The sequence below is a fragment of the Apteryx rowi genome, unplaced genomic scaffold (assembly GCF_003343035.1).
Source record: "Apteryx rowi isolate R43461 unplaced genomic scaffold, aptRow1 scaffold_36, whole genome shotgun sequence".
Taxonomy (NCBI): domain Eukaryota; kingdom Metazoa; phylum Chordata; class Aves; order Apterygiformes; family Apterygidae; genus Apteryx; species Apteryx rowi.
Genome location: NW_020450085.1, coordinates 1,318,061 through 1,380,306, shown reverse-complemented (window position 1 = coordinate 1,380,306; position 62,246 = coordinate 1,318,061). Strand labels below are relative to the sequence as shown.

General features: G+C 39.0%; 1 protein-coding gene across 2 annotated transcripts; it reads left to right on the top strand.

Moving 5' to 3' along the window:
* The first annotated feature begins 2,212 nt into the window (after positions 1 to 2,212).
* On the top strand, positions 2,213 to 32,257 carry SLC25A36 (solute carrier family 25 member 36). Of its 2 annotated transcripts, none has more exons than XM_026073037.1 (7): positions 2,213 to 2,253; positions 6,009 to 6,179; positions 11,578 to 11,655; positions 15,334 to 15,434; positions 23,085 to 23,151; positions 26,844 to 27,133; positions 27,953 to 32,257. In XM_026073037.1, exons 1-7 carry the CDS (start codon positions 2,228 to 2,230, stop codon positions 28,144 to 28,146), a joined length of 927 nt encoding a protein of 308 aa, XP_025928822.1. In that variant the 5' UTR covers positions 2,213 to 2,227; the 3' UTR covers positions 28,147 to 32,257. The 2 variants fall into 2 exon arrangements, with proteins under 2 accessions (XP_025928822.1, XP_025928823.1); XM_026073038.1 differs by lacking the exon at positions 2,213 to 2,253 and adding an exon at positions 6,648 to 6,832 and having other exon boundaries at positions 6,090 to 6,179.
* Positions 32,258 to 62,246: the final 29,989 nt, after the last annotated feature.

Here is a 62,246-nt window from a genome sequence, read left to right as displayed (position 1 = left end):
TTTTTTTTTTTTTAACCTGCCTTTCAGAAAATAGCCACTCAAACTGTAACAGAGTTATTCAGGTGTTTGGACTTCCCTCTTCCCTGAATTACATTTCTGGCATAACCCATGGCTGCCTTTCAGAACCAGTTCTTCCTCTTGTAAACCATAGGAGAAGGTCACTACCTTCCTGCACCAACTCTAGGTTATTTACATGTTCCGATATTCCTCCAGGAAAAATGAAGTGTTTGTTTAAAGCACTGAGAGGCTTTGGTTTTGCTCCATGAAGTGACTAAATCACAAGTTATGCAGAAATAGCTGCTGGTATTTTAAGAATTGTGAAACTGGTGCATTTTTCATATTTCTTTCTAGATGAATGATGTTTTCAGCTACCTTTAATACAAATGTCATACTGTAAATATTTTTGCCCGTTTCTCATAGAAAGTACAATTTACATGTTAGTATTTGGTGTTTGCTTTGGATAATGGAAACCAGTGATGCTTGTTCCCCTTGTGGTGTTTTTCTACTTGTAAGTTCTTCTGTCAGCAAATCAGGGGAATTTTATTTTTACTTAACTAAAAATATCAAGTTTGATTAGTATTTTTAGTTCAAGACTGTTAACACAAAATTTGCACTTTAAGCTTCACCAAAAAAAGCCTAATCAGTTAATCATAGGGGGATTATGCTTTTCTAGCTGCCATTGCTTGTAGCCATCATGTTAAAACTAAAGATAGAGGGGTGTAACATGCAAGTTTAGCAGTATAGTAACAGGAAAAACCTACAAGTTTTGCATTAATGAGATGCATTCTTGCTTATTTCTGAAAGCTGTACTTGTTTAAGGCCTTAAATTATCTCTAAAGAGGGATACTATCAATTTAAGATATCTAAACCTGTGACTTGCTTGTGAACATGAAAAACGGTTGCTCTTGTGTTGTAAGGCAGGTCTATGAAATGGGTGGGTTTGGGGCCTGAATTTGCAGTAAGTGGTGAAGAGATTAGGAGTTTTATTTGCAAGTGGCTTGGTTTTGTTTCTTTTGAGAGAGTTTTGAGCTCAGTTTTCTTACCATTTCTCTTGCAATCCGGTGTTTGCATGGGACTTTCATTTTTGTATGGGAAAGAGAAACAGTTGGGGAAAATAGGTGAATGAATGTAGACCCAAGATAACAGGGCCAAAGGTTATCTTTGACGAGGCTTTGAGGCTGTGGCTGCAGATACTGTGAAAGGTGAATCTCGGGCTAGCGCTGTGCAGCCTCATCTCTTCATTTTATCTTTGTGTAAAAATGGGTGATTCTTGCACTGGTGTAGTTACTGTTCCAGATCAGCTGACACTGTCAGCACTGGGAATATTAATTTGCTTTAGGAGCATATGTAGACGGTCCACTGGCTGAAATGTTGAAACCCTCATCCACACTGGAGCTGTTGCTGCAGGGGTCTGGTGTAACAGGGAAGGATATTTAACAAGTCTAGACAAGGCCAGTGATTCCTTAGCAGGTATCCTTGATTTGCTATAATAAAAGAAGGCTTTCTTGTGCAGCCATCTCTGGAAATAAACCTGAGTTTTGAATGCCAAACAGGATTGAGTTTTGAGCATATTTGTCTTTCCTTGCTTAGCACCATGAATAATGCAGGTTTATCTGGGGAAAACAGTTCTCTGTACTAAAAATATCTGTACTGAAGTGCTAGCGGAGTTTAAAACACAAATGCATCCAGGCTTGTCTTTGTTAATCAGGTGAGGTGATGGACTGCTAGTGCACACTAGAGGTTAAATCACGTGCCTCTTTAGCATTGGTGCTCTTTGGAATAAGTTGCTGTTTAGAAGAGGCTTGCCTCATTGCCTTCCTAGCCTCCTCTGCTCAAGAGGCCTTGTGTCAGGTAGGGACAACTGTTCTTAGTTTTACTATTGGCTTGTAAGCTTGCCTCGGTCCTGCAGGTTAGAGGAAGTATACATGTCTCCATCTGTTTCACTGAGTACATAGTTGTCTCTTGTGTCTACTTGTACAGTTTAATTTGCAGGTTTAAGGACCACTACTAACCACTCAATTAGACACATCAGAGCATTAATCTCCCTCATCCTCCCCTTTGTTTTTGTGGATTTGCTCGCAGATGTCTATTCTTCAGCCTGTTGTATGAACAGGTGTTCCTAATGTAGGATTTGCAGTTAACTTTTTTCTTAAAAGCACTTGGCAAAGCTGAAAAGGCTTGTGGTAGACATCAGTAAAGGCATACATCAAACCTAGGACATGCTGCCATGAGACAACATGCTCTTGGGCTGAGGTAGGTAAGATGAAAGTGGTGCTTTTAAATCGGGCATTTCTACTGAATACAGTTAAACACTTCTGTGGAGGGGACAGAGCAGGTGAGTCTGGAATAGAGGGCTGGGTCTGTGTCCTGTGTTAGCACAATGTCTTGCCCTGCTTCGAGTTAGCACTGTGACCTTGTGGTGGTGCTATCTGTAATTTCAAGATAACTCTTGCCCCAGGTTCTACCCTTCGCTTCCAATTTATGCTCTGTCAGTATGAGTGTATTTTTTTTACTTACTATACTGGGTGAAACTTCCCTAATTCTGGAGAAAAAAGTTACATATTAGTGTTTTCACAAGTCACAGTCAATGCGGCCTAGCCCATGATGGGGATGCTGAAGCCCAGAGGATTTCTAGGTAGAAATTTCTCAAGTAACTTACAAAATCTCACCTGTTAATCAGGAGAATGCAAATCTAATTATTTTTTAACCACTTAATGTTGTTCTAAACTGTGATACTTTCTAATTTGTGTTAAGCCACAAACTGAAAAAGAGCCCCCAAACCTAAGCCTGTGAGGAGAGGAGCAGGAATGGTAGCGGCAGCCTGCTGCAGCTCACAGAACACACTTTGCTAAACTCCAACTAGTGGCTGTCTGGTAATGGCATGCCAGGACTTCCAACCCAAAGGAGTGACTGCTTCTTTCACAGTGTATTTAGTAGTAGTCACCTGTTAAATAAGCAAGGCAGAAAATAAACATGTATTTCTAAGTAAAATACTGTCATTGATACTGGTGGCAGATCAGCTGGCATGCTGCTTAAATAAAAGTTGTGTTACTTGTACAGATTGCAGTTATTGAATTGTCTGTTTACCTGCAAACTATGTTTACTGACAGGCTCTGTTATATCATGAACTGACTCTTTTTGTCAAGTATTGTGGTATATATCTAAAGTTCAAGTGAATTATATAAATCAGTGGTGTTTCTGGATTATGTTTTCACTTAGTGCTTCAGTTCAAACTCAAATCTTGTGACTACCTAAGCAAGGTCTGGTTCCTCAACACTTGGCAGGGGACTTATCATTCACTCTTTAAATTTGAAATGCTTTCTCTATTGTTCGGGACTTCTGAGGTGTGGGTGAGTAAGGTATTCCATTTTGGTGGAAGAAGATTTCGAGTTTCACAAATTTATTTGTGAGTGATTTAAGAAAAAACAAACAAAAAAACCCACACAGCACTTGTAAAAAGAGCTGAGAAGCTTTTAATGAGTGGCAATTTGAGATCTTTAAAATTCTCTTCCTTCCACATTTTCATTTAAACTACCAGCAGCTAGTGGAAATATGCAAGATATTCTCAACCTAACTTGAGACATCTTAAACTATTCAGTGGGGGACTGAGGGGTTTTTCTCCTGCTTTATTCCCATATCCATAATATTTATCATCTTCTCATTAATATAAATCATAACTTGAATAACCTCCATTCTCTTGCTGTTAGTGCTGCTTGAAAGCAATTTTCTCAGATAACCTGCCCGAAATCAAATCCTGGAAGATGTTAGAGGGAGTATAATATGGGTGATTGGAAGCAGAGGGATTGCAAGAAGGAAAATAAATGCTAAGGCCAACTTTTTGCATTATTTCCTGCATGTGCATGTTACCATACAGCCTTGGCTGCTGTTGACCTGCAGGTTACGTGTATGAAAATACAGTACTTGCTGTCTGTCTGAAGCGCTTCAGTGTCTAAAGATCCATGTCAAACAGTCTTGAGGCCTGCCCTTTCCATGGCTCTCATGGTATTTGATGTCCTGTACTCTAACATGTTGTAGGTTCCTGTTGCTTCTGACACTGGCCGAACAAAATACTAGTACATCTTCTACTGCAACTCCTATTTTTAAAACTTTCTATAGCTTAATATTAAAAGAATAGGCAAGTGAATTGCTTATTGAGAGATCTCTTTAATGTGCTACTCTAAAAGCTGTCCCCTGAATCACTGTGTATCACTGCATGTGTACTGCATACACTGGAAGACTTTATCTTCCATCTTCCAGTGAATTTTTTTCTTCCCTAGACTGAAAAACTTATTTTCTTTCCTTGCCTAAAACTTGGAAAAGATTAAACTTCAGTCTAATGTTGGAGTTAGGAGCGGGACAGGATGTCTCCAGGCTTGAGTAATAGGATACCTGTAGGTCACTAGTTCAAATGGAGCATAAGTGATCATGATCAAGTATCATCATTCTCTGCAGCTGTTTGGTACTATAAGCTCAGTTCATTCAAACAGATTAGTTGCTTTTAGGATACAGTGTTGTGCTAACAAGTGCTGTTGTATTTTCGGTATTCTCTGTGGTAGAGAAGAACTAAACTCGCACTCTAAAAGCTACTTCTGCATGAAAGTCTGTAGGACAGTTCTTGAGTCCTAGCTGTTATTTCCAATATGTATGCCAAACTCTCCTTTGCATTCTGGAACGCACTGCTTAAGAAAAAACAGTGTTATTGAACCCATCTGACAACTTTTTTCAAGTTTCTGGGGTTTGAGTCTCTTCTGTTCCAACAAAATAGCTGCTAATTATTTTTCAGTGATTGTCAGTGTCAAACACTAGCTCGGTTGCTTCAGATAAGTGAACACGGGCCCTTTGAATATAGTAGGAATTGTATTTGTGTGGTTGTTAGTGGATTTCAGACTGTGTTGTTAGTAGCATTAATTAATGGCCTAATTTGAATCTTAGTGGGGGAAGGAAAGAGCAGTTGGTGCATATAGTATTCTGGACATAGTTTTAAGAAAGGTATTTGGCCAAGTGACAAGACAGAATACTGATTTTGAAAAAGGCTCAAGGAAAGCTTTTGGGGAGGGGAGATAATGGTAATATTGAAGGAAATTTGGGGTTGTCTTTAGAATTGAAGCTAGTAGATTTGGTATCTTTTCCTCAGGCCTTTTGTGATCATAGTTAAGCAGGTAAGAGTGTAGATTATTAGTAAATAGGTTATGGAGAAGCACCTGAACAACCCTCTGAGCAAAAACAGCAAAACTGGCTGCACTCTACTGCAGCAGAATGAAGCAACTCTACTGTCAGCACAAATCATGCACTGCTTTCTTACAGAAATGAGTGGCAGACTAGCAAAATGTGCAAGTCTTCACCTGGTTAGCCACTCAAAGGTCTTTATATCCCTAGATTCCACTCCAGTGTTCTGTACTCAAAACTAAGTCTTTCTGTAATGGGCAGAACCCAGGAAATACTCAAGAGAATCAGTGCTTTTATGGCACAGTGCCCAAAATAGAAAGGGGGTTGTGGAAAAAACAGCTGAAAATGTCTTCCTGAGTGTTTTATTAAATCACTTTGCCTCACTGTGGTCTTTACCAGCTTTCCAAGGACTGTGTGTAGCCTTGTGTGCCTAGTGCATAAATCTGTTCTACCGTTAAGGATTTTTGGCATCTCCCTTGTGGTCAGGAGCACTTCAGACATTCAAAAAAAAGTTAAATTTTACCTTAAGGAGTTAAACATTTGAGATACTAAGCTGCCTTCCAGAACTGATTTGAACAGTATGTACTGAAGATTGTGCATCTTCACTACATTGGGAAACTTTCTATCTGTTTAAATTTTTACTCTGTTATGGGACTAACAAAGACAAACTGACTTAACAAATGGCTTTCATTTGAGGACAGTAACTACAGTGTCATGCCTGCTCCAGTTGTTGCTTCACCTTTTGCCATTTGACTATGTTGAGTAATAACCTTAATGGTACACTAATAATATTCTTCAATTTCTTTGTGGTTTAGAATGTGGTGGGTTTTTCCTCTTTGCAGATGTGGAGGTACTGTTGGTGCAATTCTGACATGTCCACTAGAAGTTGTGAAAACAAGGTTGCAGTCCTCCTCTGTGACCCTCTACATCTCTGAAGTCCATCTCAACACTGTGAATGGTGCTACCGTCAATCGAGTAACTAGAGTTTCTCCTGGACCCCTCCATTGTTTGAAGTAAGCACACATGTTACCAGGTTGGGCGAGTGGGGGGAAGGTTTAAACAAAATCCAAATAAGAGTTTCGGACTCTCTTGTTTCCATGATGATACAATGACATGGCTTTCCATGTTTTCCCTTTAAAACTGTAATTAAATTGTGCATTCTGGTTTTCCAAATGTCCTTCATGCTTGAATTTGTACCTGGAATTAGCCAGAGCATACATAGCCTGTAAACTTCGTGGCTCCAAAGTATGTCCCTAAAAACTTGCTGGAAGCTCTATAAGACAAGTGTCAGACTGTTTATTTTCCTCCTGAAGAAGTGCTGGTGTAAGACTTTTACCACTGGTTTGTGTCCAAATCCTAGTTGTAGCTGAATTTGAGGTAAGAAGCCCTATGAAAACTAACTCAGCTTCTTAGTCTCTCTCTCATCTATCACCACCCTGCACCCTTCTTGCCTTTTGGTATTTTCTGGTGGACATGAGTAGCAACACTTTCCTGAGCCAGTAAGAGACGAGCAGGACCAGATTCTGCTGTGGCCTGGAGCATTCTGTACGTGTGGCACCTCACTGAACAGGGACTGGCTTTTCTCCCCTTCCTACCATCTCCATCATCTCCAATAGCCAGCTAGAGAGATGTGTGGCCACAGTTGCACTGCTAGGACGCACCACAGGCAGGTTTCACTTTTTTTTCTCTTGGGGGTCTCGAGCTAGCCAGTTATGGGAAGGTACCTTCAGTATTTGAGGATGGGAAGAGTTTTCCTTTGGGAAGGTCCTCCTGCTGCTCCCTGGAGTATAGGGACTTTGATAAGACTCAGACCAGGCTCAGCTGTCCCCTCTTCAGTGAGAAGAGCAAGTTTGTAGAGAGCCAGAAGTTTGTACCCAAATAGCTGCTTAGATGAAAGGGGTAGGTTTTATTCTGGAAGTTTTGATTCAGAGCAGGTAAGAGGTAAGATACAGTAAGAGCCTAGGTAAACGTGTTGGGAAGATGTATGGGGTAGAAAGGGCTCAGATCGTGAGAGGGAAGGAGAGCTCCATCCAAAATACTGGCTGTCTTATTAGATTCTCCTGACTGAAGCTGAACCATTCAGCCTCTTCCCTGAGTTGTGGATTTCTTATCCACTACTTAGAAATGCATCTGAATGAGTAGCAGGGTGGACAGATGTTTCATGTGCCCCTAGAAGCCTTTTTTACTTGAAAAACCACATTATTTTAGGTTTAGGGATGGGTTTATATCTGCCTTCCCAGGAAACAAATTCAGACTGAGGTAGAGGTCTGTTGGTGAACTTTATTTGTATGCCTGTTCCCCCACCCCTGCTTCTGGCTTTGTAATTTTTGCTTAGGTGTCTTATGCTGTTTCAGAAGCAAACAACTGAGATGCCAAGTAACTTTTGAGGGCTTGTCAAGTTGTTTAAATACAGTAAATATGAAAAATCGTGAATGACATGGCAATGAACTGTATTAATAAAAATATTTAGGTATGGGATATATTTTGCTCTCTGACTAAAAGGATACGGCTGCTATTGTTGTTGGGTTTAATGGAGAAATCAAACTGGATCTCCCTGTCACTCTGTCATACCCTTACTGTCACTTGCTACTTTCTGGATCGCAGGTGTCATGGTTTAATTGTTTTCTGTCCTCATGCAAATTAGTTGCAGGGAACAGTGCTGCTCCAGAGCTCAGGAGTGAGCTCACAATACTGAAAGTCTAAAAGCAGGGACACTCAGGCAATTGATGTCAGAACTTAACTACTGCAGAATTGCTCTTGGCCTGACTCTTAAGTGTCAACAGAGGTGACTTCAAAGGCATCTGTGTCAGGAAGCAATCTCAGAAGAGCTAGTACAGGTGACTGCAGCCTCTGGCAATAGAAGTGAAATCTCTTATTCCTAAATGATCTGTTGGGTGTTTCATATTGCTGCTGCCTGCCGTATCTGACCTTGCTAAACTTAAATGGGAGGTCTTGGATAATGGAAACCCGACTGGCCTTGCAATAGACTCCCCCATGTGACACAGGCAGGTCAGCTGGGGCCGCATGGAAAATTTGTGCTGCTCTTCCAACCATGGACTTGCCATTTACCTCTTTGAATAAACTGTGCAGACACTTGGGATCTGCTATTCAAAGCAAAGAGTTGTTTTATTTTCAGTATAGATTGACACTCTTCTACCTTGTGTCTGTGAACACAGAAGAGTATCAGTAACTGCCACAGCTATAATCCTGTCTGCTTGCTGTTAAGGAAATTTCAACTGTGACTTCTCTTAACTTTTGATTGCTCTTACAAGTCAGTGTGTAATCTTAGAGGGGTGGAGATGGAGGGGGGGAAACAGTCCTGATAAACTTTGCTCCTAAATTTAAGACACTGATGCTGCTTTTGCCTTGTATGCGTGCACATATTATATGTGCATGCGTACATCTGTGTAATGCTTAATTGTGGTGGTAGTGATGTTAAAGCAGTCCTTTTGTGTGGACACATTCATATAAAGGTGTTTCTATAGCAGAAATTTTGCTGATGACTTTTCAGAAGAAAAATCACACCTCTCTCTGAAGTAGTTAAGTTAGTAGAACAACTGCATTCATGGAAAACTTTGTCCATAATCTAGATTTCCTATAACAGTCTCCAGAGAAGCTTTCCTGCTTTATGGAAGAAACTGTTTTTTGGAATACCTTTTGAAATGAAGGGAGAGGGGAAAAAAAACATGACTGTCCAGAGAAATTAGTACATATTTGTGTGGGTCCATTTTAAAACTTTTTGGATTTTGTCTTTATATTGTACCTAATGAAAGGCTTGCGGAGCAGATTATATGCACTAGAAATAATTTCCTCTATGTGGCCCAGGACTTTACCTGGCACTCTGCTAGGACTGCCTTATGGCAAAAAAGAGCCCTTTCTTTCACAAGCAGGGAGTGGAGCTTTCAGCAGCACTGTTACAGATAATAGTTGCAGAATAAAGACAGAGTTCTGCCAGATCTTTTGCTAAAACTTCTCTTGTGGGTCTTCTGGTATTTGCTGATTGCTGTCTGAATCACTGAAGACACTAAGTGGTAAATGATTCTACACAGATGCAATATGGTCATCTCTTCATTGCTTTTGCCAAATCACTTAGTTGACAAATGCTGGATTTTCTTGTGTATTGTTAAATGGCTTGTAAACTGATCTGTTCTCTGAATTAATCTTAAACTGGGCCTAAGATGTATACTTCTCCACTAAGGTCTGGCCTGAGTGACATCACAAATATTGACTCCAAATATAATATAAAAGTATGTTCACTCTTAAACCCAGTTGCCTGAGAAGTGTTTCAAAACTTACGGGGGTGCCTCATGTCCCAATTCTAAAGCCTGTTAAACAGCCAGAAAGAAGTTTCCAACACAGGTCTGACAGTCTTTTGCCGTGTTCTGCCAGCACGTTGTTTCTGTGTATATGGCCTCATTCTTATAACCATGAAAAACTGGTATAACTTAACCTGCTGATGCCAGTTCCCTGGGAACTGGTTGCTGTGTGTTGCCAAATGCCCATAATATTGAATACTGTTGTGTCACCCTCTGTACCAAATGCGAAAAGGCTTGTAATGTCTCAGTTGAGCAAAATCTGTTACAGTTTGAGTATGATAACTACTGATTCCTGCTTTTAGGAATGTCTATTTTAAAGCAGAATTATTCACTTAATTGTTGAAACTTCAACTGGCTTTAAAAAAAAAAAAAGAAGAAGAAGAAAAAACTCAAACTGTTAATGACAAGTCATTTTTTTCACTTCTGACCCTGAGTCCAAAGCCAATTTTCCTTTTCCTGTTTAAAAGGAGAAAACCCCTTTTCTCTTCACAGCTGTTGCATGAAAAGCCTATTAAAAAAAAAAAAAAAAAGAGGTCCTGAAGGACTGGATATAGGAGCTCTGTTCCTGATTAAAAACATCCACACTGGGGAAGGTTGCTGGATTGGTTATGCCAACAAACTATTTCAAGTTGGACAACTCCCTGCTGATGTCGATTGGGTTCAGATTTGCTATAATCTGATGGTGGGCCCATGCAGAGCCCTACAGAATCGAAGATTTTTGGGATAGGTCCTTCAGTAAGTTTTAGAAATGTTTTCAGGATGATAAGCATGTTAACTAAGTAATTGGGATTTCCAAATGGCTTTTCACATGTGTTCAATCCTCCAGTTATTGCTGGGGAGCAACTGTACCCACAAAATGAAATCATATCTAATTGTTATGGACATGAGGCTAAGGTGTTGCTGAGCACATTATATGCCAGCATTCCTAACCAGTGATGGCGACTATTTCATATCAATATAACTGTACAGAACCAGCATTTTATTTGGCTTACAAGCAAACATCTTTAACATTTGGTTTGGCAGCAGAACTGTAGTGGAATAGATACTTTCAGTCATTGGAAATCAGAATAGGTTTGGAATCTCCTTCAGTGCTATAATTAGTTTTCAGCTGTTCTGAGAGTATACTCAATCACCACAGCCATTTATACAACATACAAGTTTGTGTTATTGGGTAACTGAGCTGTCATTAACCTGTGTGTCTCTTAGATGGAAGATATCTGAGCAATATTTGTATTGGACAGTGTTTCAGATTCAATGAGTCTTGCATTACAACATCCAGTGGAGTAGCTAAGGAGTAGCTTAAATTCTGAATCTGTTTAGCAATTTGCAATGATAGAGATGCAGACAGTCCTTCTCCTCTCATGTCCCATTTATTTTATACCATACCTGATTAGTATCTAGGTTGCTGGACGGATAGAGGATATCCATTAATATTTGGTTCTAGTGAAACCTTATTGTACCAAGATATTTTGCTATATACTAGTGTACAGCTTAATCTTTTTCTAAAAATCATAGTTAATAGGACACTATTTCAAGCACATTAGTAGTGCCTCACTTAAATCTCAATTCACTGCTTGCGTCTCTGCTTCACAAAGTGACACCCTCTGCCAAAAAGATTCTTTCCATAGTTATGTTTATAGTTGACTTGGTCCCACAAGATGTTATGGCTCTAATCTGACAAAGTGATTTTTGCATGGGTAGAGTCCCTCTCCAGTCTGGCCCAAACTCCTTTGCAATGGGCTCCCTTGCATGAGGAGGCGAGAGGCCTCTCTAATAAAAGGATACTTTCTTTAACTTTCTGATGACAGATAACCTTGAGTTTGATCCTTGAGGAAAGTCCATATTAACAGCATACAGTTTTACTTCTGCCTTTAGTTCCTGAATTTTTATTGCTTGTCAAGCAATAATGTAATTGAATTTTATTCTGTGCAGTTTCTAGGAAGTTGTTAGTCTTTTGTGGTCAGCACTACATTGTCAAAGTTATTAACCTATGTGTATGCAAAGAGTAAAACTTAAAATGATGAAGTTGTAATGGTGGTTAGTGCTTTCCTTAATCTTGTGAATGTTAAAGTACTGTCACTTTTTTGTTTTCTAGGATGATCTTGCAAAAGGAAGGTCCTCGTTCCCTCTTTAGAGGGCTGGGTCCTAATTTGGTAGGCGTTGCTCCTTCCAGGTAAATATAAACAGATGTTCAATAAGTGAAATAACTCAGAAATGTTGGTTGCTCTGCTATTCAAGAGACTGAGGGTTTATTTCAATGAGTTATTGCATGCACAGTGTAACTACTTAGTAGTGAGTAGCCTCTGTTTCCAGGGTAATTCTGGTGTCTGAGAATCAAATGGAGCTGCTTGTATACTCTGCAGATCCAATCTGCATCCCTGTGCTGCTGGCTCAAACTACTAATACCAGGGCTTTTGTATACTGTAAATTATGCAGACTTGTTTGGTTAGGGAAGATGATTAAGGAGTTGCACATGTAAATAACAAGTTTGTGCCTGTGAAAATACAAGGGCAGTTTAAGCCTTGATGTCATCCTCATCTTCAGGAAACAATTGTGTGAATGTAGCCTCAAAACACTGGGCCATTCTCCTTTCCTGAATTCTGGTGGAGCACAGGCTGCTGGCCTCCTGCAGTAGGAAGGCTGGTTTGAAACTTGAAGAAGGGGAAGAACAGGTAGTGTGAGACATCTGCAGCTGTCACAGATGAAGCAAATCTGGTGCTGGGCTGGACTACAAAGGATAGAGGGGCAGTATCAGAGGATGCCGCAGCCCAGAACATAAATCTGGTCTTGCTGGCAGTGGCACTGCTGCTCTCTGTATAGAAGCAAAACTGTATAAAACTAGTGTAACTATTTAATCATGGATGAGGCTATGACATCTTTTGGCCCATTTTTGTGGTAACTCCCTTAGATTCAGTTTTCAAGAAAAATGTTTTTATGCAGAGGGAATATGCCCCACGCTAACTTTATTCTTCCCTTGATTTCAGTGCCTTGCTTTCACTTGGTTTTTTTGGTCTGTACCTTTCAATGTTATTAACAGAATGATTATTCCTACTTCCTGCACACACAGTTGGGGAGTATTGTAAACTTTCTGGTTTAAGGCCTTGAATTCTTCTGGAAAACATTGATTAAACTAGACTTTCTATTCAGTATTGATGTCTTCTACAAAAGTCTGACAGATGAGGAAATCATCTGTGGATTTTCAGCATGGTTCAGCACAAAAGCATTGTTCAGAAATTAGAATCTCTATGCTAAAGACTAAAATATTCTAAGAAGTTAGTGTTTGAGGTAATTTCTAATCACCAATTTAGTGTTACTGTTCAGAGGAGCTGAAGAAAATTGTAGCGGCTTCCTGTATTCTTGATCCCTGTGGGATACTAGCACATAAAATTGCATCATTCTAGATACACTCATTTCATTTCTGAAGGGATTATATGCAAAATCAAGAGTCAGGTTCTCTTAATCTATTATATGGAAACTAGCACTTGAAGGCTTCCCTGAGTATGATAATACTTGTATCTCTAGCTTAAACCAGAAACCACCAACAAAAAACATGCAGGTATTATATGAAGAAAGGGAAAAGAGGTAAGGACAGAAGGTTACCTTCCCAGTTTTTAATCTAGATAATCCCTAAGATGAAGAGTACATTTGTTTAATAGTCCAGTGTGGCTCTGAATGTTCAACACTGGTACCCTCCAGTCCTAACACATGCTAGGAAGGTTCTCTCTTCCTGTCCCTTTCTTTTCTTCCTGCCATTTTCTCTGAATATGTTGTTCTTCCATGATAAAGCCATGCGTAACTATAGCTTACATCTCTAGTATGCACAGCTTCAGTCAGTTTCACAAAAAATCTCAGCGTATTTGGCATTAAATAACAATTTAATGGTGGTGAGCGCATCTCAAACTAAACTTTCACCTTTGTTATTGGCATTCCTTCACAGACAGAAGCTTGGATTTTAAGATTGTGTGACTGAATTGGGTATATGTCAGACAATCACAGACCAAGGTAACTCTTGGAGCCTACTAAATTTCAAAGCTAATGGCATCTGTTTAGCACTCCTAAAAATAGATTACATCTTCATTTCAAAAATGCTGTGCCTGTCTCCTGATAGGAACCTTACAGAACGGATGTTAAACTTGTGCTGCGCACTGCTAACTGCAGGCAGTGTCAGCCACTGGTACCACCTGACTTAGTGCTGACTCTGTGCTAACATCTGCTTGCATGCAGGAAGGGAAGTGCTGTCATCTCCTCTTGCTCATCTTTATTGTGCTCTTACATCCTTCCACTTCATCCCCTGCTACTCTGCACTGCTGAAAGCATGTGCATGCACACATGTGGACCCAGTCCTGTTCTACCAGTTCTCACTTTCTGCTTTTGCGGGAGGAAGGTAAAGGTACCTTTTCCCTCTAACTTATCAGCCCTTAAAGGCTAGATTGATCTCTGCACCATTGCTCTGTAGGAAGGAAGGTCTTGGACCTTAGCACTTAGTTGCCTTTTTCCCCCCTTTCCTCTTTAGCAGTACTGTGTTTTTTTTTTTCCTGTTGGCAAGAGACTTAAAAGGTACATTGCAACAATCATTCTCAATGCATGAGACTTTTTATACAGCAGTGAAGTTCATTTTGTCAGTGACTGTCCTCAATGCTGGTGTAAAAGTAGCTGTAGTTCACTTCGGAAAGTTTCATGTTTAGTTGACTCTTCCAATTCACTTCCTTTCCTCACCCAGGTAAAATAGTTAGCTTGTGGGGTTTGGAGTTTTTGTTGGTTTTTGTCCAGTGTTCATACTAAAAATGTATACTTGGTGTAATGTGTGAAGTCTTAAAATCAGCACATCCCTCCTTCCCTTCCTGTGTACTCAGTCTTCATTCAGTACTTCATTTCAATTAAGCATTAGCTAAGTGGATTTAACAGCAGCTCTTTGTTTAAATAAGCTGTAGAGAAGCTTGTTTCATAACACATTCTGTATACTCAACTGGGTTCAGATCCCATTTTAGAAATTACACCCGTGAAGCAAGCACTTTATCACTTTCTATAATAGAGAAACATGTTTGCACAACTAATGGGGTTAATGTTCTGTTCATGAAAACTCATGTTCATTTTTCTCTGTAGACTAAGTCATTTAAACAGAAATCTGAGTTACCAGCCTCAAATGTCAGTTCTATATGTACTTAGAAAATCAGTTTTATAGTCTTACTGAGCTTTTTTCATAGTATTGCATTAACGTGCTAACTTTTGTATCTAACTTTGATTTGATATCAGTTTACATAATTTAATGTATTACAAGTTTACAAATTTTTTTTCTCATGTATTCAGGAAAAATTTAAGCATCTATTCTTAAATACAGAACTAAGGAAACAAACAGCAAATCTCATCTTTACAGCTTTTCTACCTTTTTAAATATGGTCCTGTGTGCTGTTTTAATAAAATGAAATATATATTAGTACATTTGCTGATGTTCTAACAGCAGAAGCTCATTTCAATAGCATCACAATTCCAAGAAAAAAGCTAATCTCTTATTGAAGATGCACAATTGTAATTTCAATTCTCAGTTCAGTGTTTTACTTCCCAGGCCAAACCTCCTAGTATCACAAAAAACACTGCTATATTTACAACCACCTATCCCTTACCTCACCAAGTGTTAACTAGCTCTGAGGAAGAAATAAAGCTGTAAAATGCGCTCAGTCTTTCATTCCTAAAATGTTCACATTGCTTTGTAAGAATTATTCCTTGAGTAGCTCTTTACTTAGGAGATAAGACTTCAAGCAAGATCATCTTGAGTTAGTGAAGCCAGTGGCACTGCTCATAAGTGCATCAAAGCATAAAACATAACATAACTCAGTTCTTGTTTTAATTTTAGAGCAATATATTTTGCTGCTTACTCAAACTGCAAGGAAAAGTTGAACAATATTTTCAATCCAGATTCTACCCAGGTACACATGATTTCAGCTGGTGTGGCAGGTAAGGATCTGTAACTTTTCAGCTTCATTCTAGAGTCCTACTGATAAATGAGGTGGCAATAAATGTAGGAAAAAAATAAAACAGAAAATATTCAGTGACTGAATGACTTCTGGTTGTAGCAGTTTTCTTTTTTGGCCTCCTGGTAGACATAAAAGCTATCTGGAGTATATGTGCATGAAAGTTTGCATTTAATGAAAATGTTTAATTGTGTATGTGTGAATAGTCTTTTCTAGGAAAATTGCATGCCTGCTTCCTTGATATATTTTGTGAAATGTAAAATGAACACTTTCAACACAGTAATTATCTTTGCTCTGCAAGCTAAAAATGACATTGTCTGCACTGAACTTTGGCTTAATGCTTTTTAATATATTTTCACCTTTATTTTATCTGTTACAGCTTTGTGTATCTGACTTATTTCTCGTCTTTCTGAAATATGCCTGCAGATACTTTAAAAAAAAAAAAAAATTGCACACATCCTTTGCTCAGGTAGTGGTCCACTTAGCTTGTTCTACCACTAATATGGCATAAAAGAGCAGATGTCTGTAGTATTCATTTTATCTCTGGGAACTAGTTTCTACTTTAGTCTGCAATGTAACTTTGGTATATTTTAGCCATTACCAGTCTTTGATTTGTGCTCCATTGTGTTGGGATTGTGAACAAGGGCAGTTAAAGCCAAGCTTGAGTTCCATTAATGGACTTGTGCTGGGGAAATCAAAATTTCAGCTGGCAATACTTTGCCTGTTGTTGCCAGTGTCTTTTCTACATAAATACATTTTTTTTCTCTCAATCTTTTCTTTTGTCTAGGCCATAGACACTACAGGTAGATTCTGACCATATTATGATAGCTTGTTGAACTTCCTAACTGATGTAAAATTTTACAACCAGTGTATATACCTGGAGCACTGGTGATATTAAAAGGACTGTCAGTTGTGACATGAGAATGATGAACAGCATAACTCTTCTGTTAATACTTGCTAATTTTGATACAAAGAAATAGATATCTAGTATAGTAAATTGAAGTGATATTAGCTTATTGCTTGTCGCACATAGTCATCTCTAGCGCTTGAGAAATATGGTTGCAGTATTTACTTGTCATGACTTAAACATGTGGACAGCCATTTTGTCTTGAATGGGCAAGATAGGATGCTCGCTTAATCAGCAGGTCGAGTACTGTATATCACTTGGCAATGTTTTGTTTGTAGGTGAACAGCATTGATTGGGATGAACTTTTCATGAAACCCCTCCCAAGCCTTTCCCCAATCAGTTAATTGTTCCAGAAACCCTACTTATGCAGTTGTTTTTCCCATTTATTACCCATGTTTTTTTCCCCCCTCAGAATTTAAAGACATGTTTTATCCTCTTGACAAAGAGCTGAAGATAAGAAAAATGGATTAACACTTTTTGACTGGAGACTACTTGTATAAATTATGTGGTATTGCACATAACTAAAGGTTCAGAGTGTTGTGGAAGCTGCTGTCCTCCTTCCATAAAGGAGAATCGCTGTAGAGAGGCACCACAGTAGCTTTTCCCAAGTGCTTGCAGTCTCAGACTTCTAGTTTATTGGGAAGTTCTGTGTCTGCATGTTGACTTGTTTCCCTTCCAAAAGGCTGGTATTATGTATTTGCATTTATGACTACTGGGGTACATGTCTTTGACTCTTAATTGCTGTTTACTTTTTACACTTGTATACCAGCTTTAATATTGAACACTTCTGTGACTGTTGTCTTACACCTGTTTAGTTTTGCAGTTGTATTCTTAAACCATATGGCTGGTGAAACTGAATGCAAGTTCACACTACAGGTCACCGTTTTATTTCTCTCTTGAAATAGTTTAGCACTGTATAGAATCCAGACATTCTCTGGAAGCCCTGTGAAAGGAGGTTCTTTGACAAACAATATACTGAGTACTGGCACTATTCTGATTTACATATAAAGGGCTGTAGTTAAAATTGACAGTGCTTTTGGGAAAGTGCTAACCTTGTATTTTCTGGAATACATACAATTACATAATAGAATTACAAAAACACTTAAAGCTTTGCCTGCAAGGTTTGTATTGCTATATGGTACAAATCAACTTAAGGAAATGGCAAAATACAGGGACAAGATCTAATGTGAGCTCTTAATTGGCTGAGTTAAACAAGTTAACACAGAAGCTTGTGATGATGTGTTTTGGAACTTAGTTTTATATTGGCAAGGTGAATAAATGCTTCTAACAATTAGTAAAAAATAATCAGTATTGGTTTTAATCTTTTGCAGCTGCCATTGGTTTCAGTAAGGAGCTTGGTCTCAAATGACAGGGATTTTTTTTTTTGTTTGAATATGACCTTACTCTCCCACATAAAGACTTCTGTTACCTAATGATCATGAGGTGGTAGTTGTACTATGAAATTTTTCCCTGTGGGTTGCAAAATACAATAACGATGCAAAAATACACTTAACTTTCTGTAACCTATCCATAGTTTTAGCTCATGCATATGTTGTATGAAAGGACTGTAAGTAGTCAACCTGAAAAAGTGTTTACCTGTATCATATGTTAATGCATGAGTGTCTAAGGCTAGACTAACCTTATTGTTCATAAGGATTACTTTATGCACATAGTATTTTTGGAGCAAGTAGCTGAGGTACTGTATTTTATAGTTCTGTTAATGAAGTATTGTGTTGGTAGTTAATCTTGAGTATAATTTAAGCCTTTTTTTTGCTCTTAGGCCTGATTCTTCCTTCTCAAGATAAAGCATACTTTTTTGTTTTATTGCAATTTTTAGTTTTTTATCCTGAGGAGGATCAATTATGCTATGTTAGTAACTGATGCCTTATGCAATTAGAAATTAATGCAATTCCCTTAGCTGTGTGCTAGCTTCCAGCATATAATTCACACCACCTTCATTCTTTAAAATACCCATGTATCAGCATGAAGATTACTCAGCAACACTTTTCACTTACCATCTAGCATATCACATGATTCTTTTTTTGCAAACTTGGACAAGGAATATATCTAAAGTGTTCTGCAACAAGGAGAATGAGAATGTTTGCCTGTGTGAAGACAGTTTATCTCTGCACACTCCAAAGTTATGCTGAATTCTCTAGATTTGCTATAAACTCTGCCTTCTTGTTACACTTAACCTCTTTTGCCTCAACAAAGGGTAAAAACTCTCATGGAGACCTAAATGAGGTGCTTGATTCCTGTATGGCTTTCTAGTTTGCCTCCTTTTTTTAATGATTCATAGCCTTATTCAGACAGTGTAGTTGGAAATCTGTCACTATAAAACTATTTTGCCTATTATAGTATACCAGTCTTTCTGGAGCTCCAACTGGCAAACCAACCCAAGTGTAGACTTTAATTTGGGACCACTCTGCAGAGACACCATGCTTTTTAAACTTGTCAGTAGTATATACACAGTTAACTTGACACATACCAAATAAAAAGAGTACTTAGTTCACTTACTACTGATACTAGAAAGCTTGATTTCATAAGGCATCTGACTGCACTTTCAGTCCTTTGACAAGGTTAGCATTCTTTTTTAATTATATTTTTGGGGAGGGAGGGTGGGAAAGGAGGAGAGTTCATTTGTAAATCTGATTTATAGGTAAGTATTGAGCTATAAAATTGAACTGCTGCAAATGGGCAGAAATTTCAGTACTCAATGCATTTTACACAACTATTTTAATATCTGTGGCCTGTTCTGATTATTTTTTCTTTCTTTTTTCCTAAACTTTTACCTGAAAAAAGTTAGATCTCACAATATTGATTCACAAATCCTTCCAATGGGATTCGATTTGTACACATGTGTCTGATGAGGTCACTGCTTGTTGTTATGATACAGAAAAGCCTGTGTCTATTTTAGGCATTTACTGTACATTTCTCCCGTGAAAAGAGTGAGATCGTGTCATCTCATGCTCCCCATCCGCAGGTCACTTCCTGCAGAAATATGGACTAACTTAAACCTCGTGAGTACTGAACTGAGCGTCTCTTGCAGCCTCTAGTGTAAGAACCACACGTTGGGTTTGTAATATCTATTAAACAACATATGGGGAATTCACTTTCATTACCTTGAACAAATTATGTGCGTTGTGCAAAGACATCACTTCTCCTTAACTCTGTTCAAGAGTTAATTTTTTCAGTGCAGTTCAGGGAAAGGTGGAAAATACCTTTCACTGATGGCTGCTGCTTTTATTTAGCTCTGTTGGCTAATTGAAGGTCCCTTACTGGGCTAAACCAGGCTTCTATTTTTTCAGTGTCCCAGAGCTGCCTTTAAAATGCTGCAGCTGATATTCTGTGGTGTCGCATTGTTTCAAAACTTTTGTTTTTCTTTTTTTCAAATGTAGACAACCTTCTTTCTGTCTCTTTCCATTTTCTCTTTTAGTTTGTTTTTAATTTACTACTTTGGATTTCTAATTCAACATTCCATATTCATATGTGTCTGTATCAATTACATTGGCTTACGGATTAAAAAACTAATCTTTGAAATGTGATGCACAATAGGAATACCTGGGATCTTACCTGTCATTAGCTGGTATAGCTCAACAGATTGAGAATTCTTTCTATCTGAATCTTAAATACAATTTTGTAGAGGGAACTAGAATCTAGAGACAAGTAGAGGAACTTCTGGTATTGTCAGATTGATCTGCACTCCTAATCAATCTGCAGTCTTAAATCTTTCCTGAGGATACAACACACTAATAAACATTGTGTTATAAAGATCAGGTTGAGATAAACATGGCAGCAGGGGGAAAAGCTGGGATAGAGAGACATAGACCTTCATAGCAGTAGCTGAAAGCCCCTCTCCCTTATTTTCTTTTAACCAGTAATTTTGCTACAAATTTTCTCTTTAAAAAGAAAGCTTATCCTATCAAAGAGATCCCAAAATTCTGGTTGTTTTCTGTTTGAGTGTCTTCCTTGAGGTCAGCATCGCTCAACTCTTAATGTATTTTGTTTGTTGCACTAACTGTATTACGTATAAGAATTGAGCTGTGGTGATCTCATCTTGGACACCTGAATTATTGAAGACTCTTTGATTTGAAAGCTTTGGTCCAAACTGTTGCGCTATTTAGGCTTAAAACAGCCCTAAGGAAAAAAACTAGCTATGTTGTGAAGTCTTGATCCTGCTGTTAGGAGTGCTGTGCTTAAATAATGCTTGGAGCAGCCCAGGGAGTGCAAGTTTAGATGGAACGGGGCACAGCTGTGTCCTGTGCCAACCAGCACTTGCTGGCAAATTCCAATATACCCCTTTCTGCCCAGAAATATCCTGCTTTTGCTCTGGGAAAAAGTAGTCACTACTGCAACTCGGATGTTGCCTCTGGTCTCAACTATATATTTTCTGTTATGGGTTTAGGATCTACAGAGACCAAGTCTTTGCGCCAAATAGGGAGGAGAAGGGGCTGAGCAGAGAAGTAGTGCTATAAAATGTAGTTTAGCAATAACAAAATTCCAGAGACATGTAAATTAAAAGTTATATAGGAATGCAAATGACTTTTTTGTCTTGTAGGCTGACTCATTAAAACATTTGTAGAAAAGTGATTAAAGAGTAGGAAGGACTTTAGAACTATTTTTGTTTCTTGAGGGAGAGGTCTTCTCTGGACAGTGCCTGGTAGGAAGAAGTTATTTTTCCCCCACTTTATGTCAGTGTATTTGTTGCAATCCTGCATGTATTGCATTTTACTGCAATATACATCTGAAAATGTTCTGTTTTGGAGTGTAGAAAGAAACTTGAAGCTTTGTTAGTGCTAGGATAAAGAAATGTTAAAATGCAAGAAAGCTTCCATTCGCTTAGCGCAGCGCAGGTTGAGTGCTGCTGGAGCTGGCGGAGTCTCTATGGCATAAACTGCCATGTGAGAAGGGCTCCAGCCAGCTGAACTGCAGAACCTTTTCTGCAGATGTGATGTTTTAAGACACCCTGTGTCTTGCTAACGAAAAGTAGTTCCCTGTTGCTTTGAGCTTTTGCATAGTCGTTCACCTACATGCAGTGTGGATACAAAACACTACTGCTTTTGGCTTGTTCAGATTTCACTCTTAATCATATGTGCCCAGACATAGAAAAACAAGTAATGTCTCTTTCAAAAAAAGTTTAACTTTCTGTTTATGATCTACCCAGTGAGTGACTTCACATGAAGTTATTCAGTTGAGAGTTGGAGTCAGTTTAAAAACCTATTTCTTTAATCAAAGATTAATGAAATTGGTAAGGGTTATTTTTGCTATTTTGACACAAATACAGTCAAATCTTAGTAGCTGCTTAACCTTACAGGTAGTCATAGTTTGTCTTTAGAACTGTAACTGGCAATCCTAATGACCTATTTTTAAGGCTTTGAGGGGGTACCTAACCTTAAAACAGTTAAGATCCTCTGGCATTTCTCTCTGAGTATTGCAGTCATTTGTGTACAATGTAAACATAGATTGTGATTGAACAGAAGTAACCAGTATGCAAGCAGTTCTGCTAAATAAATATTTATATTTATGTAAGCTGTTAACGATCTCTATAAACAAGCTTATCAACAGCCTCTTCTTTGTATAAGTATTGTGCACCAGATAATGCACTGAACACGACAGTCTGTTGCTTTCCCTCAACCCCAGTCCATTCCCTTGCAGGAGGGCAGCATGTCTTCATAGTGATATACAAGCGATGTGTGTCACTTAGGAAGCGCAGAGTGTCTAAATTTACCATCTCTTGCCTGGCCATGTTCCAGTTCTTCCCTTTCCCTTTTCCCTCCTGCAAACATGTCACCTCATTAACGGTGCATGTGTGGTATTACAACTCTAGATGTTTTTTATTTTTTATTTTATTTTTTTCCAGAGCTGCCTTTCACTCTGCTATTTTTCTCTCCACAGTTGTATAGAAGTAAGAGTGGTTCTTACTTCTTTTTTTCTTTTTTTTTGAATTTATTTCCTTTTTTCTTTTTCTTCCTTTTTTCTTTAGTGGACTGAAAATCATAGCTTTAACACTTAGCCCTGATGCAAGCCCAGATAGTTGCTGTCTGTCTGGATGGTTAGAAGCCATACTATTTATTTTAACAATTTAAACGCTCATACGCTTGTATAAATATTCCTGGGCCAACTAACAATCTTTGCTTTGAATACTAAATAAAACACTAGCTTTCAAATTTAACTGCTCCTTATACTTAAGTATTAAAAAAATCTCTTAATTGACAGTAATATATGCCTTTTAACTACACCAAAAGTAGTATTTATTCAGTTTGCATGCTTTTAAACTCGGATTGTATTTCAGGTAGAAAATTAAATTGACACAATGTTTTCTATCTTGAATTGCTATAGCTGTATTGGCAACATGCTCTTTTTGAAATGTTTCCGAACTAATTGGCTAACACTAGTCTAGATAGCTCTGCTGTTCTATGGTGTCAAAAACAGGGTTGGTATGAGTGGACAGGCAGGGAAATGCACACAATTGGGCTTATTTTATATGGGGAATCTCTTGCTAAGAATCAAACTTTCAAAATATTAATGTAAATTTTTTTTAAACTAAATGTTTATTGGCTGTATGGATTCTTGAAATACCAGTAAAGGGCTACAACGGGTACTTTCTAAAAATCAGTATAGTCTGAGTTTTTGCTCAACTGTACCTTGCTGTGTGCGTTTCAACTTAGGTGCAGTTGCTTTTATGATGCTATCACATCTAACTTTTATTTTTAAATGTTTGTTTAGGTTTTACTGCAATCACAACAACCAATCCCATTTGGCTAGTAAAGACACGATTACAGCTTGATGCAAGGTAAGAATGTTATGAGAACTTACTAGTGACAACTAGAAATCTTTCTGCCATAGTAAGTCTTTGCTTAGAGTGATGCTGTGAATTTGCTCTGCATCTCAAGATGGAATGTTTCTTTTAATAGTCAGCATCTCAAGTTACAAAGCTGGTACTGATCTCTCTACAAGTTACACTATCATTGTTCTCTGTATTTTAATCTCTCCATGTTATTAAGGCATGTCTGAGGTATTGCAGTAGTCTCTGGCCAACAAATTCTGAGTGAATGACGAAGTTAAGTCTCATATTTATTTTTATACATTAATACATGATTGACAAAACACTAATTTCCATTGTTTTAAGTTGTTGCCCTAAAAATCCCTAAAATAAGGATGTTAGCATTTTAGCAAAAATTCAGAGAAATGTCTGAAACATACTGTTTTTCGTTTCTTTCACTTATGAGCTCTATTCTGTAAAAACATGATTCTCATTGATCCAGACATAGAAATTGTCCTAATATAGGATAGTCAGTAGAAGTTGTCTGGATTCATTACAAAATCAATTATGAAAAGTGTTTATTCTTACAGACCTTGTAATGGAGTATAATTATTTTATGCAAATAGTCAGGGAAGAAGAGCTTTATTTAAAACTGTAGGGAGGCTCAGTATAGTATCTCAGTGAACCTGTCTTGTTCACTTTTATAGACCTTCTTTCTAAAAACTTGGTGTACAGTATCAGACTACTTCATCCATCCTTCATCCACTGCTTTATAGCTAACCTGTTCCTATTTCTAGTAGTGAAATGTGAGAACATCAGCCCAGAAAATCAAACTTTCTTGTGTGATACATATCTCTGTGATAATGGGGGGTTTGTTCTTTTTTCTCCCCTTCACAAAATCATCTCAGTGACTTTGTTCTGTCAGATAGGATTCATCTTTTGGGAAAAAAAAATCCTAATTTATAATCTTATCCTTCTGTTTCAAGAGTTCAGTAGAATAAGAGTCTAAAAACTAAGTACAAAATTTTCAAGAAATCAGCTTAATTCCTCCCTTTTAAAAGAGTCTCTGAAGGTTGCTACGGTGGAATGTACTAATTGATGATGATGTAAAGAAGATTGAAATGTACTGAACATAAGCCCCAATATACACTTGAAATTTCTGTAGTCTTGACAGTGGAAGTGCTCCTTTTGCTAGCGTGTGCCACAACAGTGTAAGGTTTTGTTCGTGTGGTAGTGTTTGTTTTGGGAATAGGTAACTGCTAAGTGGTTCTGATCTATTGTTTAACAACTGTAGATGTTGTGTAGAATTTAACTATTTTACTGTCTTGGCTCTCATAAATCCAAGTCATGACAGTGTATATCGCAAGGAGTAACAGGGCATCAAAATGTCATTAAATCAAAAAATAGTCAGTTTGTCATTGGAAGCTGCTTTTGGTTGTAGAACCTGCAATTGAAACTTTAGTTAAAAGCAATACAGAAATATATTAAACTAGTTCAAAATATTAGAGGTCCTAATTATACATAATGTAAAAGAAAACACCATCTGAGTGGAACAGCTAATTGGTATGCTTTTTAATTCCAGGTAAATACTGTTTAAATATGGGGTGGATTGTAAGACAATTGCTGTACTGGACACTACTGTCTTGTTACAAACTGCCAATTATTCTGAAACACTAACTCCCCAAAATGCCTATTTTGGGGTTCTGTTGGACTTTTTCTACTAATGTGCATACTAGCAGTCTTTCTCTTAGCAAGTATGTTCAGTTGCAAGATGACAGTAAATACATCCCAGAACTAGTTTTATCATGAGACTTCTTGTGATGCCACCATGCGATTGGGGTGATTTCATGGCAACAGGGTCTCTTTGGTGTGTGCAGCCTGATAGTGTCTTATGCTTCTTAGCCTTTTCCCATTCATCAGTTTGCTTAAACCATATGGCTGAGGGAAAGTGATGGAATTCATGTGCGCGTTACTCCTGTACACAGCATCAAGCCCCTTGTTCCTGTGGGAGACTGGCAAAAGGAGGCATTTTCTGTCTTTGAGTGCAGGACAAAGCAGTAATATGGGCTAAGCCAGCACTACTTCTACATACTGCATTTTCAGGCATACTGCATTTTCAGCTCTTCTAGTTGTCATTAGAGGCAGAAAACACTTAGCATAGGGGATTGTTGTGGCCTGATCCTGTTTCTGCTGAAGTTCTTAAGACTTCCACGGATCCCAGTAAGGCCTGGAAGGAGAGTTTTGTTCCCAAGGTGAAATTGCTTTGGGCTTCTAAGGCGACACAGTGCATCTTGCATATCAAAAGAGCAACTTCTTAAAGCAGTCTGTGTGGGTGTCCCCTCCATATGGGATGTGTGGACTGGAGGTGTCCTCAGGAGCTGCAGCCGTAGATCCCGCTGCTTCTCTTCGCAGTTGTGCTTCTGCTCCGTTCTCTTGTCGCGTCAGTGGTGGTGTCTGCTCCTCTGCAGCATCAGTAGCTTAGCTCAGTCCAGATCTGATTTGTGGCTATGTGTACATGTTTGTCTACTCTTTTCTTTCCTCTAAAACAACAGACTCTTAATTGTGCTCTGTACTTTGTTTCGCTGCTGTCTGACATGGCAGATTAAAACCATCAAGCTTTAAATACTGCCATCTAGTGATGCCTCACTACTTGCACAGTGGTACTGCTGCTGTCTGTTTTGCTTTTTATCTGTATAATCTATGATAGCTTCTCATAAAGATAGTTACTGTTTTATTCCATGCAGCTTCCTCGCTCAGACAGGGGACCTCTGCTGGCAGAATCCAGGTGCTTCAAGTGGCTGCCCTCACTGCTGCAATGAAGCACGCTTTATGCAGTGTCATAGTAGTTTTGTGCAGTTGTTAGTGTTAAGTATTTCAAGATGTACAGTGCCCACGTATATATTGGTTGATAGTGTCTAGTGTAACTTAATCTGGTTTTTGATGTTCATTTCATTGACATCAGAAGGTAAAAAGCAAGAGGCTGTGGATTAAGATTTTAATATTCTTCACATATGCGAAATGAGCATGGCTCATGGAGGGAGAAAACCTAGTGAATATATTCCTTGACATCAGCTGTGGTTTAGTAGGATCAAATAAAAGCTACTTTGGTTATATTGGTTGGTGTGCCTTCTTCACTCCAGACCTACTAGCTCTTCACTAAGAGCTGTGGTGGCGTGTGAGGCATGATGCTTGAACTCGTAGCTACCCCTTTGTTTGTGTGCCTTATAGCCATGTAATCCTAAAGGCCATATTGCAAGACCTGTACTTCTAGAATAGAATGTGTAATTGCCATGCTATAGGAGCTGTTTAAGGCAAAATTGGGGGGGAGGGGAGGGACACATACCTAATCTCTATATGCAAAAGAAAGTACCCCCCACGAACTTTTATGATTCACTTGTCAGTTTTCAGGCAATTTGGTCCACAGTTCTAAAAGATTTGAACAGACCTGGAGGTGTTTGACAACTACTTATGGTGTCCATTTCTTTAGTTACCACATAACCTTTGGCTTGGATAAAGCAAAATGCTTACTGATGTCTAGTGCTGAAGGCCTTTGGGACCTTCACTTCAAGTTCTGTATTCTTAAGTATATCTGAACTGGAGCCCCTGGATATCAGTGTGAGATGTTTCCTAAGTCCCTGTGTCACTCAAGGAACTCTCTGCTTAATTATCTTTCAGTCTCTAACTGCACCAGCTTCATGTCTGTTTTGTTCTTCTCTTTTCAGGAATCGTGGAGAAAGGCGAATGAGTGCTTTTGAATGTGTCCAGAAAGTTTATCGATCAGATGGTATTAAAGGCTTTTACAGAGGAATGTCAGCATCATATGCAGGCATATCTGAGACTGTTATTCATTTTGTTATTTATGAGAGTATTAAGCGAAAACTACTGGAATATAAAACTGCTTCTGCCATGGACAGTGAGGATGAATCATCGAAGGAAGCTTCGGACTTTGTTGGAATGATGATGGCTGCTGCCACTTCCAAAACTTGTGCAACATCAATAGCATATCCCCATGGTAAGTGGGATGTCTGAGGGCCTGAATCAAAGCAGTCAACAGGAGTCTTTTCAGTGATTTCTAGCAAACTCTTGGTTCACTGGCTCAAGAGCTCATAAAGAGCTATTTCTTTGTCTGCTCCTTACTTTTGATTCAGCAAGTCAACAGGAGTTCGTAGTGTTCAGAAATAAAAGTGGAAGATACTTTTAAATGGATATTTAGCATGGCCCCTTTTAGGTGTTTGCTTCCCTAGCACTCACAAAGAACTTACCAGAGTCTGGCCAGAAATACTTAGGGGTACAGTAGTCTTTCACTTGGAATTTTCTCTCTACACTCATCAGCGAGTTCATATCCTCCTTCTAAGAAAATAGGCAAGTCAGTACTTGCTAACATATCGCTCTTCATGATGCTGTCTTGTTTGGTTTTCAGTTGCACTTAATTTTCCAGTAAAGTAGTTGTATATATTCTTGAGTTTGTTAGTGGATTGAATACTTCACTGGTGGCAATTTCCAAGCTAAAACATGAGCCTGGACATTGGTGGTCTTCTGGATGTTAACTAAGCAAACGAACTTCGCTTGTTTGGCTAGATATCTGGCATTAGCTAAACATTTAACTTGTTTTGCTCTTCTAGATGCTTGGTTTGCCCATCAGTCTTCCTCCTTTTTTATTTTGATATTTGGAGTTTTTCTGAAGCTTTCTGATATTGAGAACTTGAGGAGGGAGAGTGGTTGCCTTCTGTGTGTGTGGTTTTTTTGTTTTGTGTTTTTTTAATTCATTAACTGGTTCCTGGAAAACAAAAAGTTGTGGTGAACATAACCACATGTGGTTTTCTTTATACAGAGGTTGTACGAACAAGGCTAAGAGAAGAGGGAACAAAATACAGATCTTTCTTCCAGACACTATCTTTGCTTGTGCGAGAAGAAGGGTATGGAGCCCTCTACCGAGGCTTAACTACACATCTGATCAGACAGATTCCAAACACGGCTATCATGATGTCAACCTATGAAGTGGTAGTCTACCTGCTGGATGGATAGCAGTGTCACAAGGCTTTCTAGAGGAAGGTGGAAGACAGAAAGACTGGAGTGGACCACCAAATGTCTATGCCAGTGTCGCGGGCAAAAGGAAAATTGTATCAGGAACATGCAGCTATGGACAAAATAGAAGATTGATTGTGGGCAACTATGAATCATTGTGCTGCCTTATTGTATGGTCTCTTGGCAATGTGATAAATGGGGGCTGCCCCTTAGGGAATGCCTTTATACACCTCTTAATTCAGAATTGCATTTTCTTTACATCTCTTAATTTAGACAAGGCCATTCAGTCAGCTTCAGAGACCTGATGGGTGAGCAAGGGGATATAACATATATCCTGGGGCAGCCCTATTCCCTTCTCTAAGTGATTGCTCTTCAGTGCACTTTTCTGTTCTGTTTTACTGCACAGTAACCTGTTGGAAGAATGGGGAAGATCAGACTACATACTCATACCTTTCCATACACATGAAACTTCCGTTCACTTGCTCTGAAGATGCATATAGAGACTGAGGTAGTAGTCAGCGTGTGTAGCTTTTTCGTGTTGCTACCTCAAAGTAAAACATGGTGCAGGGACCCAGAATTGAAATACTTCCTCACTACAAAAGGTGGTTTCCCCTCCCCCCCCCCACCTTCGAAGGTTGAGCAGTGTTGTAGGTTAGTAGGAGAGAAGATCTAATTGCTGAACTCCTCAGGTTATCAATCTCTTAATATTGGTGTTTGTGGATTCCTAGTTCTGCTGCATCATCTCTCCCCCCCCCCCCCAAAAAAAAACAAAAACAAAAACTTTGCTTCCTTTTTAGAAGCAAGAGACCCGCAGAACATTCTCTGATATCATCAGTTCTCTTTGCCAACTTGTCAGGTCACTCATGCGACTAAGGAAGAATGTGCTAAGTGTTGTTTGATAGTATCTTTAGGGATTTTCAGTGTAATGATAAATCCTAACTAGTCCAGCCTACCATTTGTGAAGACAGGATTCACTTAAATACAGTTTCATGTTACCTAAGAATAAGCTGTATTATCCTGAAACTACTTCTTGCAAAGTCTGACCTAGCTTACAAATACCTGCCTTGGTGTACAGAGAAAGAACGCATATCACCATGGCTAAGACAACCAGAAAGCAAAAAATGTTGTTGGAGTTGAGAGAGGGCTTTTCAGTGCAGCCAGCCTCTGTTCAGATGATGGCAAAAATTGTAATAGAGAATTTTTTCGTAAGCATTCCCCTTAAAATTGCTGTATCACTTGTTCCACCTTGAGCCTGTGTGCAGAACTGCAGCTGACAGTGTAACCTTGTCCTCTAAATTGTCTTGAATATTCAGGCATTGTTCTTCATTGCTCTATAAACTACTGACAAAATAGTGCTGCATTTAGCACCAAGACTTAGCTAGTTTCTTCTGTCATAACTTACAGGGTTTTCCAAAACCATACAGTTGGAATGTCAGAATCATAGGTTTAATGTTACAAGAACTTATATAGCTTTGTAAACAAACCTTTCATCTGCACCTTGACTACTTCTAAAACTGCATCCATGGTCCTTATGAGGAAGGTGACCATTATAAATCAGGGGCAATAGCTTTCTAAGCATAAATGCTTCTACACTGGTATGACAGAACCGTATAGCCAACTCTTCCAGTGTGGTACTTCAGTATACTTAGCTGTGCATTGTGTGCAATGGCTTTATCTTCTGAATGACTCCTTATGCACTTTGTGGCCTTCTTCTGGCTTGTGAGTTTTCTTCCTCTTGCTGGTTTTCTATAGCCCAAACCTGCGTTCAGTACATGCAGTTGTGTTTAAAACAAAGCATGTGGTTTGGTTTCCATGTAGGCTGTGCAGGATAAAGCATTACATGCCATAGGAGATAGGATCTCTTGCAGTAGTTCTGTAGGTCATGTGTGAAGGCTCAAAGCTTACAAACCAATCGGTCTGGTTTTTCATTTGTTTTGTTATTTTGATACCATCATGTCCTCCACACTATGTCAAAATATTTCACTGCTCTATGTAATTTTCTGTACTAACTGCTCATGCCTCTAAGAGCCACCTACAGAGTGCACGGTGCCCACTGTAGTGCCACTGTAGTGCAGACTTGGCTGGATTGACTTGTCTTTGGAAAGTGTCATCTTACCCTTTTAAAGAAAAAGGGATACCATGGTCTGATTTGCCCAGAGATGAACATGGTCGCTATTTTAAACAAGCAAGGGGAGTACTTAATGTATCTTCTAAAATGGGCTTTTTTCTAATGATATCTCCAAGAAAAAATCTGCAGTATTTTGTATTATTCATGACTCTGGCTTTTTAGGTCTTGCTGTGGTACCATTTTTCAGGTAACTAAGTGCAGGAATAGCTACTCACTGGAATCTTTGTTTTGCAGAAAGTGGATTCCTCTTTGGGTATCCAGGTGGTTCAGTGATAACTAAATTTCCAGTTGGCAAGAAAATGCAGGAGACCATATTCAGTGTTGGGAGTTCATGAATACAGTTGATATTTGGATTAGCCTAGGTTTCGTTAGAGTTACTCTCCTTTGTTTCGTGGATCTACTCCCCCATAGTTGCATGTACATCTCCTCCATTAACTTGCTGGGTGGGTACCATGTGTGCGCCTTGTCTGGGTGAGGACAGGCTCCCTGCAATCACTTTCAAAATAAAGTTTTAAGGAGGAAAATGTTAACTCCTATACCCAGCTGTCCTTGTTAACAGACAAAAAGAGACAATCAGCTTTTTGTTCCACTTTTTTTAATGGGGGTTTAGACAATGTTTTAAACTCCAGGGGTGATTATTCTTTTTGGTTTGTTTGCTTTATGTAACAAAACATAAGCCCACAGTTTGGGGGGATTTTTTCTTATTTTTAAACTACTAGTACAAAGTTACTTCTGAAATATTTCCCAAAGATCTTTAAATTATTTATAAAACTTTCCTGATATTTATTATAATCTTAAAGGGAATAAGAAGATGCTACATTCAGTGACATCCTTAACTACAAACCTGAAAGAGTACATTTAAACTTCCTTGTAACTTAGATGGTCATCTCACTTTGTATTTTCATGTAGTGCTTATGTCACTCTCGGCTACAGAGGCAAAAGCCTCGGATGTCCAAAGCTGTTTTCAGCAATGAGTTTCTTTCCACATGTCCTTTGCTTAGATAAATATCATTGCAAGCTGTTAATTTTAACTTGGCAACCAGTTAAACTGTGCAAGACTGCAGTTTTCTGCATCAGTCAAAAGATGGCACTGGAGCATGCCCAGATCAGAGATTGCATGTGTGCCACCACGGGCTGTCCCTGAAGGACCTGTAGCATCTTGGGGTGACAAGGCAGGGGAGGATGCCAGGGCATGAAAAGCTGCCGCGGGGGTGCAGTTGGGTGCTGCAGCCCCTGTTCCTGGGCAGCGCCGGCAGTGCTGTGGGAAAACTGGTGAGTCCTGGACATCGCAGCGTGCCAGACCTTGCTCTCTGCATTTCTCATCTGCTAGCGTATGCTGTTTTAAGCAGGTTTACACTAAGGGTTTATAGAGATTTTTTGGGGTTATTTTAATTGCAAACAACTGAAACAGTCTCTCCACTTGTATATTGACATTGCACCTATATAGTTCCCTGTTTACATAATGCACTCCATACATTTCCTTTCTAATCGAGGTGTTTGGTAATGAAAACTTCTGCTATACTGTTTTTGTTCTTTATAATTACCTTTTTAACATTCCTCAGTGTAGCGTTTTAAAAGAATGCTTCCAGAGAAAAAGATTGGAGATCCTTTCTAAATGTTGCTTCCTGTTTAAGCTATGTTTAAATTCAGAAAACAAGCTGAACACTGAAGTGTGCCTCGGTAAACATAACTTTTTTTTTTTAATTTTCTGTCTGTAAAGACTTGGTCACGTAAATTTTCATTTCTTCTATTTAAGAGAGTCTGCCTACCCTGCATATGTGAACATAATTATACTCTAGGAGTCATAGCTAAACACTCACAAATGACAGTTTGAGAATACTTTAATGTGTATGTGAGGTTTGCTATTATTCTTGCATACATGTAGTTGGCTGTAAACTATGTGCATTTACTCTGTATTTATATAGCAACCTTTTTGTTTGGATTGTTTTAAACTTAAAAGCAAATTAAAATTATGTGCTTCTATTCAAATGTTGCAGTCTGTCCTAAACTGTACATTATTTTTTAACCTTTTTTATTATTGATATACCAGTGCCTGGACAGTTGTGATTAAAAATAAGCAATTCATTAGGAGATCCCTGTGAATGTTTTTATCGTGTGCCATTTTAAAGTAGCTGAAAATGTTTTCTGTATTTTATGTATAATATGTTCTTGTTTGGCTTTCATGGATGACTTAAGTCAGATATGTTTCTTGCAGTTGGATTTGAATACTGTAAACAGTTAATTCTGCACAACTGAGTGTTACTGACCTTCAGCCGGGATTCAGTAACTGATGATCAGAACACTTATGCCCATTTAAAATGCCAGCTGGTACAAACCATTGCTGAAAAAGAAGGGCTGTAATTCCTTAAAATGCTCAGACTTGATTACAGGAGCAGGTATAACTGTGTCCTTGAATCTGAAACATTCTTAAATATCCTTTCTTTTTTAACAGTAGCTATTTGACCCACAATTTCTGCTCAGAACTTCTCACAAATCCCAAACGTGAGTCAGCATTCTGCAAATATACCTAGATTTTGTTTGGGGCTATCTGATGTTTCTTCTTTGAGAGCATGTTCTGAAACTGAATCCTTTAATAAGGAGCTGGGCCTAATGTCTGATTTGAGTCTTTGAGCCATTCAGAAATATCCAAAGCTTATATTAAAGCAGCACATCTGTGGGGGGTTTTTTGGGGGAGGTTGTTTTTTGGTTGTGTGTGGGGGGGGGGGGATTTGGTCACTGATAATGGTGGTTGACCCAGCTTGCTCTCCATGTTGCATGTTCTAGCTTCCATGTATGTAGGTGAAAGCAGACTAGTCTTAATAACAACCTATACCTCAATTAATGCAGCTGTGCAGACTGACATAAACCTAAAAGCATGTGAGGTTTATTCAATGATCTTTTTTACAAAAGAAAGCCCTTGAATTTGATAATGCACCCTTGAGCAAAATAAATTAAAAAAAAAAAAAAAAGGTATTTCCAAAGACAAATACTCCTCTAGTCCTTTATGCACTGTTGCTGGCACACATGCTTTGTGCTGACTCAGAGCATCATTATCTCCTTGCACAGCTTCTGTCAAAGGCAGGAAATGCCAGGACAGGAATCTATAATTCTCATGAACAAATTGATGTAAACAAAGCACTATTAACAGTGGAAAACATACTGAAGAGGAAGAACCTCTTTTTTTGTAGATGGAATATTGCAAGGGATGTTCTAAGGCTGGTTTCACTAAAGCGGAGATACCTGGTCATTATAGAACTGAGTGAAGTAACTAAGAGCTTTTGAAGAGCTCCAGGTGGTAAAATTTATTGCTAATTTTAGGTAGATTTCTATGTAAGGGAGTATTCCCTCCCTTAACTATGGTTGTTAGAAGTCGGTGGCTCTTCCTAATCCTGTTCTGGCAGCAGACATCTGGGAAGGGGCTGAGGACGTAAATGTTGAAGTTACTACATCTGGAGTATAAATGAAGCTTAAAGTAGTCCATTCTGACAGACTTGATAACACATCAAAAACTGAAAGAACAGGTATGTGAACTGCAGCTCTGGCAGAAAATACTTTAAGGATGCCAATAATTTAGGAGTGTAACTGTAATTAGAGACTAAATGTAGTATCAGTATTTTAGAGGGAACAAAATTAAATGAGGCAACTACAGGCTCATGCACCTGTAGTAAGCAGAGCTCTGTTGTTCCCCTCTCCTACAAAGTATGTTACAGACAAAGGTAAATGGACAGTAGGCTGAAATTGGTAAGCAAAAGTTGATCATGCCAAAATAAGCTGACGACTATCTGATCATCTGTATTTTAGATGAAGGAAATGCAGGAGACCCAATTCATACGGATTTTGTGGAATTAGCTGATGTGGAGCCACAAAGGAAATCTGTAGATTATTACAACAAGGGTAAGACCATGGCTACAGAGGAGACTTTGTAAAGAACTGTTGAACTGGGGGTCAATACTGTTAAGTGTTTGATGACCTCTGAAAGACTTTGTCAAGAGCTGATCTTGGTATTGTATTTAAACTTTGTCAGTGGTGTTGGCAGAAAAAGTTGGACTATTCATGTGATTTGTGGGTAATTAATTTGCAAGAGTTGGTGGTACACTCTAGGTTTGGAATGTGATAAAGGAAAAGTGGATGATTGCTGTGCCTGGCTAAGTGGGATAAACTTTAACAGTGAAAAATGCACCATTGATCAGTTACAGATTACTGATGAAAACTGTTGCTATAAACTAGGAATATCCTTTCCTCAGGTGGAAAGCACAGAAGAGATCCGGGATATAGGCAAATCAGTCATCATTGTTGGATTGACTATGGGGGGGCAGGGGGGAAGGAAATCCTAGGATGCTAAGGAAGACATTGCCAGTGCTTGGGAAGCATGACTGGCACTGTGTGAATCTTGGGCTGAGCTGGTCTGCAATACTAGGCACAGTTAAGGCATTCAGAGAAGAGTAACAAAAATGATCAGGGAAAGGGGTGTGTGTGTGTGTATCCTCCCAGGGAGCATAAAGCTCTGGTTTACCCTGTGGTAATCCCTTGGGAAAGAGTCTTCCATAAAAGTCTTAGAGCGATAAATGCCATGGGAAGGAAACATTAAGTTACAAAACCCTGCTGCTACAAAATGAAGAACTACGTGCTGGCTGTTATAGCTAGCTTGGAAATAGGAGAGCTTTTACTGACTGCCAAACAATTTTCAATAGTAGTGAGAGCAGCGGGGAAAGAAGTCAGTTTTGAAAGAGTACCTGAACAGCGTGGAAAACGGATACATGATCTGGTTGCTCTGATAGCAGAGGCTGCATTTACTAACCAAATGATCTCTTCTGCATGTTTGACAGTGATTGGGCTCACTGTTTATTACTAATCTCCCCCTGCTTGCGGAGTGGGAGTGGCTTCTTTCAGGAGGATTTGTAGAAAAGATGAACTAGGGCTGATCTCACTTTTTTTCCCTTGTCAGTCTCCCTTAAAATCAGCCAAACCTCCAAATTAATCTTTTTAACATCCCCTTCACACATCTACCTTTAAGCTGTTTGTGCTTTTTTTTCTTTAACTGAGCAATGTGTGTATGTCCTTGCTGATCTGAATTTTTCCAGATCTCTTATGCGTTGCTTTTCTGCAAGTGCTACAGTTTGTCAGTGTCTGCAAGGAACAACGCTATTTTGTACACTGCAGTGTTAGGAAAGAACATGTTGCTTGCTCATTGAGCACCCAAGGAGCCAAGGAAATCCCTGTGTAAGTCCACCTCAGTTAACTTAGGCTGGGACTGAAATTTGCTGATCTTATGTTGACAGGAACAGTTTGTGTGTCCTCAGTTTCTCTGGCTTAACCTTGGGGATAGAAAGAGGAAGTGAATGCTGAGAATACAGCTATGTTAGCAGTAAGCGTGAATCCCTCTTCCCAGAGGTGGGACACCTCTGCAGGGAGTTGTCAGACACCGTGACATGGATTTCCCTGGGCATTCCCCGTTTCCACCCATATCCAGGAGCAAAGTGCGCTGGGGAAGAAATAGGTGTTTCCTTTCTCATCTTCTGGAAATAGCCAAAGATATATATCCTGTTGTTACTCTTTTCAGAGAGCCTAGAAATGTTATTTCCTACAGGGAATAATCCTGTGATTGTTCCCTGTCATGTGCAAACACACTTTTGTTTTTCCCTTGTCCTCTCTGGCTGCTAAGGGCAGGCAAGCAGAGGTTGTTCTGAGACTTCTAACTTTCATGAAAATTATTCTCAGGTGCTTTTGTTCTGTCATTCCTTGAGGTATTTGTTTCCCTTCAGTCTCTTTTGAAGTTTAGCTATCAGTAAAAGTTCATAGAGTTTGTATTTTTTTTTTCCAGCTACTACAAGTGATTGAATGACTTGCAAGTAGCTTTGGGGAGCTCCAGATGGATTCATGCTGGATATGTTTGAAGACTGGGGAATGTGGTTTGCATTACCTGTAACAAAAATGATCTGTTATCATTCACACACTTCCCTAAGAGACTAGTTGAGGGAAAATGCTGAAAAACGACAACCATCGAGCTATGCTTGTAGGGGGGTCTGACATTATTCCCTAATTCATTCGGGCAATGGACAAAGACTTAAAGTGCTTTCTTTGCAATACTAAAAATTGTAAAACCAGTACAAAATGTTGACCTTTCCCCATTAGAGAGAGGAATAGTCCCTAACTGCCCTAGTCCCTAGCTGTTATAACTGAGGACTCTTGCCAAATCTTTATAGCTTAGATGTAAATGGAATATAACCTCTCTAGCAGCAGCAGCTGAGGAGCCGTTGAAACCACGGACACTGAAATGCCAAAGCCACACAAGGGTGACATTTGAGCTTGCGGTTCCCCATAGCTCAGTTTAGCCAGAACTGCGCTTCATTCCCATCACCTTCTTTCACAGGATAAAATATTGTTCCCTTATGGCAGAGGGGGATGCTGGAGGGGTCCTCAGATCTTGTGGGATATTTCTCAGTGGGACATTGATTTGGTAATTCTCAGGGTTTGGAAATGTCACTTGGGCTGTCACTGACCTTCCCCTAACCCCCCAGAAAGGGATGTGGAATTATTTTTGGGAGGGATGGGTTTATTAGAAATGACAAACATGAAGTGACACTGAAGGAAAAGAAAGCATGAGGTTTTGGCTTACTGGAAAAGACCAAAAGACATGAGCAAACCCACAAATACCTTAAAGACAATCTTTGGAAAAACGTAGAGCTCCATTCCTCCCTAACTGTTAAAAGATGCCTCTCCTAATCCAGAGGGAGAATTGACTGTGTGTGATGGCAGTACTGCCAAGCTTGCTCTTCCTTCCTGAAGGTGAAATAACAGAGGGACTCAGCACTGTAAATCTGCTCCTAAAGAAAGCTGCGGGCAAAGAGGCAGTATCTGGGGAAAGAAGGGAGCCGCTGTGGTATCTAACTGCTTATCTGAGTCCCCAGGATGAATGAGGCTTTGAGAACTGAGATCCATATTCAGTTATATATTCATTGTATGTATTTACTCAATTGTATTCAATGTTTCTAGTGTGCATGTTTTGGGGAATCAGAAGAAAAACTTTCCCAAGATCCAGTTTCTCTTCAGCCTTATGCCAGATTGTAACTTTGAGGGGAGACAGAATAAAGCTGTAGCAATTCTCAGGCCTGTTTGTACAGTTGATGTAGCTTTTCTCTCTTTGCTGAAGCCAGATTAGAAAAAGTGAGTGGGGGGATGGGGTGTTAAATGTTTACAAAGACTAAGAAAACTTTTCTGCCTAGTTTTCCTCCTGATTTCGGTTGTATCCACTTGCTAATTTGTTTTTTACCGTGCAGTTGTACAGTTTTTCTTGTTTGAGTTGCAGACTTTTAGTGTTAAAAAGGGTAATGGATACAGAAAACAATATTGTCTCATTATTTGAAAAATATGTTGTTTTTTCTACAAGAAAATTAAAGTCAGCACTGCAAAAAACTAACAGTAACATCTACAAATATCCTGAGCTGACAGACTAAACAGAGCATTCTTGTGACTGAGTAATAAGTCTGGAGGTCTCTGCTCAAGGCGGGCTCTGAGTGGAGCATCAGCAGCGTCACCATTAAAGAATGAGGTATGCGATGCATAAGAGGACTGAATGATTTTTTCCACACTGAACCTGGTTCATTGTCTTGTGAAATTAAGGTTAAGACAAAAGGAAAAAATTGAGATATTAGTCACAGTGAAGCTTTGAATAAGGAAGAAACGAGAACTATCCTAGCTCACTCCAGGTCAGGGAGTATTTTAATAATAGCGTACTTGAAATGGCTTGTTCTGACTAAGTAGGTTTAGGCACAAAACTGTATATTGTTTTATTTGGAAGCCAAAGAGCAAATTTCTACTAAAATGAAAATATTGCCGTATGCAGCACTCAGACAAGAGCTTTCGCATGTGCAGCATGTCTATATTAGCTGTCTGCTGATGTGTTTGGATGAAGGCATCACTGAATGGACTGGCACATGCTGCAGTCTTGCTCAGGCTATGATTGATGACTGCATTCAGGCCTCAGCATGCACCAAACTTGCAGCATGGTGCTATGGACTTGGTGATACTACATGACATGATACAATATCCAGTCATCAGGATATAGCATCTCTTTACTGGAAGACTAACAAATGAGAAACTCCACTAGCGTGCTAGCACTTTTCTTCTCCCTGTGTCTGAAGTTACTTGCATTAAACCAGTCAAAATGATAAAGTGCAGCTGCTAATGGCTGATTTGAAAAGAATTTTGTCCTCTCATTTCACATCAAAATGGAGAGTTCAGTTAAATCAGCTCTATCTAACTCATGCCAAGTTCCCTCATAGCTGATGGAAGAAGATGCAGAAGGTAGATGAGTCTCACTGTGATGTTCTGCCACCCTTGAAAAGAGCCCATTTCTTGAAGGTCTTAGCCCATAACTGGGACCGTGGGCTACCTGGGTTCCCAGGAGTTAGGCCTGAGTAAGTGGGAAGAGAGCAATGCTGGAAAGCTTCCTTTGTAGTGTAAGCATTGATGTTAGGATGTTCCTGAACATTACAGGTTGGAGAGAAGAGTTATGAAAAATCTTGATTGATTTCAGATGGCTAAATGCCCAGTACTGTAACCAAAGCTGAAATTTTACTGACAAACATAACTGAAAAGTCTTGGGTACTCTACAAGGTGTTGCTACAAGCACGTCATTCAACACAAATGGAAACCACAGCAACAGCATAGTTATGAAAAACCAGAGATACCTCCTAATGTTGTGGCAGAAGTCAGTCTGACCTTCGGTTCTACAGTTAACCCCTCTTCTGTCTGATCAGAAGATTTAGGTATTGAAAGGGCCTGTTTGGACATTCAGTGCTACCAGCTAAAAATGACTTGGGCGCATAAAGTGAAACTACATTTAAATTCTGTCAAACACCCTAGTACATCCTGCTGCTTAATCTTGAAGGAAGGTGAACTGCAGAAATGCCGGAACCTTTTATTTTGCCAAGCACACTGGAAATCCACTAATGCCTCAGTGGGATGGGAATGTGCAACTCAGCCTGAAGCTCAATTGAGATCCTGAATTTGGGCATTCCTTTTTCCATTTCCATGCTTAAGGAGCTTGGCTTGGAAATAGATATCAAATAAAATGTGAGGGATGATGGCTGCTTTCATTAACAACATAGGCAGTGTCATTCTGTTCTTTTGTCTTAAACAAAAAATCCTAGGGTTGAAAGAGCACTCGGATTCAAATTACTTCTTCCAAGAGGCTTCTCACCTTTAAGTGTGCTATAGGACATTCCTGGCCTAGAGGATTCTCTCCTGTCTCCCTGTTCAGCATCTATTGCTGTGCAGGAAAAAAATTCAGGAAACAGAGAGAAAAGGAGGCAGATGGGTATTGTAGTGACTGCTGCTTGCCTCTCTTCTCTGAAATTCTTTAGCAAAATTAGAGAACAAGAAACAGAATTATAGTTTTGCTCCCAAAGGGTGTTTTGTCTTTTGCCATAAAGTTTATATTCCTTCCTATGCATGCTTTTTGATTTCCTTTCTCCAAAGAATTTTGTATTTGTTCTCTGCACAACAATGCTACTTTAGCACTGGAAGTTGAGACTGTCCCTCCCAAGAGAAAAGAGTATGTATGCATTTGAATCTCCTCAAGCTAAGGAGGGCCTGTCATTTGCTATACTGTTTCCTTTGGGCCAGAACATGGTCTGCCTTATTTGGACTTCTTTGAAAGAAAATGTGCCCAGTGTCCTGGGAGAGTCCTTGGCTGTCATCTTGACTGGAGAGATTCCCTCTCTGCGCCAGAGGTTCTCCAAAGACTTGGAGTTAAGATCTTGCCTCGATATTTTCTGTCCTGTTACTCTAGACTGATATATGATGAGCATTCTGAATTTTGGTGACCCTTTAAGGAGACTAAAGGGTTCTCCACAGAAAGAAAATTCTATGTTGCGGTGGGGGAACATTAGTGCATAGCTCAGCTCTATTCTGCCAGGGCTGTCTGCAAACATGTTAAAAAGAGCGTCCTAAAGAGCTTAGAAACCTGGCATATGACAGAGGGAAACAAGTAGAGGCAAGGAGGATATGGTAAGTGTAGCATGTGTTCTTACCTTATGCATTTCAGCCTTATGCAGATCTTCATTTGTAGTTTTCCTGGCATTACTGATTGATTTTGTAGGTAGAAATTGCTGCAGCACATGGGTGCAGTTGCATCTCTATTTGCCTCTGTAACAAAATAATTATTTGCCTTACCCAAACAGAAAAGCCTAAAATTGCCACTGGACAGGGAACATTAGGGTAGTACTGTAGTTCAAGGACACAACATCCATCCTAATAGTTACTATTTTCAGAGGAGCACAAAAGCAAATTTAAAAAAAAAAACAAACCTGAAACTAAGGTAGTTTTTAAGCCATGAGAGCCTTACTGAGAGTTTGCTGAAGTTCGTCAATTATTGTTTGATTTCGCGTTATTTTTTTTCTAATTGTTTTCTACAAAAGAACTGATGAGGTCACCACAACATAAGGTGATTTAAAAACTCACTAAGTCAACTAGTGTCTTTTATTGAGTTGTATTGATGGGATTTCGATTATGATGAATATTGCTTTTTAACATTGAGGAGTCCTAGCCATGGATCAAGATCTCTTTGTGCAAGCCACAAAAGCACTCCTTTTGAGGGGAATGTATCAGTTCCCTTATAAGCAGGACACAATTAATTCAGAATATTTTAGGTTACTAGTAATAAACGCAAATTAATTTTCTGCAAACTCTAAGTCAGGTAAATGGGGTAATCTAATTCTTGATTTAGCTTCCTGTTGGTTTAGTTTTCAAAGATTTAGGAGACTTAGTGGGAGGAAAGGCATTTCCACCTGCAGTATCTGATTTTATTTAATAGAGCTGTTATTTGGCCTCTTAATCTGAAGTGTTACAAAGTGGTTCATTGTGAAAAAGCAGTATAATTCCAGGGGACCTGGAGGGACTAGTGAAAAGGGACTATTTTTGTAAAAGGTCATTCTGAACTTTTGACTCTGAAACCTAGGCTTGCTCTTGACCTTGGGATTTCTGGTCCCTGAACTGATGGTGATTGAGAATATTGAAAACAGCTACGTAAAACTACTAGCTTAATAAGAAAACTGATAGATTTGCAAGTATGTGAAAATTTGATCCAGTGTACAGTTTACTCTTTCTGCAAGCCAGCATTCCTATTCATGGTATAAATGACTGAAGTTTTCCAACTGGGAAAACAGTGAATTTGTTCAGGCTTATATATGGCTTTTCATGGAGAAATTTTATCCTTCTTATATCAAAAGCAGCTTTTTATACAGAAACATGGTTTTCCCACTGTTTTTCTAGTCATAAGAATTTCTGTGCAGGAACAGTGGTATGGCCTTGTGGGAACAGTATACCAGCTAAAGCAATTCAAGTCATTATTCTCTGAACAGTATTTTCTCCCTGTGCATGCCACACACACACACCCCCACACAGAGAGGCACTTAAAATCTGCTAGGTTAGCAGGAAATCAGTAAGACAATTGAGGCAAAACTACATGAAAAGAATGCCTAAATGGATAACTTACTCTTTCATTGTTTCCTTGATTACAGGCAATTAAAAATCTCCTCCCAACATGGATACAAGGTATGTAACAGGGTGAAAAGCCCAAGACACTTTCTTAGAAAGTTTTGAATGCAAGATGTTACCGTTGTCTTTTGCATTCAGAGTGCTTTCTGCAGCACAGACAGAGTCACCAAATAATAAATAATGAACGTGTCTAACACTTACAGACTCCACGGAATTGAAAGAAGGTTAAATTTTAGCTTTCTCATCTTTTCGCTCAATATGTGAACAAGAATTGTTTCTTATTTAGGGTGACTGAGTGTAAATGGACTTACATATGAAACAGTAAATCTAACTTCTTAAGGCTGGACTTTGACTCCTTATGGAGCATTTTATAGTGGAAGGTTCATTGTATCTTCATAGCTTCTGACTGCCAGTTAGGTTGACTGACATAGTCATGAAAGCTTGACCCACACTGCTCCACTCAAACAGAACAGAAGCTCTGTAGGTATTTGGCACTCAGCAGCGAGTTCTAGAATTGACAAATCAGGTGAATTAACTGTTGCGCTTGCTGCTGAATCGATGTGCAGAGCTGTCAGTCTTCAACGTCCCTGCTCTTCAGAGATGAGGGCATAAGACTCTAAAAAGAGATAGTCATTTAACTTGACTATTCAATATGCAAGCATGATTCAGACTGGAAATTTTGACTAAAGGCAACAAGCTAAGACTCGGATCTCAGTGGAGCTGAAATATCAAAACAGTATTGTATTATATGCTGGCTTGAGTAGACTGGTTGGAGCTTGAATCCATAAGGCAGTGTATAAAGATCTATGACATCCTGTTAGTGCTTACATGTATTTTCTCAACAGTACAGCTAATCAGTTAGCAGTGAGCATATGAGTTAGAAGACAAAACCTCTGGTAGAAACATTCATGTAGGTGCAGAAGAGTAGAACTGCATTTTTATCATATTTAATGGTAAAGCATCATTGCTGATATTTTACTGCAGATCAATATAAATGAGAATTTCTATAGTTAGTAAACCTACCAGATTCCAGTGAGTCAGTAGGTTGCTTCAATGTAAAACCAACTAATACCTTGTCATACTGCCATATTGTAATGTGGCACTACTATTTATGTAATTCATAATACATTCCTAAGCATTTATTAAACTTTCAGAAATTGGACCTTCATGTGTAGGCATAGTATTGCTACTAGGAAGCAGTGTGGTTTGCAGGCCTTTTACAGCTTAGAACTGGCCTGGGAATGGTGACTGCAGACTATTTAGTAACAGCTTAGAAAAGAATATTGAAAAGGTAATTTGTCCAGTCCAGAAATATCCTCACCCAGCTCTCCAAAAAGGGCCTACCATTCTTTTAGTTAGCCTAGTGTAAACCAGCATTATTATCATTTCCAATGACTTTTGTGGAAGTGCTGAGCAGCCACCATGGCACCCTACAAACACATGGCAAGAAGCTAGTACCCTACCTAGAGGCACAGGACTGAAACGGGATTCTTGTGTTATTAAATCCAGCTCCTTATTATTGTGGGAAGTTGTGGCCTCTAATCTCATTCATAAATTTATCAGACTTCATCTTCAAACTAATTAGGTTACTTGCTTTACTGGGAAATTGCTTCAAAACCTCACTTTCTTGTGTAGAAGCTGTGCTCTAATTTACAGTCCTAACCAGGTAAACAAACTGATATAACCAGTAAGAATAAGCGCTGACAGCCCTCCAGCAAGTCACTTGTGTTGTATGCTGTTTTTATCTGAGAAAAGCAATTTCCTTAATTTACTTTTTTTTCTTTTTTATAAATGGGTTTATTCTGCTTTTGAGTAGGCTGGGGAAGTATCTTATGTAAGGAAAAATAGCTTAGGTTTTGTCGTCTGATTTGCATAATAATAATGCTGTCTTTTTGTTATTATTTGTTTGTAGAAATATGAGGAATTATTTCAAAACAATCTGAATAATCAGTCGGCTATTGCATCCTGTAGTTAACAAATAGGACAGCTGGCTCAGTTTTTACGCACCCACAACAATTAACTCAGACTGACTATCTTGGATTGCTCTTGCTGTATCTTCCATCAAAATTGCTGGTTGGCAGCAGTGATTCACACATTTGTAGCAACTTTTTTTTATGTCGACTCTATGGACACTAAATTTCCTTGTTGGTTGTACATGAAATGATAATATCTTTGAAATACAACCTTGTAATAATTTTCTTTGCATCCTTCTGTAGGCCTGATTCTGCTGTCCTAATTTGCCTAAATCTTACTCATTTGAACACTCCTCTGCTTCAGGAAGACCACTGGGTGAGGTGCTGATACTAACCTACTGTAGCACAGCATTATCCTTTTCCTTCTTTGGGCAATACAGTGTAAGGCTGTCCTGAAATGAGTGTCAAACTCTCAGGTGGTGTTTTAGCTCTCCTTCCTGGCTGTTGTATGCTTACAACTGGTTCTGCAATATTGAGGAAAAATATTGTCTTAAGGTTATTGTATAATGTCTGTCTAACCTTCAAGACTACAAAATAATTCGGTGGTTCAGTTGTCTATGTGAGAGCAAGTTCTTCCCTTCCTATTTTACAGCTGTGCTACATATAGCAGTGTCTGACTAGTAAATAATGCCATCTTTTCAGAAATTAGCCACATACCCACAGACAACAGAAATGAAAAACAATGTATGTGTAAAATGAGGTGGAGTCAACTGATCTCAGTCTGGTAATAAAAGAATTTAATGACAGCCAGTCTACATTACAAATTCCGTCACTGTTGCGGGCAAGGTCTAGTTTTCTTTTTTTCTTTTCTGAGAAGGCTTTCATCTTCCCATTGTTTGCCACTGAACTATAGCATTTATAAAACAGTTGAAGCAGTATGATTGCTTTTTCACTGTATTGATTGAAGAAGTTAATACTAATAGGAAAAGACTTCTGAGGGGGGAACAACTTTTCATCTGAAGGCTGTGAGGAGTTAGCTTACCAATTCTCACTTCTTTTTAAAAAAAAAAAAAAAAAAAAAAGATTCACAGTTTGTCTTTATATGCATTACTCTTGATTCTGAAGAGAAATAGATGTACAGATACTTCACTGGGCTACTTAAAAAGCTGTCTTTTTACTTTTCCCTTTGAGAGGAATAGCTTTCTATTAATTTCAGAAAGGCCTTCTGTACAGATATCCTCTTGGTTCTAAACTGAGACTGGTTTCCTGGACAAAAATTTGGTATACTGAAAAGGAAACAGAATGGATTACACATTGGGCTCAAGAAGCCTTTAAATTAGAGCCACCTAACTTCATTTATGCCAGCTCTCTACATCTGAGGCTATTGTCTGGTGACCTGATGGAGTATCCTTGTGTTCAGCCATAAATCCAAACCCTGCCAAGAGGAGGAAAGCAAATGTGAAGGCACTTCAGTTAACTGCTGGGCACGTTACTGAGGCTTCATCTTTCCCACCAATGCTCTTGGTGGCTGCTTGTTTTGCTGAGGTTTCTCCTCATTGCACCACAGAAAATGGTTAGGAGCACTCTATGCCCCACCTGCTGCATCTCTTATGAAGGAGATGAAGACCTAAGCAGTATGTATCCCTCAGCATGGCCAAGAGAAAGCCAATGTGCTCCGTCTTTATGGAAATAAAGTGCAGTGACTGCTGCTGCTGTCGGTGTCAGAGGAGGAATCATACAGGAGGCACGTTGGAGGCATTTGCCATCGGGCTCAGCGGGAGCAGCTCCAGGATCTACTGTGGGCAGTTTGAGCTTATTGCCTTCTTAATATAAAGCTTTTCTTCCCCTTATTTTCCATGCTAATTTTTAATAAATTCTGTAGCAAGGAGGATACAATGCCTTTGACAAAGCAGGAGTAGGAGAATAGGCATAAAGGATGCAAAAACCTAGCTATGGTCTCTGAAATCTCCAAGTGGCGTGCTCAGAATAACTTGCATCTTTTCTAATTTGTGTAACCAAAACCATTAAACTAACATGACCCAATGGGAAAAATTATTACAGATGCATGGCAGGCAAATTATAGAATTAAATGAGCCAATTCATGGGTAATTTTTATTATGAGAATTTTGTTTGGATTATCATCTTTGGGATTTGGGGAATCCTATGAAACTGAATCAAATCATTTGATGTTTAACAGTTCTATGAACTTTTTCACTGTGAAATCTAATTGCCATACTCGCACTTTGAGTTTATTTTCATGTTCATGGTATAAAATTAGTATATCATTGAAAGAATACAAAAAATACATCTATGACAAGTTCCCTGATTCTAGTGGTGGGTTGCTTTTAACATGGTTTTTGGGGTTTTTTTGGTTTGTTTGTTTGTTTTTTGTTTACATTTCAGTTAAAGTATTTTGCAGATGAAAACATTTTATATTTTTGCCCCTGTTCTGAGAGCCAAAGACAGATATATTTTGATACAGCCAAGAATTGTGTTTCGGGGTGTGTGGTGATAATGGATTACAATGGAAATATATCGTAGTCTTTGTGTCCATTTGCTCAGTCTAAGAGTGAAGCTCTAATACACTTGTAATTGGGGCTGGCTTTTGGCTCGCGCAGTCCATGTAGTCAGGTTTGAACGCTTCCCCGTCGTATTTTTCTAGGCCAGATGTCCTGTTTTGAGGAGATGTTGCTGTGCAGGGAGATGGATGGGAACATGGTTGAGGTATTTGTTTGGGAGGGAGGAGCAATCAGAAGTTATTCATAAAGCATGACTCTTGGTCTTGAGATTGGGCAGTTTGACAACTTTACAGAATGGACTTCCAGGGATAGGGAAACAGCTGAATTTGCTGTTACTTAGATCATTTACAGACATGCTTCCAAATCTTAGTTGAGACCAAGCTAAGGCTGGCTTTGTTTCTGAATATTAGGGAAGTTATGTGATCAGTTGTATGAGTTGTGAAGATTTTTATTAATAGAACTTTTTGGAAATTTTTTTTCTTTTGTATTATAACGTGAAGAATCATGCCGCCACAATGTAAAACGCATAGCAGGCTTTTTTTAAATCGCCACATAAAAAGACCAAATGGTTCTGAAGTGAAAAATACAAGTAGGTGCAGGTAGTAAGTACAAAAAAGCATAAATTTTATTGCAACAAGCATGCTGGCAAGCTGTTCCAAAGGAGAACTGCGAATTTACCTTTATCTTGTCATGGAGGTTGTTGTGTCCTAGCGTATTGAAGGTGCAGGAGCTGTAGATGAAGGAGGCAGGGAATTTGGAGGGGGGATGGGAGGGGCGGGGGGGGAGAGTCATGCTCTCTAGCTTTCACCTTGGAGGCTGCGTCTGGCCGCTTTGGGCTCAGCTTTGACTACGGCCTGGTCTGGAGTCGGAGCTCCTGGAACAGATGGTGCCTCTGGTTGGAGGCAGCTGTGCAGAAATAAAGCTGTGTTTTGAGTGTGCTGCTTCCTGAGCCAGCTGAAGAGGGTATTTTCCAGCATGTCCATCTGCTTGTTACCTATTGGAGGCACCTTTCCTCTCAGGTGTGCTGTCATGTGCATCTATATGAAGTTGCCTTCTAATGCAAATCTTTCTGAATAATTGGATAGTCATAAATGTTTTTAATGTTCGTGGGTTTTTTTAACTTGGTCACTGTGGCAGGAGAACACTAGGGTGTGATTACATGTGATGTTCTGCTGGCGCAAAAGCGAGCAACAGGGCAGGCAGCTGAGGAGGAGTCTGGAATAGCAATGCGTCTCGCTGGTCCTGCTCAGCCACGGTAACGTGTCTGACTGCTTCTGGAGGCAGGCAGCGAGAGCTACCATGCTGCAGGAGAGTATCTTTTAGCCAGGCTTTACTGCACATGTTACATTTTCTTTCTCCTGAAAAGAGAGATGATGGATTTTTTGTTTTACTGTTGCTGTTAAAGAAACAAAAGCTTTGGAGAAGCATCTGGAAAGCATAAATAGTAACTAAATATTTGGCTCCTGTTGAAAGTCATCCTGAAAGTCAGGAGCTGGATGTCTAACTTGCATTTGTCTTTGAAAATCTCCCCTTTTATTTTGCCAGTGTGCAATAGCATTAGAGCAAAGTCCAGTCAGCCCAGCTCATTTTGAGGTACTTAACATAACAAGAACAAATTTAATGGTGTGAAAACACTGTTAAATTTTACAAGCCTGCTTTGCAATGCAAAACTCATTCATAGAGAAGAAGCTAAATCAACATATCACCATCGTCAGCTGATTACTTAATGTGCTCTAGCTAATACCCTTATGCTGCTGAAAATGTGCATTTCCGTCTCTTTTCTTTCCTCGTTAGGGAGATAAGCTGATAAATTATTTTTCTGCTTGAGTTTTGTTTGATTTTTCACTAAACTTTTTTCTGTGAAACTAAATCTTCGTTGCTTCTCTTCCTCAACAATTTTGGAAAATGGCATTATATCATCTCTCTTCTGCTGAATCTAGAAGTAAATACRCTTTTAATCAATTTTTATCACACTCTTCAAACAAAAGTTATTAAAACACTTTTATTAATATTTGAGAGTCCAGAAACCAGAAAGAATGCGTGACTCCTTATCTGTGAAAGGCTTTGAATATGGTGATACAAAACAAGATGGTGGTTAGGTTCCTTGCACAGGATTTGAGATGTGCCTTCAATTCCTTGCTGTCAGAAACCATTACAGATCCTGTAAGATTGCTGGCAAGTCGCTTCTTCTTTCTGACCATCATCTGTAAAAGGACTATTTTCTTAACTCAAACAAGTGTGAAAAGGACAAACACACTGGAACTCTGGTGCAATTCAGAGGTATTTAGATATCAGGGAAAAACGGGTAGTTAAAAATCTAAAACAGAGCCTCAGCTTAGGGGGGCCAACTCAGTGTGATCTTTCTATATACCATTTCTACATAGAGATTGATGTGCTGCCCATTTAAGTCAGTGCGAAACTTGCTATCGATGTCAATATAGCTAGGATTTCCCCGGGGGATTTTTTTAGTTTGATCATAATGTAAATTCACACGAAATTAAATATTTTGTCTCCTTATTAGAGTATCCAGAAGAAAGCTTTTTTTTAGTACGAGTTTCTCAAACAGCTGCATGAAGTTCTGGATTTTTTTTTATGATACAGCAACTGGTAGCTATCCCATCTGGAGCTATGATTTCATCAACTTTTGCAAGCAAAACATTTCAATCTGGTTCAGAGACTGAGGAGGAAAACCTAGGATGTTACAGTCAGTGTTTTGATTTAGTAAGTAGTGCTATCCCTTCTGTTTTAGCTGTTCAGTGCTAAGTTGTGCTTTCCTCAAAATGAACGGAGTGTTTATTAGATTAAATACCATTAGAGACCTAAATAGTTTCCTGATGGTATGTATTCCTATGCAGTCGCTTGGTTGGCTGTGTGACTGACAGGTACCCTGCCAGGCGATACGGCGAAGTTTGCAGGCTATTCTGGGGAAGAATGAAAGAAATGCCTTACTGACCGAATCCCCAGCTTTAATTATTGCTGCAGACAGGATTTGTCCTGCGAGTCTTGCATCCAGCCATTGACTAGCCCCTGTGTTAAGCTTATAGGATCTCTGGAGATCACAAATGAGAATAGCATGCCTGTAAGGCATCCTATACTATATCTTGGTGACAACAGGGAAGTGTGGTAGTTGTAAATGTGGGCAGATCGCCCAGTGGGAGTGTTTGAGAAATTTTGGTTCTCATCAAAATGGGTAGTGATCTCTTATTGATGCTTAGTGCAGAGAGCTTGCAATTACCTTTTGAAAGTAATACAATAGTTCAGCTACCTCAAACCTGCATTTATTGAAATAGAGATGCATCCACAAATATGAAGCATTCGTATTTGTTTTGTGGAGAAGCAAAGGCAGCAGGAGCTCCCTTTGGGCCTCAGTCAAGATTCATGAGATCTTCATGCTGAGGCCCCATGACAAACGTGTTTCTAAAAATGTGTAAACAATCAGTCTGTCAGATTTTTGGCAGAGCTTTTGCTTGTGTCTCTACAGTGATTCTGACAATCTTAGTACATGGAATTGGTCAGTCAGAGAGGTAATTGAGGCATTAAACTATCATATCCCAAGATACCGCAAATCTCTTGTAGTCACATTCTAATTGGCTAAATTTAATGAAGCAGAAAACAGACTATGGGCATGTCTTTAAAGCTATCCCAGGAAATGGAACTAACAGCAGGAGAGCTGAAGGGGAAGGAAATAAAGAATTTGAAAATAGAAGCTGACAAAGTAATATTAGAAGCCTGGATTTAGCTGATATTTCAGCAAAAGGATGCTTGAGACCTTTAAGTGGTAAAAATTTCATTAGAGGTAGGGGAGAAAGGAGACTTCTGAATGCTGAATTTCTGTAGAGAGGGAGATGCCTTAAGATCTCAGCTGACTTCACACCTTAATAATCTGGTGGCAGTCTAAAGTGTGACAGGGGTGATCAGATTATGAGCTAAATGCCAGTGGATGAAGGCAAGAGGAGTTTTTCCAYTGGCTTCATTAAGTCTTCGATTTACCCCTGTCTTATGGCTTCTGAACAATATATTTACACAATATGTTTGGGCTCATGTCATGAAGAATTTGTAGATTATGTTCCTAAGAGTGCTTGGCCTCTAATGTGGAGGCTACACTGGGGTTTGTTATGGTGAGAAAGGAATAAAAGTTTCACATGGAACTTGCACCATTTATCAGGGACAACCTTAAAGGCCATATATACACAAACTCCTTTGTGCCTTACTCTGACCTCAAAACTATGCTGTCATGATGGTGATTCAGATGGCTGTTGACCAAACCTGTTAAATTCTGGCTCCTTAGAGGCATTACAGAAGTAATCATGGTACCCAGGAGAGGCACTCCTGTTTGGCAACCTGAGTATAGAGCTAACTCATCCTCCTGGCAGTGTGGCACAGGCTCAGGGTCTGGTTCCCAGGTCTCTGTATTTAACACCCTGAGCCATCTCCCCAGATGGAACCACAGTTTTGTTTGTTTTTAATAGGGAAAAGCAATAGAAAATATTCAGATTGGAAGTGTCTAGCTGCTCTCAGAGGGAACTGAGCTTTCTTCCCTGTGTGTAGTTCTTATCTGCCAGCTTTTGCTGTGGTTCTGCAGGCATCTGAATATGGGTGTCTTGTCAGGAGGGATAGATGAGTGCCTGCATAAACATGCTTTCCCTTGGGTTCCTGGTGCTACAAGCCTCTGTGCAACTTTTGATTTTAATGAAACTTGTAGAAGTTGAGGTGACTGGTAGGATTAGGCAATGGGGAAACTTGGCTCAGCAAAACAGCTGCGTCCCTATACCTGCAATGATTTCAGCATGAATGTGTCAGTGTACTCACTAAAAGGAAATGTGAAGAGAGGACAGCAATCTAGTGTATGCCAGAGGTGAGACAAATTCACTTTGGTTTCTTTCAGGTYGCTTGTCAGAGTTTAACTGTCATTTTCTTCCTCTGTGTCTACATGACAACCTTTCCGTCGCAGTGGTCATGTCTATACCTAGCAGAAGCTAGTGAATGAATCGGGAGATCTCTGTACAGTGGATATTGCATAGTCTATGCACCATGCAGTAAGTGCCTCTTTAGTACTGTTTAGAAGGCATAAGTAAGACAAAAATAATGCATGGAGGAGCTGCAGTAAAATCAGTCTCACTTCAGAACTGTCATATTTGCTGTCCCAAGATTCTTCTGCTGCATCTCAGATACTCTGCTTGCCCTGGGTATGTGAAGTGGCTAGGAAGAAATAAGAGTGAGGATAGTCTAAAAGGGTAGATATAGATATAGAAATGCTGCTATGAGATGGTATCACCTCTGGCGATCTGCACAGTGCCTAGCATTGTATTCTTACCACAATACCAGCTTGAAGCATCTGCTTCCCTGAGCTAGTTCTYCTTCCTGGATGGTGACTAACGAAATATGTTGAGCAGTACCACCATATGGCTCAGTGATGCTGTCTTTGTGCTGGAACCCATCATCTGGGTCAGTTACTGTTCAAAAGTAGGTGTGAATTTAACAAGGCATTTCCTATCACTGTGAGTAGGAATCACACAACTGTATCTCTCATAAGCTGTTGTGAACATACTCTCTATACTGAGTTGTGATTTAAGCTGACAGGAGCATCTAAATTTGTAATGAAGAATGACAATCTATCTTCCATTCATTTTACTGCATAATTGTGTCCCATCTGTCTGCCTGCCACCTGACTGCAAGGCCAACACAATACSTAGATTATCTCCATGCATACTAATTCTTAAGGGCAAAAATTCACACCCTTAAAGAAAGCTAGCACAAAACTTAACACAAAGCAGTCTTCCAGGTCAGGCTCAGACACTGACAACACTTTGAAATCTTCTGTTTCATTCCAAGGGAAAACTGAGTAAGTGGGTGAAAATATTGAGTCACTTCATCAATTCAATTCTTGCATTTGTTTGCTCTAGCTCAGAAATAAGCTTGTGGAGTTTGTTGCTAGCCTTATTTTTAATTTGCAAATGCCATCTGGATGGAAAAAGCCAGCTTCAAAATACAGAAAATAAAAGAAAACATGCTTTAAAAAGATCAGAAAATGTTGTGTAGATCACTACAAGGATTTTGTTTCATAAATTGCGTATTTTATTGCAAAACGCAACCAAATATTGGTTATAGTGTCTTAAAAATCCAAAGGACGGTAGAACCTCAGTCAGGAATAGGATCTTTACAGAGATGTTATCAGGTAAATATAACGACTAATTTGTGGGGAGGGAGGGCACTTTCCTGTTCATTTACAAAAGGCCCTATAAACAATGCATTAGATTCATCTCTTTTCCTTTTGGTGTTCTGTTTTACCAAGAGTTTTTTATGAAAGTCCCTAATGCTGCCTTGGGAGCCAATGTAATGCAGAAGTAGCTGTAGGCTTTACACCCAAAACCCTTTGTACCTTTGACAACTTCTGTTTGAAATATCAGTGCCATAGTATCTGCCAGATATGACTGTCCACACCCGGACTACATAATAATGCATGCTGCACCTAAAGTTGAATTTATCTGCTCTCCATGTCTTTTATAATGAATTACTGTGAAAGCCTCAGATTGTGCTGATATAGGCATTTCCAAATTGTTTAACAGTTTGTTTTGCCTTATAAGGAATTGTCCTGTTGAGACCTCCCAGTCAATCTGCTCCACTGCAGTTGCTTACATGGAAAAGCATTTAGCCTGTTTTTCAGATCTCTTTAATGTGGAATAACAGCTGGAAACTAGGAAGAGATCCAGTATCACGGACTGTCCACTCTCTGTAGACACTAAGTGGCTTCAGGTCACAAGATGGGAGCCTCTGTGTTAAAATTGCTATAGTAACATAAGTTAGTGCAGGTACAGATCTTCCTTTTTCAGTCCTCCTAGTGTGTGAGCAGACATAGTCTTTTGAAGATGTACTTTGAAGATGTAGGCAGTGTTGCTTCCTGGAAATTGTTTGCTTGTGCTAGGGAGGTATTTATGGAAGAGGTCTTCCCATGTACTTTTGGGGCAAAATATTTATGTGAGAGAGTGGACTTTACTTTTCTATGCTTGGTGAGATGCATATATTAAAGAAGTCACACTTAAAGCATACCTAGGCTTTGCATTGCTGTGTTTCAGGTGCTGGCAAGCCAAGCTGAAAGGCACCATACATCCATTACTGTTTTTGCCAAGGGGCCGTGCTGCTGTCAGAAGGAATTATGTACATTGAGAGAAGGGTCAGCAATATGTTACATGAACATTGGAAATCCAGGATCAGTTTTTCGGTGAATTCTCCGCTTCTGGGACACCACAACAGGCTATGTGAAGGATGACTTATTTTAGTGCAGTGGCTCTGTTCCCTAGGCCAGGGACAACTGGGTGAGGAGAACCAGAAGATTTTTCCCTAATATTTGCATCATGAAGCAGAAATCCCACCCAATACTGGTTATATGTAATTACAGAGACAAGTAAGAGACAATCCAAAGCATTTACTCTCTGAAGCATGAGACCTGTGAATGAGGCTGCCTTAATGAGGCTTTAATGGGTATAAAAAGTAGATGTAAGAGAATGAGGGATCTGGAGCACTTTATGCTTTAAAATAAGGAAATGAGTCATACGAAATCAGTGACTTTACTCTTGTCACACAAGTCTGGTAGAACTGGAATCTTATCTAGGTCTACCATGTCCAAGACTAATACCTCAAAATTCTCTACTTTCTCTGGGCAACCCTAGTTACACAACATCTAAAGTAGCTGACAAATAGTTTAATCCTAAAAATTTCCTCTTTTACATCACTTCTGAGATAGCTTCTCTCAGATAAGATGCTACTTCACTTTACTTCAGGGAATGCATCCTTTTTACTTGCAGGAATGTATTTACTGTGTTTATTTTTTATTATGTACTTATTTATTATGCTGGCTGCAAGTACTTCAACTCCAGTTGAAGGCCATAGAAATATCATGACTTGTTCAAAGTCCCATGGAACCCAAGCTTAGAGGTGGAGTAGCAGATATGATTTAATAAAAAAAAAAAAAAAAGTGGATGCCATTACTGTGGAAGCAAAGCATGCTGGTAAGAATAGAGCTATTCTTAGTAGACCGTGATCCTGAAGTCCTAATATTACCTGATATTTTTCCAATTTTATATTACTTTTTCTAAATATATACAGTATATAAAAGCTACCACTATTGTTTAAGCAATATAAAAAAACAGGGATGCAGGTTCCCATGATAAATAGGAACTGGAATATATAGTTGAAAATAATTTGGGGTATAAAACTGCATGCTTATTAACTTTAGAAATTAACATGTGGAGGCGTTAAGAGTTTCCTCAAGCCTTTGTGCTGGCAGTCTGACCAGCTAGCACTGAGTGGATGCCAATGAAACACGAGCTCCACTCTTCTGGGAAGAGTCTTAACACTTGCTGGTGGAGAACCTTTCCTGTGCCACTTCTAGCATAGCACCTGTTGGGTGGAGAGAGGATTTCAGGTTGTTAAAGCTATCCCTTGCCTTTTCATGACATTGTCATGTAAAAACAAACTTGAACAAAAAATGTAAACTGGAGGAAGTTGTAACAATGTAGGTTAAAAATCTCAAAGTGACAGATCTGGCATTTTTCTTTAAATGACTTCTAAGTAGTTGCACCTGCTCTGTGCCCTGTGGATCTCCTGATAGCAGAGTAGGGGACCTGTTTGACCACGCTGCAGCTCCTTCCTTTCCAAAGAAAGCCAATGTCCAGGCAGGAATAGCATGTACCAGGTCTTTCGCATGCCTCCCACTTGAATACCCACACTCAGGAGCAAAGACACTACCATGTTCCTAGGTTTGGCTGAAGGGAAAATGTGTGGAGTATGACACTTAAAACTGGAATGCATTAGAGGTGCCACTATCTTCACCTGATACTTTATCATGCTTCATTCCACTTCTCCAGATGTGCCAGTCTTCTGCCAAAGCTAGTGGAAGTTTGAAAGAAAAAGTTAGAAAGGATGGCGGAAGTTTGGAATGCTATGGGTTTATGCTTTCTTGTCCTATTTTGGATAGGCCTCAAGATAGGACTGGGTTTTTTGTTTTATAATATTGACTGTTGTTCACAACAGAAGCAACAATCCAGTAAGGAAGTTTTTGGTTCTGACATGGACAGATAATTCAGCAGTAGAACTAAAAGTACATAATTATTAAGAGATGATTTATAGATTTTTAGTTYAGGTGTTTTATCAACTTATGGTTTTGGCAGCACTTCTGAAATGCCGTAATTCCCTTCATGCAACCATCAAACTGACATGGTCTGGTACAACTTGATGCACAATCACTTAAAATTGAAAGATAACACATTTGAGCTTTTATATAACTGCATGCAATTTGAAACATAATCCAAAATTGTGAGCCAAGTTTAGGATGGTGGCATAGACTGAAGTGTCAAGGTCAAGAGCAGAGCAGATCCATTAAGGGGCTGTGAAAACTTGCAAATGCCTTTTTCCCTGCTGATAACACAGATGGTGCTACTTTTAAAACTATTTCGTTTGACAATACTGCAATGCATGGTGCTGAAAGAGGATTAGACTAAAACTTAGGGCATATGTTATCTAATTAATGTAATAAAACATAATTTTATTCTCTGGATTTCCAATGATTGACAAGTTTGGCACCATCTTCAAGTTAATTTTATGTTCAATTAACTATAGCTATCTTACTCTTTAGAATTATCCACATTCATTTTCATTTACAAGGCTTGTGCCTTGTTTTAGCCAAGAAAAATACATTTGTACAGATGGAAAACTCCTGAACTGAATGGAAGTTATGTCTATGGAATGACAATGGATCATGCAGAGAGCATTTTTGCAGGGAAGACGTCAGAATGTTTTGTTTGTGTCTACACTCTTTCATAAAATTGTCTCCTGTATAATGTCTTTGCTTAGCTTTAAAGTTGGGGCTTAGAATGGGGTTTCAGAAAAGGAGGGCTAAAAACTGTAGCCGTTGTTGCATTCTCTGCGTCTCAGACTTCTGACTAAGCTGTGTAAGCATGCATCTGTAATTTGTGCTTAGCTTTACTGCTGATATTAGCTGACTTTTTATTGTTATGGTTAGAGTTTCACAACATAAAGATAGGTGGCACAGGACTCTGGCTAGATCATGCACTGCATTCTGTGCTGGATGAGTAGATGGTGTCACCATGGATCCTGCCTTTGGGTTTGCTACAGCTGTTGGCCCCCTTCAGTGTTTCATGTCTGGAGTTTGCGCTAGGGCTAGGTATTTTGTGAAAGTGGGTTAAGAAATCTAGTTCCACTGGATTATGCTCTCTCTTAAATTTAGGGATGGTGCCAGCAGGATCTAGGTCTACACCCAATTTAGTGGAGGTATTGATTGTATGACTAGCTGTTGTTATGGGTACTGTTAGAGTTAAGATTCAGGAAAAAAAAAAAGACTTTCCTAGGTTGTAAGTGAATCTTATGTGTTCTTGTAGCCCAGAATAAACCAGGGTATGAGCCTGTGCGTTATGTCACAATTTTACTGTAGCAACTGATCACCTAGAAATATGTGTTGCTAGGGTTTGGGTTAGGGTTTGGCTTTCAGAAATGAAGGAACAAGTAGCCTAATCCTAGGTGGACTCAGAGACCCAGCATGAGGGCTGGTGTCGGCACAGTTTCAGAGCTTGCATTTAGTTTCGATGAAAGGGGTGACTGTGTTTCTATTTCGAACTAAATTTGATTGAAAGTTAGTTTCAGAAGAGAAAGATTGAAGACTTTTGCTATTTTCTCCTTAATTCTGTCTGGTTGAGAGACTAGGATTGACAGCTCGAGTTAGCCAGGTCCCTGTCTTTGTTTTCCTCCAATGCTGGTGCCACAGCTTTGCCAATGGCTAGTGTTAGCACTAAGTAAGGATTAGGAATTTAAAGCAGAAGGGGCTGTAAGGACAAAGATTTTGCTACGTCTCTCATGATCGTTTCAGACTAGGATGGGAGCTCTGATCTCCATTGGTTGATGACTTGAATTTAAGTGTAGGTACTGGTTACCTGGGTCACAGCTATATGMAGTAAGGTTTCGAGTTCTGTCAAACAAGCTGAAGAGCCCAAGTCTTTGCTGTGTTTGCTGATGCCCAGAAACCCAGGATAAGAACTGCTACCTGGATGGGTCCTCAGCTTACATCTAGTGGAAGTTGATCACCTGGCTGCACTTCTGAGTATGTACATGAGAGGAAGAAGTCTGTCTAGGTCTGCTTAGCTTATTTGAAGATGTTAGTAGGTGAGCTGTATGTGAATATAGGAACTTCAAACTGCAGTAATCTCAGTTATAATGAGCAAGTTTCTCTAGTCACATTAAGCTTGATGAGGGGTTCTGACTTCATTTTGTGGATGCTAAATGTTGAGGATGAATGTTCTCTAATGTAATATAGGGACTGTGAAGAGGGGATGTGGTGTAGGATCACTTTGTCTCCTGGACTGCTACCAAATGTTATTACTAAAAGGAGCCTCTATTACTTCAGGCTCTTGTAGCCAAAGCACATTGGAGTCAGACTTGAAAGGTATTAACTAGGTACCTAAATGCATACTGAAGAACTCTAAAAATTGGCCACTTTGTTTCTAGACTCGGTTTCCAAAACATGTGGGGAGCAATACTACTTTGCAGCACACGGGCTGTATGCTCCCTGCACAGGATGTTTTTACTTTTTTTTTTTTTTTTTTTTTTTTTTTTTACAGCTGACAAATGACAAGCACATCTTCTCCTCAGAAAGAAAAAACAAACCCTTAAAGGGCTTCTGGTCATCTTGCTTCCAAAAACTGTCAGCTGATAAGTAGATAGCCAGAGTCATCCTGCCTGGAACCCTCTTCCGGAAGACTTCCTCAAAGTCTTCCTCATTCATTAGGACAGAGTCAAATGCCTATGGAATTGAAGCAAAAGGCTCACTTGAGCAGCTGTTAAAAAAAAAAAAAAAAAAAAAAAGAACTTTAAACATTTAAAAGATCTTAAAGCAGCATCAGTAACTAAATCTGTATATTTAGGTACACCCTGGCACTGGTTTCAGCAACATAAGTCATAAGGACTGCATAAATGTACATTTCATGGGCATTGATTAATAATTATGTTAGGGAAGTGATTCTAAAACCACCAATTTTCCTGTCTAAACAAAGACAGTCTATATTTTAATATGACAGATATGGGAAAAGTGTGTACGTTAACAGTAATTAATATTTCAAATGGTATCTTAAAGCACAGGATTTTTTGTATGTAGCCACTGACATATGTCTGTATGTCGCTGCTCATTTTGTTGTGGAATTGGCTTGCACAGTCAAGCTCACAGTATTTTGCTGAGTGAAAATCAAGACAAAATGAAATAGTGCATGTTGGATATTGCTTTCCATTATGTTAGAGGGATAGCCCTGCATTCTGCAGTTTTTAGCCTGGGTTCTGAAGGAAACAAGACCAATGAGTTCCCATTATCTGTGAGCATGTCTGTCTGTGTCTTGAAATTACCAATCTGTTTTTCTCCCTGTTGGCTAGTTTCAGTCCAATTTGTCAGAGGGAACTGTCTAAAAAAATATGGTCAAACAAGTTTCTTGAAAATAGATGGTGTTCAGAGGCAGAATCCCTATGAAGTGCTGCTACTGTATGAATGCTACAGCTTGAGCTTGCACATTACTAAGCATCAGAGAATCCACCTGGAAGAAAGATCTCAGCAAGAGTGTTAGAGCTATCAGTCCACCATGAGAGATGAGCATGTAGGAAAGAAAACTTCATTAGCTCTGCTGCTCACAGAGGAAACTCACCATCACCCTGAATTGTGATGGGGTAACACTATTTTTAGCCATCTCTATAGGTTACTCAGGTCCATGAGACTTAYTTCTCAAGCAGCTACCCCATTGAGTTGAATGTTACAGTACTTAAATGTGTAGGTAAGAGGGTGCCATTGGCATGGTAACAACAAATGTCTTTCACCAGGAGAAACTTTGTTTTCCAGGTTTGTAGTCTGTAATCAACACAGACAAACTCAGGTAACCTGATTCTTTAATCATTTTTTTGAGTACTTAAAAACGCTGTGTTTTGAGATTATCAAGGAGTTGCTTTGGGTTTTTTTTCTGAATTTCTGCTCATGTCTTCATTGCTTAGACTAGGGAAAAATATCCCTAAGACTTCATCTGGTTTAACAATGATTAATTTTGAGTAACAGCTGAAATAATGCAGTGAGCACAGGCTATGCAAAAATCTGCCAACAACTGACAAGAAGTACAGCTCCTTGCTTCAGTTCCCATAGTTGAGAAGCAGAAAGCTTTTGCAAAGTCAGGGAAACAAAATAACTACGCTATTCTGAAAACAGCGGCCATGCATATGCTTTCAAATATCAAAGGAGAAAAGAGGAAACCTGAGTTCTGTGAATGGCTGCGTCTGTCGTGTATCAGTCATAGACTGTAAAGTTAGCACTTTTGCACTTCTTTTCATAAGACTCACAGTTGAGCTCATATTCCATCAAAAACACTCTCTCACTGTCTGAAAGGCTTCTGTGCATTCATGATCTCATTTCAGAAGAGGAGTTCAGGCATGCTTGGTTTGCATATTTTTGTACATTTGAGAGAAGGACATCCCAGAATCAGGCTTGCTATTGAGAAAATCACACTGTACAATAACAGTAGAACAGTGATCCTTAGAAAAACACATGATACTTTTAGTTCTTTTTGGTCTGCAAAGCAGACTGCAAAACGTAAGGGTTAAACTAAGTTTCGCTCCAAGAACTTTACTGAGGCAATCCCCTTTTCCACCAGATGAGCAAGAGACAAATTTGCCCTCCGTTTTACTCAACAGTAGCACATTATGGATGGCTAAATAGCAATTAAGACTTTTCTGCTGGTTTCATCAAGGCATTTGGGAAATTTTCTATATACATATTCTCCTGTTAGTCTTTTCACACAACAGAAAGGTACATATGAATAGAAAACTGTAGCACATGATGAGCATGCAAATAGTGTGATAAAAACAAATTCACCATGATTATTGTTGTCATAAAAGGGATTCAGATTTCTATTTTTCCCCTTGTAACTTGCACATAAATTCTGATAACCTCAATGGATTTATGCTAAAATGCAGGGGAGAAAGTAGTTCCTCCATCTACAAATCATAGTCATAAGTTTATATATATACACCAGTCATACTAGCTATGGTTTCAGTGCTCCAATTTCACATAAAGATAAAAGGGAAAAAAGTAAACATTTAGCTTTCCCTGATGAGAGGGATTTCTAACAACATATTAAAGACAGGAGTCAAACCAGGGAATAAGCACTATTTTATCATTCTGCAATAAAACATTATATTTTGTACTGTGGTAATGTTTGAGGTCCCATTGAGTTGGTCACTGAAGAAATACACAGAAAGCCTGTCTCCTTGCCTGAAGACCTCAATCTGCCAGATTTTGATTACTGTCTTCCCACATCCTCCTTAAATGATTTTCAAAATGTGCCAAATGATGATGAGAGATCCTGTCTCATAAATAAAACATGTTTTTAGTGGGGCAAATATTCATTTTGACTAATATTATTCCTTCTTTGTGACATAAGGAGAAATTTAAAATGGTGGAATACTTAATATTTTTCAACTTTAAGACTCTCTCTTTTTTTTTTTTTTTTTTTTTTTTAACCTTTACAGCCCTGTAATATGACCCTACTGCAACAGAGTACAATTTAAAGTGTGCAGTGAGAAAGAAGTGCTTGTTCCTTTGAAAGTTCTGTTAATAACAATAAATTTGGAGGTGAAGTCTGGGCTCGGATGTGTGTAAGGCAGATATTGGAGAAAGATGCTTTGTCACCCAATATAATATCCACAGACTGGCTAGTCAGCACCTCAGAATTACTGCGTTTCATTTTCTAGAATTCTGCTTTACTCAAATTCTGTTAGAGAACTTTTGTTATCAAATAATGTCACAGAAAAGCAGAACAAAAATAGAAAAACCTATTGTTACATAATATCCTTTCTCCCTTGTCTTGTAAGTGACTTTGCCTTTGCATCAGACTGAAGTGTTTGCATCTCCTGTCCTCCCCTGCCTTAAGAAATAAATAGGTCAATTGCTTGCATCAGGCTGGAAAGAACCAGCTAGGCTCATGGTATTGCCACCAGCCTATGATTACCTTGAAAATGTGGTTATTTTCAAAGTAATTGTGTTCCTCTACCATAATTTTTCTATCACTCTGGTCCTCTTGCTCAATAGTCTGTTGACAATGTCCTTGGTACAGCATAAGGAAATGGAATGATAACAAGGTTCCCTGCATAGCAATTCAGTCCTTTCCAGCTTTTCCTAAAGTCACCTTCAGCATCCTCCCTGTTCATGCTTCAGTTCTTCCCTGCTCCATTTCAACACCTTGTGCAATAACAAGTTGCAGAATTCAGTTTCTTAAATTGGCTTCTTTAAAAAGCCTGACTTTGAAAGAGCTAAACATTTTAATGATCGTGTGTATCCAGTCTACAGACTTTTATATAATAATTTTACTTTTCCTTTTGTTGGCATTCAAGAACTAAAGCAGTGTGCTGCTCTCTGCAAGAATCCAAAAAACAGAAGCAGCAGCTTTTTCTTGTTTGGAAAACTGTATGGCAACAGCTACTTCACTCTAGGAGTTTTTCTTTCATGATACCCTCACAGCACTGCCCAATTGTTTGAAATAGTACTTAAAATTTTATGATCAAAGCCATTTATTATATGTCCCTCATCTCTAGAGAAGTGTTATCTACAAACAGAGCCAAGCTATGCAATATAACTAGCCATGTAAACCCTCCAAGTTGCTTGGGAGGCAGGAGGGACTGTGCATAAGTCTTGTGAAGTTAGCAGTTTTCATGATTACACTTTCTTTTTAAATTATGCTTATTTTTGTAAATAATCTCACCTATACTACATATAGCTTATCTTAATATATTTTTCCTAAATGTTTTGGGGCAAATAGTGAAGGGAGGAAAGGAACAAGGAAATAAGCATCAAGAGTTTTGGTATTCATGAAAACTGCAAGCTTTATATACATTTGAATTTGGACAGCTGAGTATCTTTGATAAAGAGTTGCTCACATCTAAGCAGCTTTTTGAAAGTAAGCCTGCGAGACTATGTGTATACCCCAATTTATTTCACATCTGTATGGTTTA

Bases quoted from the DNA above. Each gene is read 5' to 3' on its own strand.
- SLC25A36 (XM_026073037.1), top strand. From the start codon at position 2,228: ATGAGACAACATGCTCTTGGGCTGAG. The intron at 2,254-6,008 runs GTAGGTAAGATG...TCCTCTTTGCAG, and splicing joins CAACATGCTCTTGGGCTGAG to ATGTGGAGGTACTGTTGGTG. The intron at 23,152-26,843 runs GTAAGAATGTTA...TTCTCTTTTCAG, and splicing joins CGATTACAGCTTGATGCAAG to GAATCGTGGAGAAAGGCGAA.